The sequence below is a fragment of the Sinohyriopsis cumingii genome, chromosome 18 (assembly GCF_028554795.1).
Source record: "Sinohyriopsis cumingii isolate HCF-2022 chromosome 18, ASM2855479v2, whole genome shotgun sequence".
NCBI lineage: Eukaryota > Metazoa > Mollusca > Bivalvia > Unionida > Unionidae > Sinohyriopsis > Sinohyriopsis cumingii.
In genome coordinates, this window is record NC_142978.1 from 33,906,498 (window position 1) to 33,967,445 (window position 60,948).

Below are 60,948 nucleotides of genomic sequence, written 5' to 3' on the forward strand. Positions count from 1 at the left end.
ATCCATTTTGTATCAAGAATGAACGATCATACTTTAATTAAGGAAAGTGATATTCATAAAGTGTACAAAAATATCCCCCATTTCGACTCGAAATGCAAATGAAAATGTGATTTCTAAATGTCAACATGAAGACCCACTCCATGACCGTCTTGAACCTGTAACCCAGAAAATCCTATTTACTATGTATCTTTTAGAATCATGCAAATAAATACATTATATAAAGGATGGAAATGTATACCCTGAAACAACTCTGCATCTTAGTCCAAGTTCCAATTTTGCACGAAGTTGTCCCACACGTACAAAATCGTCGGCTACCCAACGTGTCTCAACTCGACGGCACGATTTACCCAAAATACTGCCCAAATACACCCAAATACTGCTCAGAAACAAGCACGTGATACATTTACAACTAAACAGATTTTTAAATTCATTGCAAAGTTAAATTCTGGGTTAAAATGAAATACGTTAAATTACTGGTTAGATTTTCTGCTAACCACGCTTCTGTTCTTATAACACATTGTTGTTACAAACACTTTTACCAAGATTAAACGTTCTGTCGATGCCGATCACACTGCCTTCCTCCCCAAAGCGGTCTTTCTTCCAGTCTAATATTTGATCGCCAGTGTATAAAATTAGAATTGGTTGGCTTCCTTTCGTCACTGTAACTCCCCGACGAAAGGGTTGTCATATAGCTCTCCGATTGTTGTGAATATCTCGTCCACAATATTGTTTCCATGCACCCTCTGAGGTATTTTCTTTATGTTTTCTCTGTGGATTTCATCCTGGAGTTGGCGACCTGATTTATGGGTCATGAAACTGTCATCATCAGCCATCTTACTTACTACTTCCGTCACCTTCTTACTCCCCACCTTTTCGTACGCCATTTGGAGGATACGTGGATCAGTTCTTGTGTATGATTCAGCACTTTCTGAGTTTCCATGCGGATGATTTGAATTTGATTTCTTTACACCTAAATGCTAAATTACTGCGAGGGTTTTTAAATGGCTAAGACATCCGGGTGCTTCAGTTACGGTAGTAACTCTCTTCCTGTAGCTCTCGTCATCTTTTAGATTAGTGTAGTAGCGATGAAGAGTTAATATATATGTGGGTTGAGGATCAACTGAAGCATATGCTACCGTTTTTCCACGATCTTTTTCAGGCAAAAGTGAGAATTTTTCTTGAAAATATTTTTTAATTTGTTGTCCTTGGTTATGACGAATACCTGGTTTACAGTTGTGCCTAAGTTTGAGTCCGATGGTCCACAGTCGTCGGGAAAGTCGCTGCGTTTTCCCCTTTCACTCTGTTGATGTCTCACTACAACGTGAACATTGCTTTTGTGTCCCAAAGGTACTCTTTCTGCTGGCGCATCTTCACTTAAAAGCGTTTTAAATAGTTCGTCATTTTCCAAGAACCCGTTTCTTGGATTTTCGTTAACTTGTTGGCGCTCGATACTCAGGGGTACAATGGCAAGGGACTGGTTTGTTTCTTTGGTAAAAGATATATCTGCCCCATTATCACTGTCAGCATCAGTTAAATCTTGAAGATTATCGAAGTAGTTCGATGACGACAATTCACTTTCCAGTGATATTAATGATACATTAGAGCAACATCTTTTTTTTGGGGGGGGGGGGGGGCGTAAACTCCTTGTAGATGCCACTGAAGTGGAAGGTGAAAGTCAGCGTTTGTGGCTAACACCATATTCAACAGTATTGTCATCCATTGATGAATACGATAACATATGAACCACATGAATAACAGCTGCGAAGTCGTTGACCGCGTACCACTTTCCCGATCCAGTTTTTGGTACGTCTCCACTCTTGTAGCAAAGGATTGCTAGCTGCCGTCTGTTCTCAAAATCTCCAGATGGCTGGAATTCGGTATTCAAAGTTTTGTAAGCGATATTGTTTTTCCCGTTTGCGTATAGGTATATTACGTTTAATTTCATGTTAACCGCATCTGCCAAAGCTATAATTGTCCATGCAATTGAGAGTTTTCCGATGACGGCTGAGTCCAGACAATACTGTGCGTAACTGCTAGAAAGTAAGTGTATTTTAGGTCGCTGTGGATGCAAGTTGTACTGTGCCCAGCGTCACAAGTTTTATACATGTGTGGTACCTTAGTTTCACTGACATGGTTTCGTTACCACAAAGCAAGATAGAGATGGCACTGAAGAGGCAATCTCCATCTCCGCTTGTCGTCAGGGTGATTCCAGTTATGTTGTCGACGTAATTGTCCATTACCTCAGACGCGACTGGATCAACGTCTGGCAAATAAGACATTGTCTCTTCTGGAATCTTAATTTCATTTTGAACGTTATCTCTAGCTGAACAGCCGTCTTTGGTTTCTCTATGTTCTTTGATACAGCCGCCTGGAGAGAAAGAAAAACCGCATTAAAATAGTCGATACTGGAATTAGTGCAAATTTTCAGTTTGTTGAGGCATTGGTAATATACAAATTAGGTCATGAATAACGTGCATAGACAGGTAAAGCCGGCACAGACAATTTAAAATGACAACAGTGTCTTCGTTATTTGCTTTAAATAACTATTTGCACTGAATATTAATGTTAAATATTCAATAAAGCAGTTTGTAAAAACAATTTAATATCATCATTAGTCGTAAAGTTATTTTATGACATTTAAAACATATGCAGAACGTTCCTTGTGAGTATATATTTTATATGTACATATGGTAAGTACTAGAAAAACTAAATGCGCAAAGGCGGCACAGATACGTTATATATTTACAATACTGGAAAAATATTTACAGTTGATACAAAATTAAGACTTAGAAATGTTTGATTTGTCTATATGTTGATCGTTCTAGTTCTTTTCTTTGCGTATTTAAATATTTGCAAATGGGGAAAATACTTTTCTCTCCCTTTTTCGTATTGACTATGAAATGTCCTCGTGTAACATTCTAAACATTTCGAATTAAATGTTGAGAAAGAAAACATGCTGGCCATTGTCAGTACTCAATAAGTAGTCAGAAACAATTCGAGGCTGATTTTAGCAGTTTGCTGGTGAACAAATATTAATTAAGTAAATTAGAGCTTGCCGCTTGATCACCTTTTTCGGCATTTTCTTTCCTTTGGTTCTCTTTTGTAATCGTCGACAAGAAGCACTTGCATTTGCTGATTCTGTTCGGCAATTCCTTTCATTTCATTTTATGCAATTGCCGTCAATTTACCTGCTATTGTTCAAATGTTCTATTATTTATAATTATCCCCTAACCTCGACTGCCCAAGGACCGAGTTATCTTTCTGCCATTCAGCTCGTACCAAGAGGCCATTATTCAGTAATTGCAGATACAAGAAAATATGAAGAATGTTCTAATGTGTTTTAATTTTGCACGTATGTAATAGTCGTTTTTTTTCTTCATTTTTTTTTATTAGATCACATAAATGTTTTATTCGCAGTAAACAGTCGAAACTGATCCTGATCACGTGACATTTATTTTGGCTGAATAGAAATTTAGTTGAACATTTGGCTCTGATTTGATATATAACTGTAACAGTGAAAAGAGACAGTAATAAGAGATTAAATTCTAAGAATCAGTTAGGAAAGATCAGACAGTAAGTTATAAATAGATGTGTTAGCAATATCAACATTTGTGCTGAATTGGATGTCTCCTTAACATACTTCTATATACATAGGTAACGATTTTTGCATATATATATGTGTGTGTGTGTGTGTGTGTGTGTGTGTGTGTGTGTGTTCTGGTGAAGCAATAACGCGAAACCGGTCACACATTCTACCTCTATGTGGTGTTCTTTATTTTATTTTATCATTTAACATTATATATACAGTCTGTGTCTTTTTTTAGGAGAAATAAACATCAAATAACTAAAAGAAAAAAAAATTGGCCACACAAAGGCCAGTGCAGACACAGAAACTATATAAAAGACAAAACAGTATAGCATATACAAAGCAAACAGGGACAGTGGGAAGATCTGGAAATAGGGATCATCTTATGTAATTATGCATAGACAAATATGTAAATGGGTGATAGCACATAACATATACCAAGTTATTAATATTATAGAACAAAGCTATCAAGTATTGGGAGAGAAGGAAATAAGGGGTCTGTATATACAGGAACCTCAGAACAACTCATCCAAGAAAGTAGCAAATTAAGAGATACCACCGCAACAAAAACGATCATACAAAATACAGTTTCTTTTCAGAATTCTTTCTGATTATTTACGAAAACAAAAACTACATAAATATCAGAGGTTGGGGACACAAACACATAAAAGCCTTTGAATGTTTCAAGTAAAGAGCTGGGGGGGGGGGGCACTCGAGGCCAATAGCTAATTATACCTAAATGTTAAAGATGTGCCCACAAATAAAAATTAACATTATTCTAGAATACATATCTGCAATTAAGTGTGCAGATTATGGACATATATATCGTCGCGGACTCTGTCGATGATTTCCGAGCTAATGGTAATTGGAGATGTTCGTTATCTTATGTACAAAGAATTTCTAATTGCTTTAGTAATTTAACGTATTTCATTTTAACCCAGAACTTAACTTTGCAATGAATTTAAAATTTTCTTTATTAGTAAATGCATCACGTGCATGTTTCTGGACAGAATTTGAGAGTATTTGGACGGTATTTGGGTAGTATTTGCATTGGGTAAATCGTGCCACCCGTGTCATCTTGCCGCTAGAACGAGATTCTCAAGAAATTCCCTGGCGTATAGTCTGTTTCTACATTCTTTAGTAATTGTCCCCCATTGACAAGACCTTGCAACCACATTATATCCTATTCGTTGTTGTTGTTGTTGTTGAGTTTAATTATAGTAGCGTTCGCACAATTGTGCATGTGCCACTTTTTTCTGACTGCACCGCAGCCTGCTAGTTGTTCCTGGGGAAGGGGATGGTGCCACCTCCCCGAGGCTTTTATGGATTCAAGGAACCCTGATAGTTTGGCCTCAATCTGTGGGTCCATAAAGGTCCCTACAGTTGAATGGTTGGCTGTCATTAGTGGAAAGGAGAGCTCGGGAACGGTCCTGCTTGCTTTACATCGCTGGTTTCTTGTTGCATTTGCCTATTGTTTTTGTTTTTTTTCCGAGACTTTTTTTCTTCTTCAAAATGTTCTAAAAGGAGGGGGGATGTTCTATGCTGTTTATAGAGGTTCTTAGCAGATATCATGTATGAAGAGAGATTTTCAAGGTTATTATGGAATTACTAGTCGAGGTGTTTAGGGTGTGTTTCCTACGTTATGTTATTTATAAGTTTTTAGATATTACCTCTTTAAGTTATTTATTAATTAATGTTTTTAGAGATTGAATGTTATTTATACTTTATTTAGCAAGAGACCGGAGTCCTAGCCGATTACACGGTTCGTTAAGGACATCTAGGACAGGAATCCTAGCTGATTACTCGGTTCGTTAAGGACATCTAGGGCATCCGATTTTGCGGTTTCCTTAGTTTTTTATAGGTGCTTCGTAAGTGAATTATTTATTAATACTTTTATAAAATTGAATGATATGTTATGGTTTTTTATGTGGTGGCTTCTAAATTTATTTAGCTAGTTACTGGGTCTTTTGGTTTTGTGGGGATAGTAATTATATTTTGTTCCTAAGTCCTGCTGAGTCTATGAATTGATTTATATATTTATATGCTGATTGTTTATTTTTATTAGAGTCCATAAGTAACTCTGGGTATGTGTGTGGTGATCCAATCTCTTTTTGGTTTTTGATAAATATTTTCCGAGCGGGTTGATATTTTGGGCATATATTGAATACGTGGTGTAGATCTTCGGTGGTGTGGCAGTTAAAGCAGTTAATGGTTGCTGGTTTGGGTCCTATAAACCTTCCAAAACTGCTTGCTAGTTTAGTTTTTCCAGTTATTATCCTGTTTATGGTTTTCTGTTCTAAATAGGTACCCTTAGGTAGCTGTATGTTCCTATCTACATTTTTGGGGGGTTTCATGGTGCTTTTTACCTTTTGTGGAGGAGTTCCAAAAATCTTGCCATGTTTGGTCTATATATGTTTGTGCGAAGCTTATTGCTTCTGTAGAGCTATAGTTAAGCTTGATAGAGTTTTGATCTCCTAGTTTGGTTTTTGCAACTTTGTCTGCTGTTTCGTTGCCAGAGATTACAATGTGCGACGGTATCCACATGAGCTCGACTAATTGATGTGCTGTGGTGATATTGTTGATTAATTGGCATGCTCTGTCGAGGAATTGTTCCCTAGAGTGTGTATTGCGATTTTGGATCGATTTGATAACGCTTAGGGAATCGCTTATAATGACTGCTTTAGGTATTTGGTTGTCTTTGACCCATTGTAGTGATTCAAGTATAGCCCAGAATTCAGTGTTACGTTTGGCATGTTACGTTGAATTTTATAAAACCAGCTATAAACCTAACCTAATTATTCGACTGAACTGCTGACAGAAACAGACCAAAGTAATGTATTTAATTCCTATAGCTCGATGGATAAACATTATTACCTCTTTTCAAAGCTGTGCGCAGAACAGGCCGACATATTGCGAGTTATAAAAACACGGGTGTGGTATCCCGTGTGTCAAAAATTAATATTATTTTTAGCTTAATATTCTGGGAACAGTTGCCTCTTTTAAAATGGTAAGCATTGCAGTATTTTATTTTCGTCAATTGGTCGAATTCGATATGCGTTTTGCTTCAGTATTGGAGACGGAAACCTTTGGTGCGTAGTAATGACATACAGCAGTGTACGTACTACATTATATTGTGAAGATTACTCAACGTGCTCTTTTCTTAACCCGGTTTAGTACCTGGCCACCATTGTAACAGTCTATAGCAACTACGAAGCCATACAGAATCGAGGGTAAGATCGACTTTGTAGTGGGCCGAGTGTGTTATGAGGACATTTCTTAATTAAATCTGTAAGGGCCGAATCTGTAATGGGCCGATTCCGTTATGAGCCGAAATCTCGTGTTACCATAATTTTCGTCTGGAAGCTTCTTGATGACAGTTAAGGTGCATATCATTCAGTAATCAGGATGAATAGAATTAGGTTAAAGAAAATTAGGATTAAATTTTTAAACAACCATTTATTTTTAATTAGAGCCAATGCACATACATGACCTATATGATTTTTACATTGACCTTGGTTTCAACCAATTATAACCTTTTGAGAGAGTGACGTATGTAAGGTGAAGCTGTTTGCATTTGAAACATGCACAGTGGAGAGAATGTTGGCATACCTCTATGCTTCTTTGATGCAATGTGGTTGACATTTCTTTGGATATTGTACTTATGGAAATTGTACATGAGCTGAGCATGCTGCTAACTAATGACTGCTCCCTTATGCTAAAAAAAATCAGCCTGAATTAGTCTAAAGTACAGTTATCTTTAGCACCTATTAAAATAGGGAAAATGAATTTTGCCCAGCTAGAAAATATGAGCTTAGTACATATATAAAATGTAAAAAAAAAGTTATTGGTTCTTTTTTGTACAATTTACCTCTGAAATCCAGGAAGTGAAAAAGACCAAGCGGAGCTAGCAGTTTTTGAAAGATGCACATCTGGAGTAAGGCCAAGCTGTATACTCTATAACCCATATTACACCCATCACTCATACAACAAAATAAAGGGAATTAAAGGTTCGTTGAACAATACCTAAGATATACAAGGTCCCTTGTAAATAGCCAGTATAACCATTCTAATGCAAAATACGAATTTGTTGAGCGCTACCGTAACTATTTTCCATTCGGCCGACCCCGGTTCGTACGAATTATATTTGGCGTTAGTCTGGTTCCCTAATTATTGTTCTCTCTTCCTTACACTGTGCTGAATGATAAAGAAAGTGGATGAACATTCTAGGTAGTGAAAGTACTAGTCATTCATTGCTGATAACAGAAACGAAATCAAGATGAAACTATTTTACATCTACGTGCTATTGATTTCCATAAGTCTTTCATGGGCGCGTACAACAAAATCAAGTCATACAACAGAACAATCGACTGTCCAAACGTCGACGATTCATGGAACCACCTTGTCTCCGGAAGAAGGTGGTACTTCTTCCTTCTTTCTTACGTAATGAAAGCAGCAATATCAGTAGGAAGATAATGTTTAGACCTTATGACTTTTTCTACCCATCGGCCCCCATGTATCTTTACAATAATGTAATACACGTTGATGTTTATGGACAAATGTACTGTAGTTTCTGATCTTTTAGGTTGTCCTACAATGTAAAACGATATTTTGTTTTGTTTTGGACGTAAGCATCATTTGATACGTCTTACATTTTAGGACTAATCTTTGGGTATTTAGAACGGGGGAGGTCATATAGTCATAATATGTAAGATATCTACCCTAATATTTATGTTTTGGGGACCCACAAAACATAAATATTAGAGTTGATGTCTTACATTATATGACTAGAGCCCGTATCGTTACTTACATTTTTCCAGTACACACTATATTATATAAGACACTAACAGATCATCGACACTAACGGATTATTTTCACATCTGTCACTGCATTTCCTGCCAGTTGCAAAGTTGACCAGAATAATTATGTAGCAGTCATTTACGTAGACGAACCAGTAGATCTCTGCCTTTTTTTCTTTTGAAATTACTGGTAGTGGATGCCAACAATACTTGGCATTATTTGAGCTGGAGTTTTCTGTCCAAGTAGTGTCAGACAATCGGCCACTCACAGGTAATTAATAATTTTATTTTGACCGACCTTTGTATGTAGATGGTAAGTAAAATCCGTCTTCTTTTGACCCATGGCATTAAATCCTTCCAAATACTCATCTTTTTAGTATGAATCCCTGTCAGAACATAACACATGTGTATCCATTGGTTGTTGACCTGAACAATTTTAATTGCTGATGCATGCTTGAAAGCAAGCAGGCTAATAGTCATTTTTAGAGCCAGAGGCTGAAAACTCTAGTACAAATAGTGCCAAGCATCATTGGTCTCTGCCACCAGTAATGTCAGAAAAAAAGGTAACAGACAACAAAAGTTTGACCAAGACACATCCAGTCAAATCTAGTGTCTTCCAAATGAAGTGGAATTTTATCCTCAGTCTGAAGAATTGCTGAAACCTCTAAACAATTGTCCAGGTAAAACATGTGAATAAAATATTATTTTATAAAATGCATTTTTCATACATGCCAAGTTTTCTGGAACCAAATCAGGGAGATTTGTGTTCAAAATCAGAGAGATTGGGTCCAAATCAGGGAGATTAGCGTAACGACTATTTTTCTCATAAGTTTAAGTGTGAAAGTACAGATCATACCACAACAAAGTAAAATAACTATAATGAATAATAGTTACTGAACTTTATTAATTTTGTTATATGTTATTTTCTTAATAAAAATAAAAGTCTTCACAAGAATCACTGTGGTTAAAAAAATAATGACACACTGGAACCTCAAACACTCAAACAAACTTAGTTTTTTTTTCAACATGTGTTGGTTGTCTTTCAGTCTTGTAGAGAAGCTCCTTTTGCAGCGATACACAAATCATTTGATGGTCTGAGCTCAAAACAGTCACACTTTGCATTTATCTTACACGATATTAGTGACGACACAGTTTTTCCACATAAATTTCTATGGTGTTCTGTCTGAATATAGTTCTCAATGGGAACGAATTACATCCGAGCTTTATTTCTCGAATTGACGGAAAAGGCAGAGAATATTCCGATTGTAATAACTTGATTGACGGATTACGGTAGTTGTGAACAGTGCATTAAATGTTGTTTTAGCTGGAAATACCTATGCTTGGCAGTTTTTTTTATTTCCGGGAGATCTTGTCGGCAAATCGGTAGATCAAAAGATGGGGTCAAAAATCAAAAGACTCCCGGACTATTCGGGAGATTTGGCATGTATGATTTTTTGGTAAGAGATATATAGTTGTTTATGTAAAATTTGAATAGAAATTTAAACATGTATATGAATGTACCAATGTGAATATGACAGTACTATATCAGTCTTGTCACAGCACCTGCCTTTGAGAGGAAAGATCTGGTATTTTTCTGTTGAAAAATTAATGTTAAGTTTATAAACCTTGAGATTTATTAAGGCAGAAAAGAATATAATCACTGCCAGTTTGTGAAAATATTTTCTCAGTTTGTATTTTGCAATAAGAAATATGTTTATTATTTTTCCTTTATTTCCAAGTTTTTTTAGCACTGAGAATTCGATTGACAACAACATTTTCAATCCTGTATGGTACGATACAGTCTGTTTAAAATGAGATACCCACAGCTCTACGTGATGATTTGACGGCGACCGCATAAGGGTTATGTTCAGGTGACCCATATCATTACCATAATTACTAATTTTATCAGCTAATTTGTCTTATATCTTCACATTTGGGAGATGGAATAGTGTGACTGAAGAAAAACAACGTGTGCTGAATGATTTGATTCACTTCAAAATTTCTGAAAGCTGTATTTGCAATGGCTAATTCAAAGGTCACCAGACTATGACCCCTAAGCGATCACTGTCAGAACTTCATGTAGGACAGTGGAGGCCATATTTTAATGAGATTATGGTACTATATAGCCAGTTTCATGCTGTTATGTTGTAAAACTCAACCCACTTACTGATACTCACTTTAGCTAAAATGAGCTGTTTTGGGGTAACCACCAAGTGTACACTTTCACCTGTACTCACATGATCTGGTACTGTCAATTGATATTGCTCTCTTGATAATTTTATTTAGTGAACAGTGTTCATCAAAAGGTAAAAATAAAATCATTTTCATTCCAATCATGCATAGTGTATCCCAAAAATGTCATAATTAAGCATGGTAACATCATTTATGCATGAAGTGATTCATTACTGTTGCAAGCACTGTATATTTTATTTATACATAAATTGTAAGCAAGAATACCAGTCATTGTGGTTAAGTCCAGCATAAATTTTTGTGTTTGGGGTTCCTGACTATGGGGCAAGGACACAAGTGCCACAGATTCAATGTCCCTAAAGTGAAATGAAATTTCTTTATTATAAATTGCAAAATCACAAAATTTTTCTTCTTACACCTCGTGATCAAATAAAATATGCCCCAGTATGAGAGAGTGAGGTGTCAGGATGATTGTAATCTGTGTTGTTTAATTGCCTGACAATTGTTCTCTTACTCATGTACAAGGGCAATTCTATATTCCATTATCAGTTAATGCCACGGAGTAACAATCCCTTCTAGTTTTAATTACGATATCCACTGTCCTAGGAATCACTTGGCTTTGCAGTGTTATTTGCATGCCAATATGTTAAAAGTTTGGTCAGGCCTTTCCAGCTAACACGTGTTTGAGGGCAAGATTTGGCAGACCAGATCAAAATAATGAAGCTATGAGCAGGAAAATGAGGAACCTGTCATGTGCCCCCTACGGAATTATGATCAGTGTCATTAAATGTAGTTAAAAGTACCTAATTCGTTTTAAATACTTTTAAAGAAATTAGCTACATTGACGATGATGACCTGAAAATTTACTGAGTTAAAGATAGGATAAAATTCACAATGCTGTGTGTAATGAATTATAGTGAAAAAGATAATGCTGAAGTATTTATCTGGCCTTGTCTCATGAAATTTTTTAAAATGTGCAAATTCGACTTATACTCCACTTCAACTTATAGGCGGCAAAAACAGTTTTTAAAAAAGCAGTTATGGCTGTTACTAGCAATTACCAGCATTTCAGTGTTGGTATGTGAGAAAGCTTGCCTGTAGCTTCTCTTGGGTTGGTGGTTCTTCCCACCCCTTTCCCAGGTTCATCCTCCACCACTTATACTGGCCGCCATGTATAGCCTATCTTGTGCTGAAAAATGGCATTAAAGCCAATAACAACAACAAAAACCAGCATTCCTTGTAAGTTTGTTGAATGCATAATGTGTTCGAGCAAAATGACAAACACTGTTTGCAATTTCCACTTTTATAAAACACAGCTATGCACTGCGATGTTTAGTTGTTAATGGCAAAACGTTAAGATGGTATAATCTCAGGGTTACTGCCAGGAACAGTATTTGGTCCAGTGTTATTTTCATTGCACAACAGTGATATATTAATGAATGTTGACTTCTGAGTCCTCATATCTGCTGATGCTTGTGAATGCTAAAGACCAGTGAAAACAATAAAAGATAGCATGAAATTACAACAAGGCATGGACAAACGTGGAGACTGGATAAGACGATGGGGGATTTTGTTGTTGTTGTTGTAGAGTTTAACGCCATTTTTCAGCACAGGATAGGCTATACGTGGCGGTCAGTATTAATGGTGGAGGAAGAACCCGGAAAACCTCCGGAAAAAACCACCAACCCACGAGAAGCTACTGGCACATACCCACATTAGCCGAATCCGAGACTCGAACCCATGCAGACAGAGGTGAGATGGCAGTGATCCGTAACGGAGAGCGCTTTAGACCACTCGGCCACTCGAGGCCCCAGACGATGGGGGAATGTTTCCACCAAAAGAAGAGTATTTCTGCAACATACAAGAAGAAAATCAAAATAAATAAACAGATCATACAATCTGGAAAGAAATTACATGCACACACTGTTCAAGTTTTAGGAGAACCATAATAACCTGATATAGAATGTGCACATTAGAGAGATATGTGGCAAAGCGATTCACACACTGGGCCTACATAGGAAAAATTTAGCATTGTGTTGCATCATGTCAAACAAATTAAATATAAAGACTTGTTGAGACATATTTTAGAAAATACTAGTAATACATGGGATCCACATAACATCTTGGAATATGATAACAGTTAAACACACCACGACAGGTACACATATGATAGAATGGACACTCACAAGTCCAGTTAGTTTCTAAACCCACTTTGAAATTGTAACTCACTATCACACTCTGTCATATCAAAATTAGATTTCTCAACTAACACTGCAGCAACACAACCTTTGCAAATATTATTAGTGCTGCAGAATATTAGCATGTAGGAACAACTGACATTTGTACAGTGCAGTATGAATGTGTTGCCACTCACATTTAACAGTGCAATTATTGATATGTAAAGTATCTGTATCAGTGAGATGCTTATTGAAATACTATGTAATAAAAAGCATAAAAGCTGCCTATTGTGATACAGTTGTCTGGTTCAGAGAAATTGCATCACTAACAAGTTGACCAATATTATATACTGGATCATTAATCCAAAATAAAGAGAAAAGAAACATACATCATCCATCTTTCTCAGCACTAAACTCAAAGGTTGTCAAGTAGTTTACCAGAATATAATAATACTGGAAATATGGCAGATTTTGTACAGACCCGTGATATCAGTCATGAACCAGGTATGATTCTGTTCAACTTTAATAAAAGTCTTTTGAGAGCAAATTCCATCATTAATGTATTCAAAAATCATTGACTGTGATGGCTTCACAATTTTATACTAGTGGCAAGTGTGACAAATCAAATAAAAAAAATGAAAAGTGATTTATCGAAACATAAATTGTAATTTTTACTATGTTGCTCATAATAAGTGCTTCATTTTGGATTATAAAATAATTTTGATAATTTTTCCTGTATGCAAAATTTTTGCTAACTGTTGGATGAATAATTGATATTTTACACATCATTTTTGGATATGTTTTTTGTCTAATCTTTATGTAACCGCTGAATGAGTTGTGAAGAAAAGTTATGGATCACGTCAAATTTGTGTTGTCCTCTCTTGAAAGTGTTGATAGGCCATTGGGCCAATCTGGTGCAATCCTGTGCTGAACCCAAGAACTATGTATTGCAAGAGTGAAAGGTATGAAAGGACGCACAGGTCATACTAGGTAAAGGTGAAATAGGTATCTAATGAAATTTTTTGTATTTTATTTTAAAAATTCCATTAGATTGTTAATTATCACTATGGCAATGTTAAAGAGATTTTTTTAAATATAGTTTAAATTGTTCTTTTTCTTCAGAATGTAGTATGCACAATGCAAGCTGTGATGTCTGTGTGGGTGTGGCTAAGGCTCAGGTAAGAGTACTGTAAACCATTGTAATTTGAACTTGAGTGATCATTAAATTTAAAGAAAAATACATTTTTATTTTTATTCTGACCTGAAGATTTCTCTGTGACAAGATTGTGCAATGTTATAGCCTTTCATTTTTATTTATTTTAAAATATACATAATTAATGACATGATTTTAAATAATATATTTTCTCCTCCCTCACAAATGAAATTTGTATGTGTGCAATGGAAGGATACTTAGATGTCTGATTTCTTCATCACATTCTAGACAGTTAATTGTTTTTGAACTGTTTGAGATAGCTTCTTTAAGTTTGAGGTTTAATACCATTTTCTCAGCACAGCTCAAGTGGTCTAGTGGTTAGAGTGTCCACCTCGGATACGGGAAGTCATGGGTTTGATCCCCAGCCAAGTCATGCCAAAGACTTACAAAAATGGTACTAACAGCTACCTTGCTTGGCACTCATCATTAAGAGGTTAGTGTTAGGACTGGTTGGCCTGGTGTCAGATAATCTGACTGGGTGGGACATTATGCTACATGTCTGCAGCATGATGCCCCAGTGTAGACATCACTATAAACTGTCGCTGCAGACATCGTAGCGATATGGCTGAAAAACTGCTTAAGCTGCATTAAAATCCAAATCACACAAACACATTACTCATATTGATTGCATGTGACAACTGTCTCCTTATTGGCTATACTGGTTATAGGCTGAAGAGCTTATGGGATGGTCTCTTCTCTGTGATTTTTCGTCCCTCTGTCCATTAGTACAAAAGTAATTGGAGGATTGCCTTGTAACTTTATACATACATTCATCTCATGATTGTGTCGGTTCTAAATGAAATGGGTAATGTTCAAAAATCCAGTATGGCCATCATATGCTTATGTTGAAAATTTCGTTACACCTACTCAAGAATGGAAAGTTATGTTGACATGGAGTAGGATTTGTTTGATGTTGACTTGGTTGTAAATGAAAATGGAGTCAGTCTGCTTGAAAATCTTGTTATCGCTATTTCTCCTGAACCAGATTTAATATTGTCATGGAGTTTTAAGTAAAAGACTCTTTTTGATGTCTAGTTGGTGCTAAATGCACTCTCTATGTCAATATCACTTTCTGCCAAATACCTTTATGAAGACACCGCCTTGGAGACATAAAAAAGGTCTTGCAGCTCCACAGCAAGATTTGTTTGAGGGCTAAACCACATGAGGAAAAGCTCTTTGAAAGTCACATACTCTTTTTAGTATTGCAAGATTTGAGGGGCCAGCAACATAAGTCCTGACCACAGCTCTAGGTCCAATGAAATTGGTTAGGATGCGTGCACACTAATGCTGACTGAGGAACCTTTTCACAGTTACATAATACCGAGTCAGCCACAACAGAGAGACAAGCAGTTCTGGGCCAAGGGAGAAAGTCTTATGATTCATGCACTGTTTTCCTCTTCACAGCATTCAAGTAGGTGCTCGACTAACCCTCTTTATAGAGGTTTGGTCTGGCATCATGGATGATGTTTGGTCCATTCCACTTTACAGGAGGGATACCAGATTCACTTACAGGATCATCCTTCTCTATCATGGACCCCATTTTATTTCCAGACTGGTTTATTTAAGGAAGGAGGTACACACCCTTTTGCAGTTAAGAGGATGGACAATTACCAAACTCAGGGTTTCTATCAATAGATCTTTTTTCTTTTTGAAAAAAGGTTTCAGCTCATCTTTGAACTTTTAGTGTTAATAAAAATTCTATTGGAGTAATACCTTATGATTGAGACTACCTCCATGATCAGGAATGCCATAAGGCCCTGTGACTGGGCAGTCGCCATAGATCTGTAGAATGTGTACATCCTTATTTTCTCAACTAAGAGGAAATTTCTCCAGTTTTATCTGCCAGGGGATATTTCAGTTTTAGGCTCTTCCATTTAGCCTTGCTTCCACCTACCGAACCTTAACAAGGGCTCACTTGAGGTCTTCATGGTTTCCGATCCTCCAATATTTTTTGATGACTTTTTGCTGCACAATATCCTCAGACATAATCACTATGCTGTCTCTTTCTTGGCTGATACTTACTCATCTAGGTCTAATCCTGAATTTCCTAACTAATCAAGGAAGGATTTGTGGCCCACCAAACAGGACCATTTAGATTCTTCCCATTATAGTGGGTAATATGACCAAGATTTTGTTGTCAGCTCACCAGTAAAACAAGTGTGATCCTGAAATTCATAGGATGATTCGAAGTCATACCAATTAATTGTTGTTTCACTTTTCTCATTTGTGCTTCAGATACCGCCAAACTTTTAATTTGACCTCCAGTTTTTTTTTTACCAAAGTTTGTTTTTCACTAAGTCTGACCTCCAGTTTTGACACTAATTAGATTTTTGACTCTCAGTCTTGTACCCCTAGGAATACACTGCAAGGAATACATATACTTAGCATATTCTCACACACTAGTAAATAAGTAAAACATGATTTTTTTCTTCTTTCTTTTAATCCAAAAATTTCTCCAAAAGTTGAATTTGGACCGATATGTTTCATAACATTCCATTTTGTTACTGCCTTGGCGTATGTGACAGATGTCAAACATCCAATTAAAGGATCTTAAATATCATTATAGTTATAACGCTCACAGTTACTTTGTGACAGATGCAACCATTTTTGTAAACAAAAGATAACATTTTGATAATTGTTTTCATTAATAATGAAATATGATGTTAATCTCATTAAAATCATAACACATTCATTGGGAATTTCCACACATTCCTTGCTACAGAAACCGTCAATGGATGGGTACAGTGACAAAGTATTGAAGTATGTGCCACCAGAAAAAGTGACTGTTGTATACTGGTCATACTGCAAACAGCTCTATTTCTAAGGCAATATATTACAAAATTTTGTGAATTTCTCTGCCCCCATCCCCCACAGGTTTAGGATTAGATGTGGCAAAAGACAGACAATAGAGGGCATCACAATATCAACTGCTAAAGCACTGAATAAGTTTGGTTTCATGTTTGTTTATACTTGCAGTGGGTGTGTAAGGAGAAGCAGCTTATTTTCTGATGAAAAAATTGTGACATATTTCTTTAATATTCTTTCGTCATCGAGAGTGAGTAGAAATATATAAGTTTTTCAAGGTCATCTTTTTATGCTTAAAGGTCATGGTTATTAAATGTCGTGGCTATTCATTACATTGTTTATACGGTAATTTCTTTTGTTTCAGTGCGTGTACTGTCAGACTGCAAAGACATGTAAATTGAAGAAATCCATCATCCCAACAGATGAATGTTCCTTGTCTGATGCCAGGTGGGGAGTTTGTTGGGGTAAGCAAGTATGGCAATTCCTCTTTAAACTGTGGTCCTGAGTCCCTGAAGCTCCTTAATAATGCACAGTTGATAACTGACTTAAATCCAACACCACTGCACCAAGTTCAGTCAGACTTAGTAGGAATATTTTCTAAATACATGGTCTATTAAAATTATGTCCGGCATGGCTCCCTTAACAATGGTGTGGCTTCTATAGCAAACAAAAATGTAAACATGTTTTCACTTTCTCCATAATGGTTTAGTCCATTTTGATTAAACTTGGTAGAAACATTTCTTAGGGCATGCTGTCAAAATTATGTCTGGGATGACTTGCTAGAAATGGTATAGTTCCACTGCAACTGGGTTGAAATTGGTCGATTTTGGAACAAACTTAATACTATAGTTTGTTCCACACAGAATTGCGAGTGTTATCCACATCTGATTTGTTTATTGAATTTTCAGCATCAGGATCTCAAAATATAAGATAATATATATCATCATACAGCACAATACCATTCATTCAACACATGGTGAAAAAGATATTCATCATTTGAAATCTTTTAAAGAAAATCCCATCTTCGTACAATTATCTAATCAGAAGGAATATCAATAACAAGATTGCTGTCATGGTTGCCACATATAGCTGCCAAGCCTCACAATCTTGGCGTGAATTTCACGACTTTTTCAGCGATTCACGGATTTACGCCACAAGCCAAAAATTCATGAATTCTCCAATTCTCAATATTTTAAATCTTTAATAAAATAACCGATTTCCTGTTAAGCACTAGTCGTGATATTGGCAGTTGCCAAAACAGTCCGGTGGCGATATTAGTAGATGTACAGCTGATTGGTACAGTTGGCCTGGTAGCAAGCATTTTAGCCTATTTTAATTTATATGTATAACAGTAGTTTTACAAATGCTTTTGAGAGAAACTGGGGCATAACCGGAATTTTGCTCCGCGCATGCGTCACCAACACTTATTTGAGTTACCATTCGGCATTGCATGTAAGGTCTTGAAAATGGCCTCACCACCAAGGAAAAAGAGATGTATTGCTAAAAAAGTGAAGTTTAATTTGGAATATATAAAAAATTGGCCTTGCATTCTGCCATTAAAAATTGATATACATCATGCTTTTTGCACACAGTGTGCCACAAATTTTAGCGGGGGCCCCGAGTGGCCGAGTGGTCTAAAGCGCTCTTCGTTACGGATCACTGCCATCTCACCTCTGTCTGCGGCGGTTCGAGTCAAAGATTCAGCCAATGTGGGCATGTGAGAAAGCTTGCCAGTAGCTTCTCGTGGGTCGGTGGTTCTTTCCGGGGTTTTTCGGGTTCTTCCTCCACCATTAATACTGGCCGCCATGTATAGCCTATCATGCTGAAAAATGGCGTTAAACCCCACAACAACAACAAATTTTAGCATTGGGCATGATGGCAGAGACGATGTGAGGAAGCACATTGGTTGCAAAAAAGACACTTAGAAGTTGGGAAAATTAAGAATTTGCAGATTTCCGCTCTGGAATATTTTAAACCATCTGCGGAAGACCTGCAAGCTACCAACGCTGAAGCATTATTTGTGAGTTTTCTTGTTGAACACAATCTACCTTTATCAGCTGGAAACTGTGCTAAACATTTGTTCAGACAAATGTTCCCAGACTCGAAGATCACTTCCAAATTTTCCTGTGTAAAAACCAAAAGTGCTGCAGCTTCTATGCATTCCTCACAGCAACAGTGACAGTGAAAGAGTATTTTCTCTAGTGAGGAAAAATAAGACAGACTTTAGGGCCTCCTTAGCTGCAGAAAATTTGTCAGCAATTTTAGTCATCAAGATCAACCAGCAGGCAAGTAGTCTGAACTGTTTAGAAAACAAATCTATGATCAAGCAATTGAGGAAGTTCAAGTCTGCCACAGTATCATGTCTTGATAAATAACCACAAAAACAAGTGAAGTTTATGAATACCATAATAAATAGAAATGCAGATATATTTCTGCATATATGTAGTGTGTTAGTTTTATATTGCGATCTTGATATAGTGTAGTATTGACGGTCAGAGTGGATGGCGTTATTGTCATGGTATTTTTCATTAATTCATGTCCAAATTCACTAATTTTTATCCCTATATTCACTAATTGCAAGCCTGGAGGGTTGGCAGCTATGTTGCCATATTGAATGTCAGATCAGTACCATTTTTATTTAGCACCAACTGGACAGGAGGTCTTTCAGTGAAAACCATATCTTAATAGGACCTTCCATTCAGGAATAGGGATAAGAAGAATTTCAAGATCTGCATAATCGGATTTAAGGCTATCGTGTATTCATGACAAGCTGTTAATTGGTTACTTTATTGTTGTAATCATAATGGGATTTAAGGCTATCGTGTATTCATGACAAGCTGTTAATTGGTTACTTTATTGTTGTAATCATAATGGGATTTAAGGCTATCATGTATTCATGACAAGCTGTTAACTGGTTACTTGATTGTTGTGGAGAGTTTAGGCCAAATGCAGGTACTTTAAGTAATAAAGGGATCAAATGTGGTTGTGTTGGCTCTTCTGTCTTTGATTATAAAAACCTGCCTACCTTTGGCCAAGTTAAGATTGGCTAAAACGCTTGCATAAGTATTTTTGTTGTTGTTGTCTTGTTTAACTGCTATTGCATTATTCCAGATGTTTAAAGTTAAACTTGAACGAATAATTCAGCTTACTCTAGTATAATAAAACACAGGTTAAACAAATTATGCAGCTCATACGAATAATGTTAAAAATTGTAAACAGAAACTGAAAATGTATAAACCAAGAGTTGAACACTGTTGATATACTTATTAAGAATGACATTGTTAGAGCAAATAGACAATGGCTGACCTTGGGTCCTGGAGAGAAACACTGTGTGAAATTTACCGAGATCCAGATAATCACACAAGTCTCTTAATTGTCTTTATCTTTATCATTTTCATACAAGCGCCTTTATGAAGTTTCTCTATTAAGTTCCCCTTTCAAGTTTCCATCTCATCTCTGTCGTTTCTCTGACATGCATCCATAGACATATGATATCGCATACAAACACCCACTTCCCTTACATACAGAATATGATTGGCTAACTCTTACTAAATGAAGGACAGGCCCCTTTCCCCCACAGACCATACCATAAGTAAATGGTGCTGAAACGTTAAACAGAATAAAACCCAGTTACCCACGTTTGTCATGATGCTGACCCAGTTACCCACATTTGTCATGATGCTGACCCAGTTACCCACATTTGTCATGATGCTGACCCAGTTACCCAAATTTGTTATGATGCTGACCAAGTTACCCAGATTTATCAATTCCTTCCAGAATCCCAAAAGCTGTCCCTGATATTGATATGTTTTTCAAATTCTCAGCCCCCATCTTGGTAAATAGAAACCTGATACTGACTGTGTTACTTCCAGTCCATTTAGCCTTATATTTTTGTTTAACCTTTTCCCACACCACATTCCTTTTGGTCATATAAGAATAACATACTAAATCCAGTCATAATGAGAGGTAAAATACATTCACTAAAGGACACAATAACAAGTTAAACAAGGTATGCACACTAAAGCATCAATTCAGTAAGTCTCACAGGTATAGATAAGGGAAAAGGTTGATGTTCTAATGGCATAAACCTTGGACGCATTTAGAAAATTTGGTTGATGTTGCAGCCTTATTGGGCATGGCACAGGAGAATCATGTTGACTAAATGGCATGAATGAGTAATTATCTTGGATTATCTTAATCTCCTATCTAAGAAGAGGTAAGAACATGTATTATTTGAGTGTTATGGCTTTGAGTTAGGTGTCAGGAAGTGTATATAACATTAATATTTTAAGGATAGCACAAACCATGAAAGCATATTAGCACTGGTGCATTACATTTTGGCTGGTTCTGAATCATCACAGGCTGAATTGATAGCTCATTGGAACCTCTATAACTAGAAGGCATTGTGGAGAACACTGTTCATTGTTGTTTGCAGTCTTCGTGACTTCCTTGGATCGATCTTTAGTATTTTATAGTTCTTCTGTTAGGTCTTGACTTTTAAATCATTCAATTCCTCACTTTAATGGTCATTATCCAAGTTCATTGACTAAATTTTATCTTTCATCTCTTTTGTTTTGGTTTCAGTTTATCTGTCCATTTCCTTTATCACTTTATCTTTCTCAGACAGTTGGGATACAATTTTAGATACCAAGACACAAAGTTCTTTTAAATTCTTTATCAAATATGTGACCAGTGTGTTATGTATTAATTGTTTGTCTGATGTTTTAATTTTTTTATTTTATTCCATTACATGCTATTGTAATGTAGTATTGTTTATTGGACTTGATTTTGAATTATATTCAGTTCTGTTTGACCTGACATTTTTTTATATTTTCATTGGTAAACACCTAATAATAGAAACACTGTCTAGTTTCTGACCTTGATTCAGAACCAGTGACAGTAAACAACTTTTGTTAATTTTTTATTATTCTTTCTCAGTAAGAATTATTAATTTAACTCAAGGCCATACCAGGAGTACATGTTTCGAAAAATGTGTTTGTTGTTACAAACTTATAAATTTTCTAGAAGGTTCACCCCCATTCGGAAATTGATTTGCTCCTAGACTTGTTACTAATGTATTGAGAAAGAATAGCCAGTAGTGCCTTAACACTTGAGAAGTCGAGTTTTATGTTGTGACCAGTTTGTGCTAATAATTTTATTTCTTCAAATTATTGAATTTCAAGTGATTATTTTCCCTGGAAATACTATTGCTCTTAATTAATTCTTGGACAAGGACATTTATCAAAATTTATACAGAATTTAAACACTGGAATAATATTTTCTGTGATTCAACATGAGGCTGTTGACAGTGCAGCACTTCATTGACTATTAATGATGTCATCACCTTCCATTTTGGATTTTCATTGGAACTCAAACTCAGTTTCATTTAAGACTTTTTATTACTAGGACTTCAATTTTTTTATTCTTGGATTATTTTTGGGTTTGATTAGTAAAACTGTAAGTTCTTTTTTCTCTCATTGTTTTCACTTTTATTCTTGGTAAATAAATTGTTTGTTAAATTTTACAAAGTTTGTTGTCTTCAATTTTTTTCCTGTTACTTTTTGTAAGAGCCTAGACTCAAAACATCTGTGCCTCACCTAGCAGTGTTGTGGCTTCCATATCAACCATATGGGAACATGTTTCTCCACAACATCTCACCGTACCTGCCATAGCACAACATGCCACACAAAAAACACAAACCCCACAACAGAGCCATGTTCCAAGAAATGTGATTTTCTGTAATCTTCAAGGGAAAAATACATATTTGACCATCACTATACATGTTTGAAGCATGTAGTCTGTCTCAACAATAAACAGTGTGCTTAGAGCCCATGTAAAACTATCCTCTGGGCAGTTTATACAGCTGATTATGATGGAGTCAGTTAAAAGTTACGGTGGTAAGAGATAGGAAACCACCATTTGACAGGTTACTTAATGGTTTGAGAATATTTAGATTGATGCTATGCCTTGTCATGTTATTTGAACACTGCTGTAGGACAGCCCATTTGACTAATTTGCATAGGTAAGGTAAGCTAAGTGGAAAAACCCCATTCATTTCATTTACAGTATATCTTTGATTATCCGGCACCTGATTAACCGTCAGTCCCTGTTAACCGTCAGGTCACTTCACGACACAGTATTAAAACAGGTACATGTACAAATGTAGATAATATGATTTTTTGATGACCCAGTCTATTGTATGATATTTTTAATGTACATATTCTATTCGCCATCTATTCTCATATCTGTCATGGTCTCGGTCCCACACCCTGACGGATAATCAAAGTTCTACTTTGCATGTAGGTATAATAACATAAATGCATATTGAAAAATAAAAGTTATAACATATCATTGCCTTGAATAAGAATGTTTGAGCTATTATATTAAAGATTATGGCAAGTGTGTGATCAGCAGCAATGCTTCTTTGACAGTGAAGCACAACAGCAAGGAGGAGCACTGTATTGTTTGCACACACTGCAAACACCATATCAACATTAGTCATTCTGGAGTGTGTGAGATCTATTGCCATTGTAGCACATTTAGCATGTTGGCCACTCAAAAAGATCATTTTCTATGCTCAGAAAAACTCAATGAGATTTTTGAGGAAGTTTGAACAACAGTACCATACAGTCTCAGGTGAGTTCCAAGATAAACATAAATGGCATTTGTATTACCTACAAACCCTTCCCTGACCTATTTGACAGAGTAAAGACAGTAGATAATTAAGAAATACTCCACTGTCCTATGGATTTTAGAGACAAAAACTTGATGTATATTTTTTTTATTTTAGTGTCTGTGTGGTTGTATTTATGTGAGTGATGCTATTGGACAATTCCATAATAAGTCTAGCCATTATTTTTGGTTTGTAAGTATATTACATGCTTCAAAGAAAACATTGTTATTTTCTATTTTTATTATCAGATTTGTTTGTGTCCAGTTATTTTTTATTATAGGCTTATATGAAAAGATAACTTATTTTTAAATGGAAGTTGTTGTTTAGGTCAAACGTTCTGATCACCTTTAGGACCTCAAAATGTACTAAATCCCCCAAACTCGCCAACATTGTCTGGAATATGGCAGGTATGTCACACCCAAGATTTGGTCAAACTTGATGGGAATGTTCCTTAGTACATGCTGTATAAAATTGTATTCATGATGGATCTCATATCAGTGACTTGGCTTTCTTAGCAACCTAATAGAAAACCTATATTTGGACTTTGCACACATGGGAAGAGTATTTCATGCAGCATTCTCAGTGAAAGGTGTGTCTAACATGGCTTCCCTAGCAATGATGTGGCTTCCATAGCAACCATATCCAAAGCATGCTTTAACTTCTTTATAACCTTTGAGCAAATTTGGATTAAATATGGTATCAGTGTTTCAAAGGTATGATCTGTCACACTTGTTTTTAGGGTGGCTTCCTTAGCAATGTTGTAGCTTTCATAGCAGCTGGATTGAAAACCTATAGTGAGTCTTTTCTCCCATTGGAGATGGTTGTTATTGCTTAAATATGAAAAACAAGATTCCCTCAAATGAACTCATGCCACGTGCCAAAAGAATTTCCAGGAATTCAAGATAAGACCGTTTCTTCCCTTTAACTACTGAATGTTAAAACTATTTCTTCTATTCTCCAGCAACCACATTTTCAAAGTAGCTGCTTTGGTGAACATATAGGACATCAGACTGGTATCCTTTTGATTTTGATTTGAATTCTTCTGGTGGAAATCCCAGACTGGTATCCTTTTGATTTTGATTTGAAGTCTTCTGGTGGAAATCCCATGTTGATATGGCTGTCCATTTTGGAGGAATAATGATAATGAGTTTCATGATGGCTGCGATGGTGGTCATGTTATTAAGACCATCTGTTCAGATGGAGTAGTGAAATCAAGATTTTCAGAATGGCTGCAGTAGCATCCCATATTGGATGTCTGAGTGGCGCTGTTTTCTATTTAGGACCAGCTAGACCATGAGATGAATGTGTGCATGAAGTTTAATGGCAATCTTCCACATAGTTAAGGAGGAAAAGCAATAACAAACTTGGACAACAGACCATCCCATAAGCTCTCTTGGGTCTATGACCAGTAGAGCTAAAAGAAAAACTTTCATAGAACGACTTTCTCTCCCAAACTGCTTGACCCTATGAGACCAAATTTGACAGACCATGTCCAGTCCTAGCACAAACATCTTTCACATTCATACAAAATATGCCTATGTGCAATATAGTAGAGCTGAAATTGCTCAGATTGGAAAGTAACAGTTATGCCAAGTACAACCATTTGCAAACAAAAAGTTGGGAAATTATACTAACAAGGGTATCTTTCAGTCCTGTGAGACAGACATTTTGATGTGAACTTCATCAAGAAACTGTTTGGTGATGTAGCACCTTTTGAAAATCTTGAACATTTTGAGATAGTGTGGTTTATATAACATTTTCACCATATGTTTTAAGGATTTTACATGTGTAATCATTATGTTCTATTTTACTTACATTTTACAGAATTTTATCATCTTTACATTTTTTATTTTATCTTTTCTTCTTTGGTGACATTACTTGGGAAGGTTTTATCTTCATTAACTTTTTGTGCAATTCTTTATTCTTAGTTTTGGAACTTTACCTTTGGTTGATACTGTATAACCTCTATTGTGCTGATGTGCTGTATATATTGCCACTATCGTGTTGAAGTATTGTAGAAATCTACTGCATACATAAAATACAGTTAAACCCAAGGCGCTTGCCTTATTACTACATTTGTGTTTTACACCAAAAAATGCCAGGTGAGTGATATTAAGCCCACTTGAGCCTTTTTTTCTGTAGGGAATGCAGTCTGAACATATTCTACATTATTATTATCTGTTGTTACAACCTCCAAAAAGTTTGGCTTCTAAATTCTATCCACTTCTTTTCCATGTAGACTTGAATGAAATAATGAGGACTTGAAAAGTTTTTTTTTTTTACAAATTGATTCTTGTTTTGTACATTACAGTTAACTATGAGGCCCTGATAATCGCTGTCAGCGTAGTTGCAGGTGTGATCATTCTTGGAATCACTATTTGCTGCTGTTGCTGCTGCCGTGGAAAAGGCAAAGAGAGGTAAGTATAATCTAGACAGCTTACAGATGATAGGTAACAGCTTTGATTGGCCAGGTAAATTGGATGCTTTGGAATATAATTGGATTGAATCTCATATCCAGATGATGTTCTTATTATTTAAAATCTTCCCTATTGTGATAGAGAGTAAAAAATCTTGTACATAAAAAGTGAATAACTAACTGCAAAAGTAAATCTAAGTCAAACAAAACTTTATTATTACATAATGTACATAATGTAATCTTCAGAAACAATTCTAACAATCTCTAATTTCTTGCCTTTACCATGTACACTAGTGTTGAGATTTTTGGTAATAGTCCATCATTATTGGAGCCCGCGGTGGCCAACTGTTCGAAAGTGCACTTCTTTGCCGATCACTGCCATCTCACCCCTGTCTGCATGGGTTTGAGTCTTGAGCTTGGCCAATGTGTCTGAGTGAGAAAGCTGGTCAGTGGTTCTTATAGTGGCTTTCCTGGGTTCTTCCTCCATTAGTTATACTGGCCACCAAGCCTATCATGCACTGAGAAATGGTGTTGAGCCCCCAAAAGAACAACAACAACACAACCTAATTGAATAAGAGTGTTGGTTAATCTGAGGCAAGTTGGTTGGCTTTAACATTATTCGCAGGCTGTTGTGTGTTCTGAGACTTTAACTGCACTTTTACATGTAAAGGGGTAAAATGTTGTTTACAATATTCCATTGGAAATTTCTTAACTTTGAAAAAATCTTTTCAGTGTTTGAACAGTGTAGAGTTGGAGATGAATTGGCTACCATATATACTTACTTATAAGTTGGGTCCAACTGCAAACAACTCGGACAAAGATCATGCACCAGCAGAATGGGTCTGTGGTGTTTGTTCTACTGATTAGTGCTCATAAATTGCGTGGACTTTAATATGCCGGAACATTATGTGACTGTTGTACATGGCATATGCAGTTTACAGTTGGGTCTATATCAATAAGTATAAGTATATATCAATAAGTATAAGTATATCAATAAGTATAAGTATATATCAATAAGTATAAGTATATATCAATAAGTATATGTATATATCAATAAGTATATGTATATATCAATAAGTATAAGTATATATCAATAAGTATAAGTATATCAATAAGTATAAGTATATCAATAAGTATATGTATATATCAATAAGTATAAGTATATATCAATAAGTATATGTATATATCAATAAGTATAAGTATATATCAATAAGTATAAGTATATATCAATAAGTATAAGTATATCAATAAGTATATGTATATATCAATAAGTATAAGTATATCAATAAGTATAAGTATATATCAATAAGTATAAGTATATATCAATAAGTATATGTATATATCAATAAGTATAAGTATATATCAATAAGTATAAGTATATATCAATAAGTATATGTATATATCAATAAGTATAAGTATATATCAATAAGTATAAGTATATATCAATAAGTATATGTATATATCAATAAGTATATGTATATATCAATAAGTATAAGTATATATCAATAAGTATAAATATATATCAATAAGTATAAGTATATCAATAAGTATAAGTATATATCAATAAGTATAAGTATATATCAATAAGTATAAGTATATCAATAAGTATAAGTATATCAATAAGTATAAGTATATATCAATAAGTATAAGTATATATCAATAAGTATATGTATATCAATAAGTATATGTATATATCAATAAGTATAAGTATATATCAATAAGTATAAGTATATCAATAAGTATATGTATATATCAATAAGTATAAGTATATCAATAAGTATAAGTATATATCAATAAGTATAAGTATATATCAATAAGTATAAGTATATCAATAAGTATAAGTATATCAATAAGTATAAGTATATATCAATAAGTATAAGTATATATCAATAAGTATAAGTATATATCAATAAGTATAAGTATATATCAATAAGTATAAGTATATATCAATAAGTATAAGTATATATCAATAAGTATAAGTATATCAATAAGTATAAGTATATCAATAAGTATAAGTATATATCAATAAGTATATGTATATATCAATAAGTATAAGTATATATCAATAAGTATAAGTATATATCAATAAGTATAAGTATATCAATAAGTATATGTATATATCAATAAGTATATGTATATATCAATAAGTATAAGTATATATCAATAAGTATATGTATATATCAATAAGTATAAGTATATATCAATAAGTATAAGTATATATCAATAAGTATAAGTATATATCAATAAGTATAAGTATATCAATAAGTATATGTATATATCAATAAGTATAAGTATATATCAATAAGTATAAGTATATCAATAAGTATAAGTATATCAATAAGTATAAGTATATATCAATAAGTATAAGTATATCAATAAGTATAAGTATATATCAATAAGTATAAGTATATATCAATAAGTATAAGTATATATCAATAAGTATAAGTATATATCAATAAGTATAAGTATATCAATAAGTATAAGTATATCAATAAGTATAAGTATATCAATAAGTATAAGTATATATCAATAAGTATAAGTATATCAATAAGTATATGTATATATCAATAAGTATATGTATATATCAATAAGTATAAGTATATATCAATAAGTATATGTATATATCAATAAGTATAAGTATATATCAATAAGTATAAGTATATATCAATAAGTATAAGTATATCAATAAGTATAAGTATATCAATAAGTATATGTATATATCAATAAGTATAAGTATATATCAATAAGTATATGTATATATCAATAAGTATATGTATATATCAATAAGTATAAGTATATCAATAAGTATATGTATATATCAATAAGTATAAGTATATCAATAAGTATATGTATATATCAATAAGTATAAGTATATATCAATAAGTATAAGTATATATCAATAAGTATATGTATATATCAATAAGTATAAGTATATATCAATAAGTATATGTATATATCAATAAGTATAAGTATATATCAATAAGTATAAGTATATATCAATAAGTATAAGTATATATCAATAAGTATAAGTATATCAATAAGTATAAGTATATCAATAAGTATATGTATATATCAATAAGTATAAGTATATCAATAAGTATATGTATATATCAATAAGTATAAGTATATATCAATAAGTATAAGTATATATCAATAAGTATATGTATATATCAATAAGTATAAGTATATATCAATAAGTATAAGTATATCAATAAGTATAAGTATATCAATAAGTATATGTATATATCAATAAGTATATGTATATATCAATAAGTATAAGTATATATCAGTAAGTATATGTATATATCAATAAGTATAAGTATATATCAATAAGTATAAGTATATCAATAAGTATATGTATATATCAATAAGTATAAGTATATATCAATAAGTATATGTATATATCAATAAGTATATGTATATATCAATAAGTATAAGTATATATCAATAAGTATAAGTATATATCAATAAGTATAAGTATATCAATAAGTATATGTATATATCAATAAGTATATGTATATATCAATAAGTATAAGTATATATCAATAAGTATAAGTATATCAATAAGTATATGTATATATCAATAAGTATAAGTATATATCAATAAGTATATGTGGTACTTTCTTAAATTTCTTATCCATAAGTATTAAATTCATGCTCGCAGAATGTTAGCATTTACATAGTTGAAGTAGTAAATTAGAAGGTGAGAAAGAGACATGAAAATATAGATATACACAGAGAACAACAGACATTATTTAGTTGATGTATGGCATAGAAACACATGAAGGTCATTTAGTGCTGTGAAAGTTGTTTAATGCTGAGACAAATGGGACACACAGTGGTAGCTGTGTGATCTGATAGCATAATAGAAATGTAGGAAAAACCCACTATAATGCAGTAGCTCAGGTCCACATAATTGCAGACCATGTTGAAGTAGTGAAAATTAAAAAACAGTTTTGATGAGTGCATGTAGGAATGGGTGGAATAAACAGAAAGCATGTCAAACATTGATTACTAAATGTACTGCCAGCCAGTTTGTATAATAATCAGGATTAAGATTGCCCTGTGCTTGATGAAAATTAATTATTGCTATATAAGGACATTAATTATGAACAGTGAGCAAAACATTTCTGAAATTAAGTGACAGGAAATATGGGACATCAGGTTAAATATTGAATAGCAACAGGAAATATGGGACACTAGTGACTAAATTTTGAGTAGTGACAGGAAATGTGGGACATCAGACCTAATACTGAGTAGTGACAGGAAATATTGGGACATCAGACTGAACATTTAGTAATGACGGGAAATATGGGGACATCAGACTTAATATTGAGTTGTGACAGGAGATATGGGGACATCAGACTTAATATTGAGTAGTGACAGGAAATATGGGGACATTAGACTTAATATTGAGTAGTTGCAGGACATATGGGGACATCAGACTTAATGTTTAGTAACAGGAAATACAGGGACTTCAAAGACCAAATATATGGAGCCGTCATGTAACAATGCTGTATCTAATTTGTTTTATAGTGAAGTGTGTTATGGCAGCATTCCCCAAAATACATACATGCATGCATGCCTACCTACCTACCCACCCACCCATCCACCCACTTACCTACCTACCTACCTACCTACCTGCCTACACTGTGACACTGACCCTTATTTAAAGCAGAGATCACTGTCATATTTCTTGCATATCCCTTTTTATAAAATTTCAGTTTCTGATATTACTGTATATGACAACTGTTACCCTGTTAAAATATGAAATCTTACCAGAAACAACAAGTTCTTTTCTGATTTAAATTTATCTTTGTGGCCATCAAAAGTTAGTTCCAGAATTATATATTTATGTATACACACAAGTAAAAAAACATGATTATATAATTCTGACCCTTCACCCCAGCCCAGCCCATTCCATCTTTTTAATTATTGAACAGCCATTCATTGTATGAATTTTTGTGTGGATTCTTGAATAACCTTCTTTAAAGCAAATTGCATTTATTGTCTTGTAGTATGGGCCAAATAAAATTGGTGATAATGCTTCAAATAATGTAAAATACTCTGATGCAAGTTGTAAGGAGTAGACATTATCATTGAAAGCCAATTTGTGGCAGTTTTTCAATCTTTTCCAGCCACTGGGTATCTGTTATTACTCCTGTCTTAGTTCCACTGATCATAGAAGAGATGAACTTCTGGGATGCCTGTTGTCCATTGTCTGTCCATTAGCAAGTTTTCACTGTTTCTCCTAAACTACTTGGAGGAATGGCCTGCAACATTTCATATACATTCATCTGAATGTCTGCTTGGTCCTCAGTAAAACATTTTACATGCAGAAATCAATTTCATTCCACCTTTTGGGGTACAAATTCATCCTCACATAGAAACAGCAGAAGTCAGTGTTGCAAATATTGCACTTTCTGTGTATTCACAAGTCATCACCTTGGTTATGAAAATCTCCCAGAACAATATCCTTTGTGAATTCAAAAAGTCCCAGACACGTCCTCTTCTTTTTCAGAATAAATTCAATGAAATCAAATTCTGCTGTCATGGTACAAAAAGATGGAGACAAAGTTAGAACTGTTATTGCAACACCCTATGACACAATCTTAATTAGTCATCTTAATTAGTTTTACTGCAGAAATTACATGTAGCTACAGCCATACATGTAGCATCAAACTACATTGAAACCTTGCAAATAAATGTTTTCATCATCGTTTTGATCTTGCATCTGATAAGCTGAGTTTGTTACTTGTCAAGATCCAGAAATTATTTTTATACTCCCACATAAAGAGTAATCATCGTGTCTCCAGGTCTAAACTTGTATTTCATGTCTTCCATAGGCTGAAGAAGTGGGAAGACAAATGGGAGAAAGATAAAACAGAGAGAAAGGCAAGGAATGATGAGAGGTAAGTTAAAGGGCAATGATGTTCCATTAGCATGTACTAAAGACGTTCATGAAACAGGGTTCTGCCCAGGATCTTTTGAAGGTTTATAGCCTGAGTATATATTGCATATGTAGCCACTTTGTGGTAAAACATGTTTTTTCTTGTGCCGATCTTTTTATATGAACCCCATAAGGAGGAGCCTAATATGCTGTGATGTTGACCATCTGTCCGTCTGACTGTTACTAATTTGATTTTACAAAATGGCTTGAGTTGCTCACCATTAACATTTACCAGACTTTGTGGATGGCTTGTACATGAGGTAAGGAAGAACCCTCAAGATTTCAGGCTCAAAGGTTAAGGACACTGTGGTTGAAAGAAGAAGCGAGATTTCCACACAATAACTCGAGTTCTCTGCCATCAGAAGCGACAAAATTGTGTGGATGGGTTGCACTTGTGCTAAGGAAAGACCCTATCAATTTCAGGTTCAAAAGCTGAAAGGTCAGGATCACTGTGACTAAAGAAGAAAAATGGTTTCTTCACATTAACTTGAGTTCTTTGCCATCAGCAGCTTCAGAACTTTGTTGATGGATTGCACTTGGAAGAACCCTAATGATTTTGGATTTATGATGTCAGAGGTCAAGGTCACTCAGACTTAAAGAAGAAAAATTGTTTCTACAGATATCAAATTTTGTGAATGCTTTGCACGTGGAGTGACAAAGAACCATACTAATTTGTAAAAGGTGAAAGGTCAAGGTCGCTTACCAAACAAATAAAAATAGCTTCCACATAATAGCATTGGTTCTACATGATTTAGGGGGCGATCACCAGTTATTATGTACTTTTGAGAGATTGACATATGTAAGGTGAAGTTGTTTGCATTTATAAAATGGCTGCTCCCTTGTGCTAAAAATCAGCCTGAATTAGTCTAAAGTACACTATCCATAGCATCTATTAAAATAGGGAAAATGAATTTTGCCAGACTAGACAATACCAGCTTCTAAAAGTGTAATGAATGAATTACCTAATATATAAAATGTAAAAAAGTTATCTACTCTTTTTTATACAATTTACCTCTGAAGTTCAGGAAGTGAAAATGACCAAGTGGAGCTAGCACTTTTTTGAAAGGTGCACATCTGGAGTAAGGCCAAGCTGTATACTCTATAACCCATATTACACCCATCAATCATACACCAAAATAACGGGAATTAAAGGTTCTTTGAATTATACCTAAGATATACAAAGTCTTTTTTAAATAGCCAGTAAAAACAACTCCAACACACCAAAATCTACCTCTGAAACAATCAGTGAGCACCAAAACTCTCCACGCAGAATCAGAAGGGAAAACCTTGCACCACAAAACATACCCTCGAATCAGGAAACAAAAGAACCAAAAACTACAACCCACATTGTAACAAACCATGACCACCCTGATAACACTCCAGATACAAACAAAACTGTCACCCCAAACATCCCCAAATCTAACACACACACTAACACAGAATTAATACAGGAAGTAATGAACCTAACAACACGAACCATAATGCAAGATCTCAGTAGCATAATCAGAACCCTCAAAACCATTTTCACCATACTAGCTGATTGGACCAGAAGACTAACAGATAAAGACAACGTCAAAAATGAATAGTACAAAAAATAATAAAATCACCATCTGGCAATGGAACTGCAGAGGAATCTTTAAAAACCTATCAGAACTGCAGAACAAACTGAATAATACGGCCATAAAACCAGACGTAATCTGCCTACAGGAAACCCTCATAACACAAGAACACAAACGCCTGCCCAAACTACAAGGCTATACCCAGGGAATCTTTAAAAACAGACCCATGGGGCAGAAAGGGGGTGGACTAGCAATTTTTTTAATAGATACACTAATCTACTATGAAGTAATAGAAGTACCCCGTAACCTAAACATCAATAATAGCATCGAAATAATGTCAGTAATGATAAATATAGGAACCACAAACATTCAAATAATAAACGCATACGACCCAGGGGGTACCTTCTGCCCTACCAACCTAATCTCACTAAAGGCAATCACTAATAACAACAACAACAGTCTAATGATCTGTGGCGACTTCAACGCACACAGTGAATTATGGGGAGGTAAAAAGAAAGATCAAAGAGGAAAAATGGTTGAAAAATGGATAACTGAGAACAATCTGGTCATCTTAAATGACGGGTCGAACACTAGATTAAACCCTGAGGATGGCGCTCTCTCAGCCATAGACCTAACCATCACTACCCCAAAATTGGCTCAAATCACAAATTGGTGGGTGGATCAGGAAGATACGTTAGGAAGTGACCATTTTCCCATCACAATCAATATTCAAACAAAAACTCAACACATTCCTAACGAAACCCCACCTAAATGGAGGTACCAACAGGCAGACTGGGACCAATTCCAATTATTACTAGCTAGAGTAAATCCAGATAACTTAGAAAGCCCAAGTATTGACATGTATTATGATAACATAACAGACACAATTATAGAAGCAGCTAGCTGATGCATACCAAAGACAACTAATATCCAAAATAAAAACCCTGTACCATGGTGGACTAAACAGTGCACTATAGCACATAAAGACAAAAAAAGGGCCTTAAATAAATATAAACGCACCAAAAATTCTATCTACTTCCAGCAATATAAAGATAAAGAAAAAGCACTAAAACAAAATATAAAAACTACTAAAATTAATCTATGGCAAACCTTTTGCTCTAAACTGAGTCTAAAATCAAACTCAAAACAAATATGGGACACGATAAAAGCCATAAAAGGGAAAGCAACTACGTCAGCCCCAAAAATTAAAAATGCCATAGCAAATAAAGATAAGGCAGACCTCCTAGCGAAGCATTTTTCGAACATGAGTAGCAATAATAATCACACCAAAAACTTTCAAGAACACAAAAAACTAATGGAGGGAACCCAACCTCAAATGTTTCACTCACCTAAATAGCGACATCATAGTACATGAATGGAAGATAGCCCTATGATCCAAAAACGAAACATCCCCTGGTAAGGATCAGTTAGGTTACATTATCTACAAAAAACTACCTATCAATATAACAATAGCCATAATCAAACTCTTTAATAGGATATGGGATAAAGGCCAACTACCCACCAAATGGAAACAGGCCATAGTAATACCAATCCCCAAGCTAGGTAAAGATCCCAACAACATAAATTCGTACCGACCCATCTCCCTTACAAACAATATTTGCAAAATAATGGAGACAATAATCGCAAATAGGTTAAAACACCACCTAGAAACCAATAACCTACTCTCCATAAATCAATGTGGCTTTCGGAACAAACGGTCCACAACTGACCAACTGCTCAGATTGGAAACAGACATCAAACTCGCTTTTAACGCACATAGGAAAACCGATCGCAACCTCATAGCGGTTTTTTTAGACCTAGAAAAAGCGTTCAACCTAGTATGGACCAATGGACTAATGGCCAAATTAAACCAATTTGGAATAACTGGATGCTTGTTCAACTGGATTGGCGATTTCCTCACAGGCCGGAAAATTACCACAAGAATAGGCAACACCCATTCGGAAGAATTTTCACTTGAAAATGGAACACCGCAAGGCAGTGTAATAAGTCCGTTACTATTTAACCTAATGGTAAACGACCTTGACCTCAATGCAGCCTCCGCAAAAATAAACTTGTCACAATTTGCAGACGATAGTGGCATATGGAGGAATGGAAATCCTGCCAATAACACAGTAGTTAAAGAAATCCAGCAGAGCCTAGACAACATAGAGAGATGGGCGGACAAATGGGGTTTCAAAATATCTCATGAAAAAACTGTGGCAATCATATTCACCCCCAAACGAAATAACAACCTAGTCTATCCAAACTTCTATTTACAAAATCAATTAATCAAATACGTAACAGTAGTAAAATTCCTAGGAATGTTCTTTGACAACCACCTCACATGGAAACAGCACATTGAACAACTCACCCAGAATTGTAACAAAGATCTCAATTTACTCAGGAACATCACAGGGACTGACTGGGGATCCAACCAAGAAACCCTCCTCACAATATATAAAAGCCTAATTAGATCAAAACTGGATTACAGTTGCCAAGCATATAACTCGGCTAAGCAACCTGTACTACAAAACCTTGACACTATCCAGAGAAAAGCCTTGCTATTATGCACAGGAACACTCCCCTCAACATCATTAGAAGAACTACAAACATTAACAGGAGAACTACCCTTAAAATTATGTAGGCAAGAACTGCTCCTCCGATACTCCATTCGATTAGATACCCACCCAGACAACCATCCCACCAAAATAGCTATAAATAAGTGTAAAGTTGTCTTCAAACCCAAAATCATACCTATCACACCAAGTGGCAAAGTAATCCTTGAACTAAGAGAAAAGATACCTCTACTATAAAAACAGGTAACAAACAATACAGACCAGAACAAATCACCATGGTTACAAAAACCACCAAGGATTAACATTGAAGCTACTAAATTAGGCAATAAAAAAGGACAAGAAAACTTACTAAAACCTGTACTGGTAAACAAAATCAACCAAAAATACCCGGACTATGTTAAAATATATACCGATGGATCAAAAACAAACAACCCACCAAGAACAGCAGCAGCAATAGTCATCCCTGAATTCAATATACAAACGGGATCCAGATTACCTGACTATTACTCCATTTACACCACTGAATTCTGGGCTATACTTGAAGCACTACAGTGGATCAAAGACAACCAAATACCTAAAGCAGTCATTATAAGCGATTTCCTAAGCGTTATCAAATCGATCCAAAATCGCAATACACACTCTAGGGAACAATTCCTCGACAGAGCATGCCAATTAATCGATGATATCACCACAGCACATCAATTAGTCGAGCTCATGTGGATACCGTCGCACATTGGAATCTCTGGCAACGAAACAGCAGACAAAGTTGCACAAACCAAACTAGGAGATCAAAACTCTATCAAGCTTAACTATAGCTCTACAGAAGCAATAAGCTTCGCACAAACATATATAGACCAAACATGGCAAGATTTTTGGAACTCCTCCACAAAAGGGAAAAATCACCATGAAACCCCCAAAAACGTAGATAGGAACATACAGCTACCTAAGGGTACCTATTTAGAACAGAAAACCGTAAACAGGATAATAACTGGAAAAACTAAACTAGCAAGCAGTTTTGGAAGGTTTATAGGACCCAAACCAGCAACCATTAACTGCTTTAACTGCCACACTACCGAAGATCTACACCACATATTCAATATATGCCCAAAATATCAACCCGCTCGGAAAATATTTATCAAAAACCAAAAAGAGATTGGATTACCACACACATACCCAGAGTTACTTATGGACTCTAATAAAAATAAACAATCAGCATATAAAAATATAAATCAATTCATAGACTCAGCAGGACTTAGGAACAAAATATAATTACTATCCCCACAAATCCAAAAGACCCAGTAACTAGCTAAATAAATGTAGAAGCCACCACATAAAAAACCATAACATATCATTCAATTTTATAAAAGTATTAATAAATAATTCACTTACGAAGCACCTATAAAAAACTAAGGAAACCGCAAAATCGGATGTCCTAGATGTCCTTAACGAACCGAGTAATCAGCTAGGATTCCTGTCCTAGATGTCCTTAACGAACCGTGTAATCGGCTAGGACTCCGGTCTCTTGCTAAATAAAGTATAAATAACATTCAGTCTCTAAAAACATCAATTAATAAATAACTTAAAGAGGTAATATCTAAAAACTTATAAATAACGTAGGAAACACACCCTAAACACCTCGACTAGTAATACCATAATAACCTTGAAAATCTCTCTTCATACATGATATCTACTAAGGACCTCTATAAACAGCATAGAACATCCCCCTCCTTTTAGAACATTTTGAAGAAAAAAAAAAAAAAAAAAAAATCTCGAAAAAAAAAAAAAGGGCAAATGCAACAAGAAACCAGTGATGTAAAGCAAGCAGGACCGTTCCCGAGCTCTCCTTCCCACTAATGACAGCCAACCATTCAACTGTAGGGACCTTTATGGACCCACAGATTGAGGCCAAACTATCAGGGTTCCTTGAATCCATAAAAGCCTGGGGGAGGTGGCACCATCCCCTTCCCCAGGAACAACTAGCAGGCTGCGGTGCAGTCAGAAAAAAGTGGCACATGCACAATTGTGCGAACGCTACTATAATTAAACTCAACAACAACAACAAGTATAACCATTGAGGAAAGCCAGGGAAATTCTTTTTCTTTAAAATTCTAATGCTATGCAAAATGCGAAACTGTAGAGCACCACCTTACCTCAGTCAGTCTATGCGGATGGCATCTGCATATGGTAAGGAAGAAGTCTATTGATTTGAGGGTCAAAATGTCAAGGTCACTGTGACAGAGTGACCAAAAATGGTTTTGCATAATAACATTGGTTCCATGTTACAAACCTGAACAATATTATGTGGATGGCTCATACATAGGATAACAAAGAAGCCTGTTGGTTTTGAAAGAATATGAATGGTTTCTTGGCATTTACATAAGGGCTGTTCCATCTAAACATACATGGTACCCAGGGAAGGCAATTTTAAAAAAAAGATATGCCATTTTATTTTGATTTCGTGGAGTTCATATTAAAATGGTAAGAAATTTCAGAATTGCATCTATGGCTAAGTACCCCACTTTAAAAGTGCCTTCATTGGGTCCCATGTATGTTTTAATGGAACAGCCATAAAGAACTATTAAACACAGTGTGAGCGTATAATGTGCTATTCATGGTACTCATGTTTTTAAATTCAGACACAAATAAAATTTCAGTTAATTATGATATAAACAGCCCATACATTTTATTTTATAATTGTGATGAACAAGAATATGAAACATCTTGGGATATTAAAGCCAAAGAAAATAATCAATATTATGTTTTAAAGTTGGATTTCAACCCCTTTTTTATTTTATATGCTGTCGTTTGAATATTATTTACTGTTCTATGTGTCGCAGAATAGAAACCGAGTGGGTTTTTGGACTAAATGAATAAGACAAACACAATCTGAGAAAGATGTGAAATTTATGAAATGAATTGATAAAGAAAGAAAAAATATATGATGTAAAAATACAATGATTCTCTCACGCTTTCAACATACGACTGACTCAAATCACTCTACACAACATTCACACATTGAAAATAAACCATAACTATTAAATCAATGTGAAGTACAGATCCAAGAAACCTCATGGACTGCAGATACGCTTCAAACAGTATTTTACACTACAAGAGAGATTCACATAATCTTGAATATAAACTCTTATTAAGATTCAAAATAATCTTATGAACACAACTAAGATTCAAAATAATCTTATGAATAAAACGAAGATTCAAAATAATCTTATGAACACAACTAAGATTCAGAATAATCTTAATGAACACAACTAAGATTCAGAATAATCTTATGAACATAAAAATGCAATTGGAACAACAATTGAACCAAACGTATGCTTCTAGACCCCTTGTACAGTCGCACGATTCCTTGGGTTGGCCCACACTCTTATCGGCCGCTCGCACCCTTTATGGATCCACCACACCCTTTATGGATCCACCACATGTACAGTCATACATATACACACGTACAGACAGCATACAGCACCCTTTTTAATTTGCTACGTCTACGTCCAAGGCACAGACATACATACATACATACGTATCGACAGCACGCAGCCTTAAATACTCTGGAAACGCCAGACAGCTCTAAACAACTTTAGACAGCTTCAGACAGCTCTAGTCATATTCACAGTCACAATCACAGCGACAGTCACAATCAGAATGATGGCCACAATCAGCTACAATAAAACCAAATTGGTCATAATAATAGTTTCTGTATAATCTCTAGATATATGATAATACTTTAACCTCTAATAGTGACTTGTAATTCAAAGTTCAAATCTGCGTTGTAATAAATACATTATTACGCGATAAGACATTACAAACCGAATAATCTTCGCATATCAAATGAAATGTAAATTTAACACTTACCCCTATGGCTGGAAAAGAATGGAGAGCGTACACTCCTTGACGTGATCCAAAACGACCAGTGTCAGTTTTCGAAATTGATCTTACTTAAATCCATAGGAGAGTGAGCAAAAGTCAGGGTAAAATACCCGTGCATATCATGTTAGTAATGTTACTACATCACAAGTAATTTCTGGCGAGGTACATGTTAATACAGTCGCTTACCTGGAAAAACACATATTCACCCTAGATAATGTACGCATGTACAATGAGAAATTGTCAAATAGTTCTAAGGCAAAACCAAGTTATTTCTTTGCCTAATTCTGTGTCACTATGCATATTGTCAAAGGAAGCAGTTTTTATAATTCTGTGACTATCCTCAAAAACCTCCTCTGTGTGCATGCATAATTTATGTCAATTAGGAATAAAGGTAACATGATTTTTTAATTATCTTTCATAACATTTAACTTTTTGTCAAAATTTAAATAAATTTCGGGGCCCCGAGTGGCAGAGTGGTCTAAAGCGCTCACCATTCCGGATCACTGCCATCTCACCTCTGTCTGCTTGGGTTCGAGTCCAAGGCTGTGATAGCGTGGGTACATGGGAAAGCCTGCCAGTAGCTTGTTCTGGGTCAGTGGTTCTTCCCTGGGTTTTCCAGGGTTCTTCCTCCACCAGTTATACTGGCCGCCATGTATAGCCTATCTTGTGCTGAAAAATGGCGTTAAACCCTAGAACAACAACAGCAATAAATAAATTTCTCATAAATATTAATACAGTCAAACCCGGTTATCTCGATTACGTCGGGGGTGTAAAAAAATCGTCGACATAACCGGGTCCCGAGATATCCGGGTTCATAAAAACCGGTAATTTTAAAAATGTCCTTGAGCATTACTCCTGTCTCTTGCTGGTGTTTACTGGAATCCCCTCCCACTGCATGTTACAATAAAATAAACAAAACGCTTAATTGATAATAAAATGAAATGAACTAACCTGGTGTTGTTATCATTTATTCCTTTTTTATCATCATAAGTAATTTATTAAAGAAAAAATATATCTATGAACTCCTTATATCACATGTAGCGTATGCATCCATTACTGTAGTGTGCATCACTTATGTCAGATAACACACGACGCATTTTTATAATTGATGTGAATATTGAAAAACAAATCATGTTTGGTTGTACTCAGAGGTTTGAATATGTTATCAGATTGAAAAATGGATCAAAGAAAATCACAAACGAGAGAGTGAGAGAGAAACATCCACCGATTGCTTTCAGGCACCCGCCATTCACGCATAACGCGGTGTTAGGTGCAAAATAACCAAGATTGTATTATATCCAGGTTAATATATGACAGTATCTCGCACATAAAGATCAATAAATGTTTTTGAAAATACATGTACATGTACATGTACATTGACTGTGAGTGCAAATGACACTCCTTTCGCTAGCATGGGTTACAAAGAGTATTTATTAAAGCAAGTTAATGTTGAGTAGACTACTTACCCCGCAGGCATCAATGCGAGTTTGTATCAATTATGATTCCAGATGGCAAATAAATAGATGCGCGGGTGGTGAATAAACACATCCGGTAGCGAGCAGTAAACTAATTCTTTGAACTTACCGGCAGGATATCAAATACAAAGGTTATTTTATTGCAAAGCAAACCGACCCTGCCTAACAAGACGATGGATTTCAAAGGAAACAAATGCCATGGAGGAAAAAAATCCAAAGAGAGAGTAACTTTGCTTTTGGCCGGAAATATGGATGGAAGTGACAAGATCAAGCCATTAATAATAGGAAAATCAGAAAATCCAAGATGCTTCAAAAACCTGAATAGGTCTTCTCTCCCCGTTGACTATAAAAGCCAGTCAAATAGCTGGATGACAGGTGATATCTTTACCAGCTGGTTACGCAAGTTAGATCGCCACTTACAGTTTGAAAAACGAAAGATCGCATTGATAATAGACAACTGCCGTGCTCACCCACGTGTAGAAGGGTTACAAGCAATCACAGTGTATTTTCTTCCTCCCAATGCTACCAGTAAGCTTCAGCCACTCGACCAAGGAATAATTCAGGCTTTTAAAATCCATTATCGGAAAGCTTTAGTTTGCAATTATTTGCTTGCAGTTGAGGAAAAGCGATCCTATAAACCAACTCTGCTAGACGCCATCATGTATGCCCGTGCAGCTTGGAACAGTGTATCGCCGAAAACCATTTAAAACTGCTGGTTCCATTGTATTTTTCCGGAAATTTCTGATGAAGAATTTCACCAGCAGTGTTTAATTGCACAAGAAATTAAAGAGCCTCAATCAGAAATAGGTCTTGAAGCGATGGCTGATGAGATTGCGGACTCCATAGGCATTGCTCGGGATGAATTTTCTAATTATGTTCACGTGGATGATGATGCCAATGCCTATGGTGAACTTACTGATGAGGAAATAATCCAATCGGTGACAACGAAGCAGATACAATCATGCAAGCAAGATGATGATGATGATGATGATGATCAGCCTATCACTATCCCAAGCTACAGTGAAATGGCTGAATGCATTAAAAAAATGAAATTGTTTGTGGCAAGTGTCGACGGTGCCGAGCATATGTATGAAAACGTAAGTGCTTATGTAGTGAACATGATATATTCTTAATAAACTAATCGATTAAGCTACTCTTACGAACCAAAAATAGAAAGAATATGAAATAAACATGTGACTACTGCCGTAACGGACCAAAATTGTGCCTGAAAATCGATCACTTTTGCTGACTATTTCTTGTACAATTTCTGTGAGATTGATGTTAAAAAGTTGCATTTCGTCGAATTAAGCGGGTCCACATGTTACTTCAGACCGAAACTTATGCCCGACATAACCGGGTTATCGACTTAACAGAGGTCGAGATAAGCGGGTAAAAAATAGCATAACAAAGAAGAATTTTTTCGGGACCGGACCAAAACGCTCGACATAAGCGGGTTGTCGAGATAACCGAGGTCAAGATAAGTGGGTTTGACTGTATAGTACTATAAATTAAGTAAGAATAGTAGATACGGTATGCTTCATCTCCTTCACTCTTAGATTAGCCATCACCTGCCCACAAAACTGTTCACTTTTAGCAGTTTCGTTATGCTTATTGAATGCTCCAAAATTGGTTTACTCAAAATAAACATGTTTAAAGTTTGTTTATTTTTTTTCAATTTCTGATGTTTATGACATTTTATTGAACAAAATTTACTTGTGTTATTTGAAACAAAAATTATTAACATGTGGCATGCAGTTATATTAGGAAAGAAGATGGTGAAGAGTTCTATTCCTTGGAAATAAAAATTGGTGTTTGGAAAGTATTGAAGATTACTTTTCTTACCCGAATGCTGAATACTAACTTCACTTTAGTATCAAATATCACCTTTGTGCATCATTATAGAATGCATTTTAACTGAATACATGCATAACATGAAAGCTGATGCACAGAAAATGTCCAGGAAGACCTTCATAAGACTCATAGGAATGTTGCTTTTGAATTAAAAGTTGTCACATACTTGGAGTAAATTTTGAAAGTAGTTGGGTGCAACAAGCAAGAAAAGCCAGGAGAGACACCTCTTTGAAAACACATCAGTATCACAGTGTTTCTTTCTGCTGATGCAGTATTGGCTGAAGTCAGTAATTTTAGTGTAATTATGATGCAGTATTTTGAAGCATTATTTCAGAACTGAGTGAATTAGTAGAAATGATTTATTGTTGAGCATCACAATACATGAAAGAGATATGAAAAAGAAATTTCTAAACAGATTGTCTCTTTTCATTCCGTATTAACAGAAAATGATGCATAATCACTGCAAGAATAAACATACCAGATACTGTTGTATCATAAGGACCAAATTCATCTTTTCATTGTTGCCCCAAACTACAATTTATTGACCGAATGAAAAATGTATAATGTTGACATACCCCGCCCCACCTCCTGGCTAATTTTCTAACTGTTTTGTTTCTAGCATTTGATGAATCAGCATTGATACTTTAATCTGGCAATAAAATAATAGCTTTTACACATATGTAATTAATTTTTACCCCTTTGAGAAAAGAATTATACAGCATTTTATAGTTATTCATGAGTTTCCAGTATTTTTGATTTCCACTCACTGCATTAAATCGATGTTTGAGATAAGATAAAGAGAAATTAGAAGAAGTTTAAGTTATTCAAACACTAGTAATACTGAAAATGAAGGAAAGAATACTTGAACTAGTATATGAAAATTAAATTTAATATTTATTCAAATCAATTCTTTGTTTGAATACAACTGTTGGAAAATTTAAATGCTTCTGAAAGCACAAAGCACATTTTGTTTTTAATCCAAAAGAACAAGCCTGTTATAATAAGAGCACTGTTGCTTGAAGTATATTATTAAAGAAACACTATGTATATAACTAAATACAGTATTAAAGCTCACACTTCACTGATTTTTGGATAAAGCCACGGTATCAACATCATGTCAGTCAAGTCTCATGGTAAACAAATGCTTGTCAAGTAACTAATCCCCAAATTGCAGAATTAAACTAGTCCAACTTTCTCAAAACCACTGATAATTAGGCCAGATCTTTACCTCATTGTCATGTGAACTGCAATTATCTATTCAGTGTTAATTAGCTTGATTAATAAGGTACATGAATACAGTGTACTGTAACCAGTAACATCTTCGTACCATGATGACCTCCATGACCTGTTTAGCATACCAGCTTTGCAAATGTGATTTTAATTCTTCTTCATACTCTTTATTTATTGTCAAGTTGTACAGCTCTTGTTACAGCTATTTATCCTGAACAGATGATTGTATTGACATGGGATTTTCATCAAAACACTTATGTCTACATGGTACTAAATGAAAGTGGTGCTGATCTGACCACCAACATGGCCACTAAGTCTTATTTTTAATACTAGTAAAACATTAGCTGCTATGATTGCACTGCTTTTCTTTTCCAATGACCAAGCAAAATATCCCCTCATGCAGTTAATAATTGGCTGTCCATAATTGAAATAATCGTCTGATTCCTAGTCATAGCCAACATGCAGAATATCTTACTGATTTTCCTTGGGACAACGTTCTTTTCCAGGTATGTGGAACAAATTGCCCATTGATCTTAGACACAAGGACACTGTGATCTCTTCAACAGTGGTCTTAAAATTCCCATTTCAACTACAAGAACAGACTTAAGGAATTAATAATGTTTACTTCCTTAATTATTGTCAATGGTTTTTTGTTTTGCACTTTCATGGTGGATATTTTTGGCCATCATGTCATTGTATATATTTTTGTGTGTTAACTAATATGGTAGAGTGACTAGAGTTTTTAAAGATTATGCATAAGTACTCAGTCTACATTAGTATTAGTAGTAGTAACCTAGATGACTTTCAGTTTTATACAAATGAGGTCTCTATTAAAAAACAGAAAATCAAACTATCACTTCCTAAAAGGTGCTAAACAAAATTTTACCAAATTTTGCAGAATGCATCATGGCATGAAATTCTTTCAAATAAAGAATGTTAAAATGATGTCATTACAAAATCAAATATGGCTCCTGTTACTAAAATATAAAACCCTGTAAACATTTCTCAACAGTTCAACAGACTGCAAATAATTTTGACAGAAGTCATCCAGGAATAGATGGCTTTCTAGTTGTACAAATGATGCAACTACCAAAGAGAGAGGATTTGGCCAATGTGGATATGTGAGAAAGCTTGCCAGTAGCTTCACGTGGGTCGGTGGTTCTTCCCGGGGTTTTCCCGGGTTCTTCCTCCACCATTAATACTGGCTGCCATACATAACCTATCATGTGCTGAAAAATGGGGCTAAACCCAACAACAACAACAACAACAACCAAAGAGAGTGATATCAAGCTCACTTGGTCCTCTTGTTTACAAAAAATGTTTTAGATACCTTTAATTATTTGAGGTTACTTACTTTTCCCTTGTTTTTATATAATTAATTACAGTGTAACAAAAAAAACCAAGCAATTGAATGGCCAGTTACTTCCATGTAGTAGCCATTATATTAGCTTACCAGCCACTGCTGATCTAAAAATGTGGTAATGAATCAGTGATAATTCAGAGTCATCATACTGGTATTTTGTTATTGTCGCTTTGCATTGTATTCTGTTTTTGTCTATCCAAGCACAATGTTAGTACAATATGATTTTTCTCTTGTTACTGAGGGAAACTTTTATGATGCAAGTTAATACAATAGTGTTTTATATATGTTACACTACATCATTGGATTAATTTCTGTGTTTCAGGAGGGCAGAGAGGCAACAGAAGACAGATGAGATCAGAAGGAAGTATGGTGAGTACAGATATGACCTCATCCTGGTCTCGAGTGTATTTACTTGTCAATGAGTAAAATTGGATAAAATGATCAGTAAATCCTGTAAAATTCAGACACCTAAAAATAGCTGTATTTTTCAGTGTACTTGTTGAGTTACGATCTTTATACATGTATGAATTTCATGCAAGTGTGGCTCCTGTTATACATGTATGAATCCCATGCAAATGTGAACATCATATACCAAGCTCAGCAGTCCCAAAATAAACTAGCAGTTTACTGTCTATACTCATGTCCACTCAGCTGAACACATAAGATATCCATGTCTGCCAGCAGATGTGCTGGCAGATCAAATTCCATGTTCTTCTGATTAGACCTGAGAAACTACTTAATCTGCTGGTGCATCATGCAGTGTCAGATCAGGGTCCATGTTGTTTGTTTTACAGAGTAGTCCTAAGAAAATGTGTAGGTCCTAAATTGCTGGTGCATCATGCAGTGTCAGATCAGGGTCCATGTTGTTTGTTTTACAGAATAGTCCTAAGAAAATGTGTAGGTCCTGAACTGCTGGTGCATCATACAGTGTCAGATCAGAGTCCATGTTGTTTGTTTTGTTGAGTAGTCCTAAAGAACTATATCGGTCCTGCTCAGCTGGTGCATAACATATTGTGTCAGATCAGAGTCCATGTTCTTTGTCCTGCTGATTAGTAAAGCTGTCATAATTTTAAGAAACTTCTACCGGGTTCTCGTTGATCTTAACGATAAGTTACATAGATACATGATCAGAGGGAAATTGTATTAAATGTGAATATGCCGACCCCCAAGAGAGGTATAAGTGTAATTATTACTGATAAAGGTGGCAAAAAAAGCATAATCTGACAATAAAAGAGAAATCTATATATTCCGTACCATAATTACAGAAAATTTTATGAAAACATACATTTATTTTTGCTACTTACTAGATCTGCAGTTAAAATTCATCTTACAAATCAGCTAAATGCATGTGGATTAGTAATTAGTACAAGGGTGTAGACATAGAACATAATGATAAATTATTTATGCATAACACTCACTTTAATTAGTCTAAATGTATAACTTTTGCTGAATGGTAGTGAAGTCCACAAATTACAAATGCAGTATTATGTCACCCTCAAAATCTTCTTGCAGAATTTGGATTTTTCCTGATTCAGCATATTTTCAAGTTTAACAATATCCCTCTCCTCTAACATTTATCAGTCGTATAACATCCACGAGTCACACCAATAAAGCCTGTTTCTATTTAATATTTTGTACCATTTTTTCAATTTAGACTTGTCCGCTACATATGTGTGTATCAGAATATAATGAATCTGCAACACATGGTTTCCCATTCAAGAAACCTGTTTGTTTTCTTGGAATTGTTTAATGTACAGTTACACTAAATATAAATTAAGGAAACTAAATGGGGGTCTAATGATGGATAAATAAGTAGCACACAGTAGTCACATGACATGTGCCTCGAACTTGTAATCATTATTGCCCACTCCTGATGTCTTTGATCTGAACTTAGAAACTTTTTTTTTTTTTAATTTAATGGGTACCTGGTTGCCCATTTTAATTTCCCAGGTTATTACCAGTGGGTGGGTACGTGAGTACCTGGGTTCCTGTAGAAGTCTTTACTGATTAGTCCTTATGAGCTGTGTTGTCCAGGCCATATGACAGGGGAAAATTTGTACAACTCTGGACTTGGAATGAGTTCGATTTCTATCTTACCACATTGACATTTATTATCTCAAAATGCACATTCTCTAAACTTTGTTCTCAAAGATGAACTCCTTTGTTTAAGGCCATGCTAAGTATCCATAGCAATAGAGGATGGGGCACTTTGTGCTGCATCCATGACTAATAACTCTAGTTTCATTATGCCATCATACTTCAGTCCACAGTTTGCAGAAACATAAACTATTAGAAACACCAAATATTCTAATATATTATTTGCTTATAACAAAGCTCATTATTATTCTAGCACTTTCTAAAGTTATCAGCTGCTATTCCATCTTGTTGGAATTTTCTTAATTTGGAGACACTGTATTGCTATTAAATTAATATTAATAAAATTTTGAAGTTATTGATATAGCTTTAATTTGCTAGAATATTTGAATTTAGTTATTTTCTTGGGCATAACATTTCATATTTTTATTACAATTGATATTTTGATATAGCTTTACATTCAAGGTTTGTAGTAAACAAAATCTGCAAATTTAAAGTTGGTACTCAATACAAAATATATACAGTATACCATAAGATTTTCAATGCTGGCCATTTGATTCACAATTTATTTGACAGTTTTATTCCATGCAAAATCAAGAGTATCTGTGGATGGTAAGAGTCAATAGCTTCATTTATACTTAGTTTATTATGATGTTTATGTTTTGGTTTATATTTACATGTTTTTATATTATGTTTATAACAGGAGTGATAGCCTATTACATGTTATGAAACTTTATTATCTCATATTTTTCATGTTAAGCGTTTACCCAACTGTGATCAGCATCAACTCTGATCTGCCATTGCTTGTGCAGGTCTTTGCTATTTATTGAGTTACTGTTTCAAACAAATAGCAAAGACCCAGTTTACATTTGGGTGTGTCTTGTTTACTGGTGATCCAGCTAGAAAAGGAGGTGCCTTCCCCGGTGCCGATTCTGTCAAGTGCTGTCATAGAACCCTAGCATCTGCCTTTCTCCAGAACACTAAAACACCTGAAATCTGTGTTTTCTATGTATTCCACTCTATGTTCTGGCTAATTTAACATAGGATAAACTTGATAAAGTGCTTTTGTCTCTCCTTCAAAAATAGTCCAGTTCAAATTTTCATTATTAATATCATCTTTTTTGGCAAAGAAATACGCCATTTTTTCCTTTCCCACTCCCATTTCTTCTGAAAGAAAATGCATTTTCCACTGCTTATATTTCATTTAATATACAAAAGGCCCAACGTGTTCCATTCTCAAGCATATCATAAGAGTTGACTTTTGAGGTGGGGAAGGGCATGGAACTGGTTTGTCTAAAGTAGTCACATTTACCAAACACTGCTGTTTCAGCTTTGTCCATGAGGGTTTGTGTCTCAGGATCGGCCAGTGTGGGTTTGTGAGAAAGCTTGCCACTAGCTTCCCATGGGTTGGTGGTTCTTAACGGGGGGTATCCCTGGTTCTTCCTGAACCAATTATACTGTAGCTATGAATAGCCTATCTTGCACTGAGAAATGACTTTGAACCTCCAAAGCTACAACAACAACAACTGTTGCAGCAGGAGCTGTACTGGCCTAATGGTGAGTGTGCTGGACTCAATGCTGCCATCAGATCAGGTTCAATTGGCTGCCATGGTGTGTCTTTGGGCAAGGCACGTTACTCCAGTTGTCTCAGAACCAAATAACGTACTTGTGTGGCTGCTCCATACAATAGCAAATCTTGATGTAATATTCCCTTAATTGTAAGCATGAGCAATTTAGAGTCAATGTCCATTTGCATTAAAGTGAAGTATTAAAATACAATATTCTATGATACATGATTCTTTTGGGCGCTTTAGAAGATGTTAGCTTTTAGTTCCTAAGAGTCCTGTTGGTTATAAATAAACAGGATTGAGACATTATAGCCATAGGTAATTCATAGTACAATTGGGTGACCTTGTGCTCTTTCTTTCTCACATATTTTCATTGTTAAATATTGTTTCATATAATTTGTTAGCATTTCTTGTAATTTATATCACTCACACCAATAGTAATAATCCTGTGTCAATCCATTGGTGTTTATTTTTACTATAAATTAGAAGCACTCCATTGCTATAAGGTCCTTCACTATACTACCTTACCTGTTAAAGCAGGTATTGTCATGCATATCATTTTTTAAGATAGTAGTGAAATTATTTGTAGAACGTACATGTACTTCATTATAAGGTAAACTTATTATAAGGTAGTATTCTCTGGCTGTCATGGACAGCATTATAATGAGGAAGTGCTATATCAGGTACTTCTTTATAAGGTAATCTCACTATAAGGTAGTATTCTCTGTGGCTATAATGCACAGTGCTAAACTAAAGGAGTACTGTATCAGGTGCTTCATTATAAGGTAATCTCATTATAAGGTGGTATGCTCTGTGGCTATAATGCACAGTGCTACATTGAAGGAGTATTGTATCAGGTACGTTATTAAAAGGCAGTATACTTTATGGTTCCCAGGATGTTGGTATAATGAGGTAGTACTGTATCATGTACTTCATTTTATGACTGCATACTCTCTGGCTGTTGCAAATAGTGTTATAATGAGTGAGTACTGTATTATGTACTTCATTACAAGGCAGTTTTACTATAAGGCAGTACACACTATGGCTGTCATGGACAGCATTTTAATGAGGGAGTACTGTATCAGGTACTTCATTATAAGGTAATCTCACTATAAGGTGGTATTTTCTGTGGCTGTAAAGGACAGTGCTACAATGAAGGAGTACTGTATCACGTACTTCATTATAAGGTAATCTCACTATACGATGGTATTTTCTGTGGCTATAATGGACAGTGCTACAATGAAGGAGTATTGTATCAGGTACTTTATTATAAGGCAGTATACTCTATGGTTCCCAGGATGTTGTTATAATGAGGTAGTACAGTATCATGTACTTCATTGTATGACTGCATATGCTATGGCTATTGTAAATAGTGTTATAATGAGTGATTACTGTATCATGTACTTCACTATAAGGCAGTCTTACTATAAGGCGGTACACACTATGGCTCCCATGGACAGTGTTGTAATGATGGAGTGCTGTACGTAATATTAATTTCCATACTATTATGGTTATTTTATCCATGAATTTTAACTATGCAGAAGATGTTTCATATTTTATTTGTTTTTGTTTGTTTAATGAATATTTGTTGTGATTCTGTGTAGAGATACATCTCAGGTATTACAGAAGTTCCTTGTTGAGAATCTTGCACAGGGGATTATATTATATGAAATTCTTGCAAGGCATTGTGTAATTTCTGGTTTGAAAATCTTTGTCCAAACATACTTGAAAACAAAATATTGAATGAATGAATGCTATACATTTAATAGGAAATCAGTTAACAATAATATTAGATGCAGTCAGTGATGTAGTGCTAAATAAAAAAAGTGAGAACACAATAAGGAAGTGAGTGAATGCATGTTATTCAGATGTGTGGGGAAAACTGAGTGCTAAAAATGTAAGGGAATGTCATTCCCACAGCATTACATCTCAGGGTGTAATTTTGTCAACAAGAAAGTCCTTTCATAAAGTCATATTTACAGTGCTTTATAGCAGGTTAAAACAAGATGTAAATTGTGACTGAAAGTAAGTAAAAAAATTTAAAAGTACCTGTTATAAGTGCACATGAGATTATTTGAATGCATAGCAGCTTTAATAGAATGAAGTGTAAATCACAACCTAAATGGTTGGTTGCATTTAGACAGTGTATCAAAAAAAAAATAAGCAGCATTAAAACTGGCAGAACTGTGTTTTTCATGTTGATTTTGTTTTTATATAGTATTATATAGTGAGAAAGTTGGAATATTACAGATCTTTTGTGCCATGATGTTAATTCTTATTATGATTCTCATACTTGCCCAGTGTTTAGCTATGTTGTTATAGACCAGATAGCTTATGGGATTATCTATTGTCCATCTGTCTGTTAGCACGGGTTTATTATCACTACTCCTCCTTAACTACTTATGTTGGAGGATTACCATGAAACTTTACACACACATTCATCCCATGGTTTTATTAGTCCTACTGTAGATGAAAATGGTGCTGTTTGCACATACAGTATGGCCACCATAGTGGCCATCTTGGAAATCTTGTTATTGCTATTCCTCCAGAATAAATGGTCATATTAGAATGGGGTTTTCACACAGAAAAATACTTTTTATGTCTGGATGGTTCTAAATGAAAATGCTGCCAATCTGATATCCAATTTGACTGCCATTTTGAAAATCTAGTCATTACTATTCCTCTGTAATGTATGGTCATATCAGCTCTGTAATGTATGGTCATATCAACTCTGTAATGTATGGTCATATCAACTCTGTAATGTATGGTCATATCAACTCTGTAATGTATGGTCATATCAACTCTGTAATGTATGGTCATATCAACTCTGTAATTTATGGTCATATCAACTCTGTAATGCATGGTCATATCAACTCTGTAATGTATGGTCATATCAACATACTTTCACTAAAAGACTTCTTGTGATGTCTAGTTAGTCCTAATTGAAAAAGGTGCTGATCTGGGGTCTACTAGGGTTGTTCCTGTGGCCATCTTGAAAATCTTGTTAAAGTTACTTCTGCACGGATGGTCATATCAAGATTGTGTTTTCACTAAAAAGGATTCATATGGTATCTAGTTCTAAATAAAAATGGTGCTGATCTGAAGTCAGTGTGGTACTATAGCAGCCATCTTGAAAATCTTCTTATGGCACCTACTCCTAATCAGAAAGTGATATTGCCATGTGGTTTTCACAACAATTTCTTATGATGTTCAATTAGTCTTAAGTAAACATGGTACCAATCAGATGGTTGTATTAGCGTCAGATTTTTACTAAAAGATTTAATATTATGTGCAGTAGGTCCTGAATGAAAATGGTGCCAGTATTATGTCTAAAATGGTCGCCACAGCAGCCATCTCAAACATCTATTTATTGCTACTCCTTCTGAACAGAAAGCCATATTAACATGGGATTTTCAGATAAAGACTTTGAATCGTATGATGTCTACCTGGCCCGAAATGAAAATTTTGCTGACCTGGAGTCTAATGTGGCTGCCAAAATTGCCAGCTTGAAAATCATGTTACCAATACATCTGATTGAATCGGTCATATCATCATAAGGTTTTCACTTTTAAAAAAAATACAAAAACATTCTTATAATGTTTTGTTGATCTTAAATTTGAACTTGTGTTGATCTCATGTTCAATATGTGGTCATCTTGAAAATCATCTTTTACCTGTCCCTGTTAAAGGGAAAGGTCATTTTGACATGGGGTTTTCATCACAAGTATTCTTATGGTGTCTGGTCCTAAATGAAAATGTGGCTATCTTGAAAATATTGTCATGCATGACTATATCAAGATAGGGTTTTCACCAATTGACTTCTTATAATACCTAGATTCAAAGGGGATCCTAAGTGGCCAAGTGGTCTAAAGCACTCTCCGTTACGGATCACTGTCATCTCACCTCTGTCTGCATGGGTTCGAGTCTAGGATTTGGCCAATGTGGGTATGTGAGAAAGCTTGCCAGTAGTTTCTCATGGGTCAGTGGTTCTTCCCGGGTTCTTCCTCCACCAATAATACTGGCTGCCATGTAGCCTATCGTGTGCTGAAAAATGGCGTTAAACCCCACAACAACACAACAATAATACCTAGATAATCATAAAAGAAAATGGTGCCAGTCTTACATCTGACTTGGATACCATGATTGCTGTCATGAAAATCTTGTCTCTACTTCCCCTTAATGGATGACATGGTGTTTTGACCAAAAGACTTCAAATAATATTTACTGTGTCCTAAATGTAAATCATGCCAATCTGAAATCAGATATGTCCACTGCAACAGCTGATTTGCTAAAGCGCTCTCCGTTACAGATCACTGCCATCTCACCTCTGTCTGCGTAGGTTTGAGTCTAGGATTCGGCTGACGTGGGTATGTGAGAAAGCTTGCCAGTAGCTTTCCATGGGTCGGTGGTTCTTCCCAGGGTTTTTCCGGGTTCTTCCTCTACCATTAATACTGGCCGCCATGCATAGCCTATCGTGTGCTGAAATATGGCGTTAAACCCAACAATAACAACAACAACAGCAACAGCTGATTTGAAATCTTGTTATCACTGAAGAATATCAGAGATGGTTTCAGCACTCAGCAGTTAAAATGATATGGTTTTATCTTGAATTTTTGGAAATTCTTTTCTCCCAGTAGAGCATCAGTCTCTTCAAGGAACTCTTGTTTCAGGTATATATATATATATATATATATATATATATATATATATATATATATATATATATATATATATATATATATATATATAATGTGGTTTACTTTGTCCAGATTATAATTTCAATATTACTGCACCTAATCATATCTCACAGACACTTTTTGTGATCTTGAACATGTCATGCACCAAAGATGGGTCATTGTGACCTACTTTCCATGATGTATAAAAAATTGTGTTAAAAATCATGTCTGCTTCTAATGAAAGGATCTCTCCATATATTGCCATCAATTTACATTGAGTACCCATCATGGGATGGAAACAGCAATGAGCTCCAAAATGGTTCAACAAGACATACTTTGTACCATTTATTTAAAAACCATTTGAGATTGAAATCCAAACTTTCATCAGTTAGTACAAAACTTGTATTGCAAGTATATTTAGTGAAGGTATATCACACAATAAAACTGTGTCACTGTGATCTGTTTTCTAGGATTTATAGAGCAACCAAACTTATTGATGTATCTTAGATTGAAAATATGTCATTCACTGCCAGACTGCTCCGGTGGCCTAGTGGTTAGAGCATCCACCTCGGATGCGGGAGGTCCTGGGTCGATCCCAGGCCGAGTCGTACCAAAGATTTAAAAAATGGTACTAACAGCTGCCTCACTAGGCGCTCAGCATTAAGAGGTTAGTTTTAGGACTGGTCGATCTGGTGTCAGGATAATGTTACTGGGTGGGACATCATGCTACATGTCTGCAGCATGATGCCCCGGTGCTAGACATCACTATAAACTGCCATATTGCAGACATTGTAGCGATATGACTGATTATTTTTTAAAAGCTATGTTAAAAATCCAATTCACATCACACACACATCATTCACTGCCAAGGGTTGATTTCACACTGCTAAAAATTATTGACAGAAGAAGAGGTTACCTTTAAGCCCTCTCTACTTTTGTTACTTGTAGTAGTAGTTGTAGTACTAGTAGTAGTAGTGATATTAGATGTAGTAGTATTAGTAAGGAAGCTGATGGTCTAATTTGTCTTTCCAGGCCTTGTCAAGGAGGATGTTCCATATGCCAAGTTCAAGTGAAATTCTGCAAAATTTTGCCATAATTAGATGAGTGGAATGACGTACCAGTGAGAAAAAAAATGTGGAATATTAAGAATGTATATAGCATTACCTATATTTTGCATATTTCACTAAGAAGAATTTTTCTTTACATATCATATTTTCTTTATTAACATTATTTTTTGGCTTGGAGGACTGCAGCCCACTCCTCCAACATTTGTGTTATGCTTTATTCACTTTTACCAAATGTATTTTATATCACTATACTCCATATAATAAGAACCGTATAACCGTAATACAATTTTAGAACATTTTATATGACAAGAGAGGCAACTCTAATTTGGAGAAATGATTAGACATTATAGTAATTATCTCCCTTGGATAATGTTCTTTTGGTAATATTGGTAACACTAGTAGAAAATATTGAAAGGAAGTCACAACATTAATTCCTTAAATACTGTTTGAAATGGTAAGACAAATTATCTAGTGAGATATAAAGAAAAGAAAGGTTTGAACAATATTAAAAACATTTGGAGCAATCTGTTTGCAATAGAATAAACAGTAGTAGTTCTGGAGTTGTATTCTTCCAGCAAATGATATGTAAAATAGTCTTGGTTCAAACCTCCAAGCCAACAGTGTTTTCAGTACTTTGATTGCTATTTTTTATGAAATTGCCTTACTAACAAAAAAGTACTGAATGTTAATTTGGATGTCTAATATTTTTGTTATAAACAGCATTAACAATTCCACCATGAAAAGTTGTAAGTTTTGCTTGAAGAGATAATTTCATGTGTTAATTGTGTAATGCAGTAAATACACACTAGTATCTTAAAAAGTATGAAGCCAAAATTATCTCCATTTATTTAGCATGTTGTGTTTTAAAGCCTCCAAAATGTTAATAAAGTTTAATTTAATTAACTCAAGAAGAATATAGTAAGCTTGATTTATATCTACCTGAATTAAATCATTATTTGTGTTTAAGAACTAATCTTTTTAAATGATAAATGCAATTATTAATTTTGTTTGATAAACTAGAGAAGAAACTATTAAAATGTCCAATTTATATCAGAAAGGTTTAATCTTTTGATCAGAAAAAATAGAAAATGGCCAATTTATATCAGAAAGGTTTAATCTTTCGATCAGAAAAAATAGAAAATGGCCAATTTATATCAGAAAGGTTTAATCTTTCGATCAGAAAAAATAAAAAATGGCCAATGCAGAACAAAGGGTGTAATCAGTGCAGTCGTTCATTCCTTGAATAGACAGGTGCTTCTTAAACATGTTGCTTTTCAGCATGGTTTTTAAATGCTTTGAAAGGAAACAAATTAATCAGACATTAAGGTATTTTGTACTCTAGAGAAATTGTACTTCTCCTGAACAGATGATTGGATTGACATGTGTTTGTTACATAAAGACTTATTACGATATGTAGTGTATCCTAAATGAAAATGGTGCCAATTTGACATCTGTGGTTTCCATGGTAACCAACTTGAAAATCTTGTTGCATCTGCTGTAGGGATGATCATATTGACATGCAGTTTTAAAGCTGTATTTTCATAAATGAAAACTTTGCCTATTAGATCCCCAAATATGATCACCATGGTGGTCAGCTTGAAAATCTTTTCTTGTGACATCGCCTAACAGATTGTTGTATTGACCAGAGGTTTTCACTTAAAGACTTCTTCTGAAATGTCATTGATATGGTTTTGTGCAACACTGAATCCATGAATTTGAAGAGTTGCTTTTGAAATTCCAATGACTTTCAAAAAGTTGGTTTTAACCTTAAAATTGCTTGAATTGAATTAAAATCTCCTTGAATATTTCCCCAAACTCCTTGAATTTACCTCCAAAAGTAAACAGTATTAAAGCTCAACAAAATTTATTACTTCTAAATGAAGAATTTTATTGTTTGTGCTTTCTCCAGAAGTAGTGTATAAATATATAGGTGGATTTTACCTTACAGGGGTAGGGAGCAACCCTTTGCACTAATTAGTTATGTTTTTCTTCTATTTTTACACCTACTTATGCATTGAATAAGGAACATACAGATTGAGTTCAAGTTTCATATGAAAAGGTACTCTGAAAACCTTTGGAAGTCCTTGAAAACTGATTGAAAAATCCTTAAGAACGACTCGAGGAGGTTGGAGTTGTTGAAGCTTGGTTGATCTTAAATGAAATTGATGCCAATCAGACCTCCAACATCTTGAAAATCTTATTACAGCTTCAGAGAAGATCATCATATAGGCCTGAATTTGTGACTTAAATACTTCTTACAGTATCTAGTAGGTCTAAATGAAAATGGTGCTGATGAGACATCCAGCATGACAGTGATAATTTCCATCTTGAATTCTTATCACTACTCCTTTTGGGAGCATGGTTGTTATCAACATGGGGTCTTCACTCCAACACTTCTGTGACCTTCCAAAATGTGAAATATCTCATTACAGTTACTTCTCCAGAACTGATGCCCTAAAGCCAATATAAATATAAGATAAATATGTTGCTATATTAAAATTATGCTCATCCAACTCCCAAAACGGCTGCCTTGATGACCATCCAGAATTTGAAAGTCTTCATGAAAATCCTAATGTGGCTACTCCTGGACAAATGGTCATTTTGAGATAGGTTTTTGCCAAATGGTCATTTATCAAAATCACTATTGCAATAGTACTATTTCTAAACAAAAAGGGAACTTACCTGACACTCAACCTGGTACCATAGTGGCCATATAAAAACGTTTTATTCTTGCACAAATGGTGCCATATACATGGGGAGTTTGCCTAAGCATTTACTGCACTATATAATCTAATTGGTTCTGAAGGAATGTGGTGTAGATCTGACCACCAGTATACAGTATCTGCATTTTTGCGAAGGTATTTGAACTGAACCTAATTGATCTTTCATTTTGTACTGTCAAGTTACAAGTTTAGTTACGTGAATTATATTAATGAATTTTGACCCGACATTGTACAGTAAATGCATATGGCTACTTAGCAATCGGACAATGTTTTTAAAGGCCATGGTGAAGACTTGGGTCTGATAGGTTTTGTGAATATGATAACACAGCGAAGTACGTATTGAATTTTTGAAATAAATGTGTGGTTTGTGGAGACATCTAATGAATACCTTAAATGTTATTAGGGTTTTGTTTGATTTTTTTTCTTCTGCTGAAAGATATTAAATATAGATTTACCAAACTTAGCATATTGGTATACCTTAGCATTGTCTGAGTCAAGGACTGTCATTTGATGATATCAGGTTGAAGTTCAAAGCACGACAAACAATTATACTGCACTTATAGGTCTTTAGTGAGTGTTTTAACTTGGACAGTTAAGAAAATATTTTTGTTACCAAACTTGGTATGTTCAAATTTCTCAGGAATATGAGACGGTATGAATAAAAAATCTAGAAGTGTCTTGCCAGGGATTCCTGGAAATTTTTTTAGCCAGTGGAGCAGTATTTCCATTGAAAGACTTCTTATTAGCTGGTTTTGTTCAGATCATAAATTATTTTTAAAAATTCATTGTCATAATTAAAATATTAATCTGTACATGGATGTGAAGATCATTACCAATTTTGTTCAAAAATATTGTCATTAAATTATTTATTTTTTCTTTGCTACAAAATTAATTTACACCTAGATTGCACCCCTTTTACTGTATCATGCTGAAAAATGTGTGGAAGTCATTATAAATATTGTTGATGAATGGTAAACCCAAAATATTTCAATATCTGTTCTTGTATAAATTTTTTAAAATGTCATTTTTGGACTGTTCAAATACTTGACAAAATTTGTATGTGGCATTAATGTAAGCGTGCATGAATGAAAGCACAGGAGATATGTTCTTTAATAATTATTTGATATTTTTGGGGATGCTTTTAGATTAAAGAAATTTGGAAATAATTTGTATCCAACTTTTCCACACACACACAGTATATATAAGCTGTGCACTTACAAGAAACTATTACTGTATATTGGAAAGCCATAAGTGTATCTTGAAAAGTGAAAAATAGGTCACAAGTTAATTTTTTTGTTTCCCTTTTGTTTTGTTTTGATGTGTAGCAAACAGTATTTCAATCACTTAGATGTATTTGTACATTTTTACACCTCTTTTTATGTCCCTACAAAAGTGCCTGTTTAGTAATAATTCTACTAAATAAAAGTTTTATCACTTGACATAGTCTGTCTGATCTTTTCTGTCCCAGTTGCTGTTAAATTAAATCAATAGATGGGCATCTTTCTAACATTGCAGTCCGTTTTCTTTTAGGTTCTCCCAAGTATTTTTATATTTGGTTACAGACCTGCCAACCCTGATAAGTCCATCTTAGTAAGGCAGTTGATTATTTTCCGTAAGTTTGATGTGTAACAAATCACCATAAACTGTTATTGTAAAGTTGGAAAATGTAATTAAAAGTTCGGTATACGGAATGTGCAGTGATGATAAACATTATGTTCAAGTGAAAAGTTTGTAAAGTATGTGTAGACTTTATTTACCACTAGTACAGTTGCACACATTTTAGTTCCAAACCCTATGGAGCTCAATGGCGTGTTGCTATCTCTCAACTTGATGTAATTCTTGGAAATTCTTTTATCCATTTCACATGACGACAACAATCATAATTCCCGCCATGAGTCATACTCAAACTGGCACGTGATGTCTAATAAACATAATTGTGTCCCTTCCAGCTTTTATTCACAAGAATCTGAATATTCCTTCTTATTTTTCTGTATTAATTATTAACACTTTTCAAGAGGCTTATTTCTCCTTTTGTTTTAAACATGGATCATTTGCTGGATTTCATTTGGGGAGCGCTCACCAATTATTATGTACTTTTGAGAGAGTGACATATGTAAGGTGAAGCTGTTTGCATTTAAAATATGCACAATGGAGAAAATGGTGGCATACCGCTATGCTACATTAATGTAATGTGGATGATATTTCTTTGGATATTGTACTTTTGGAAATTGTACATGATTTAAACACACTGCTAACTAAAATGAATGCTCCCTTGTGCTAAAAAATCAGCCTGAATTTGTCTAAAGTACACTGTCCATAGCAGCTATTAAAACAGGGAAAATGAATTTTGCCAGACTAGACAATACCAGCTTCTGAAAGGGCAATGAATGAATTACCAAATAGATAAAATATAATAAAAGTTATCGGCTCTTTTTTATACAATTTACCAAAATAAAGGAAATTAAAGGTTCTTTGAATTATACCTAAGATATACAAGGTCTTTTTTAAATAGCCAGTATAACCAGTGAGGAAAGCTGGGGAAATTCTTTTTCTTTAAAATCCTAACCTATACAAAATACATAACTGTAGAGCGCCGCCTTTATAATAATAAAAAATATGATCAACAGTTTGCTCATGTAAACGTGTCGCATGAACAAATATGTGCAGTTTAAAGCATCTGATGTGCTATTGTAAAGTTAGTCTGGTTCCTTGACCAATTTCACTACTTCTAATATGAAACCAGGATCCAAATCAAACACGGATAATCAAATTTGTCAGAATTTTCGGCAATGATCATTTTTCAGGAATTTTTGCTTGTATGCCATAAGTCAATATTTCAAGGGTAAATTTCATAAGACTTACGGCAAAATCGTAAGAGTTGGCAGGTCTGTAGTTATACTGATGTAACAGAAAACTATTCCAGCAATATGATCCAATTAGACAATGACATCTCTTGAACATATTTAAACAGATCACTGCCATCTCACCTGTCTGTGTGGGTTCAAGGCTCAGATTCAGCCAATGTATGTGAGAAAACTTGCCAATAGAATCCCATGGGTAGGTGGTTCTTTCCGGGGAT

At 34.7% G+C, this 60,948-nt stretch overlaps 1 protein-coding gene across 1 annotated transcript; it reads left to right on the forward strand.

The window, feature by feature from the left end:
* The first annotated feature begins 7,772 nt into the window (after positions 1–7,772).
* Positions 7,773–59,308, forward strand: LOC149776356 (pituitary tumor-transforming gene 1 protein-interacting protein-like). The gene is made up of 7 exons (XM_089942891.1): positions 7,773–8,001; positions 13,872–13,927; positions 17,132–17,231; positions 25,752–25,857; positions 31,703–31,768; positions 46,065–46,111; positions 55,112–59,308. Exons 1-7 carry the CDS (start codon positions 7,863–7,865, stop codon positions 55,150–55,152), a joined length of 555 nt encoding a protein of 184 aa, XP_089799017.1. The 5' UTR covers positions 7,773–7,862; the 3' UTR covers positions 55,153–59,308.
* The last annotated feature ends 1,640 nt before the right edge of the window (positions 59,309–60,948 follow it).

Coding starts and splice junctions, on each gene's coding strand:
- LOC149776356 (XM_089942891.1), top strand. CDS start 7,863: ATGAAACTATTTTACATCTACGTGCTATTGATTTCCATAAGTCTTTCA. Junction 8,002..13,871: donor CACCTTGTCTCCGGAAGAAG/GTGGTACTTCTT, acceptor CTTTTTCTTCAG/AATGTAGTATGCACAATGCA. Junction 13,928..17,131: donor TGGGTGTGGCTAAGGCTCAG/GTAAGAGTACTG, acceptor CTTTTGTTTCAG/TGCGTGTACTGTCAGACTGC.